Genomic DNA, 72,089 nt, shown 5'->3' with positions numbered 1-72,089 from the left:
TGATTCAGACTTAAGGTCGAAACGAGTCAAGCTGGGCATGAGACCGAGACAAGCTAAGATAGGCTGGTCCAGATCGACATGCTAGAGTGGCCTACCTGGACTGATACGGATCGACCTAGACTGATAGTTGAGACGGGTCAACCCTTGCTATTGGTTGAGACAGAGCATCCTGGGCCTTCAGCCGAGATGGACCAGCTCGGGCCGTCGAATTTCAGACAGGGCCGTCTCATCGAATTCGTTCAATGCCAAATCAATTGAATTTGGACAAATTTTGACAAGTGGTAACGCGGTCGATTTTCGATCGAGGTTGACTCAGGCAAATTCGACCATGGACAATTCATCAAATTTGATTGGAGTTGAATACGCCTGAATTAAATATCAATCCTCACCGATATGACAAAAGGTCGAGACACATCAACCTATAAAAAAATTAATAAAATATATTTAAAAATAATATATTCTTTATTTCTAAAAAGAAAGTCCATAGATTAATCTGGCTCACATGATGGGTTTTTTATCTTATGAAATTTTTTAATAAGGACTTTTCGGTCGTGGGCCTAACACACGGGGATAAGGTGTGCTTAACCAAATTGACGATTGACATCTCTATTGTCAAGTAGTATCAACCAATCATTTTCCTTCTTGTTTTATTTAACATGGTAATTTATCTGTCAGGATGACCCTACTTCTAGGTCCTCCAGGTGCAGGGAAAACAACATTACTTCTAGCCCTTGCAGGGAAGCTTGACCCAGATTTAAAGGTTCACTCTCTGTTTTCATGTATCTTTGTTTGGTTCCAATTAATTTACTTAAATAATTTCTTCATCGTTTGAATAATCTCAGGTATAATTTGTTTTTACGATGATCAGGTTTGTGGGAGAGTAAGTTACTGTGGGCATGAGCTTAATGAATTTGTATGTAGAAAAACTTGTGCGTACATTGGGCAACATGATATTCACTATGGAGAAATGACAGTGAGAGAGACATTAGATTTTACAGGACGTTGTCTAGGTGTTGGTACGAGGTATGAAATGTTAGAAGAACTTCTACGGAGGGAGAAATACAAAGGAATCAAACCTGATTCTCATATTGACGCATTTATGAAGGCTACTGTCATATCTGGTCAAAACACCAATTTGCAAACAGATTATGTTCTTAAGGTTTGTAATTTTCTTACCTAACTTCATATTCTCTCCACTTGTCTTTAGTATAAAAAGAATACTTCAACTAGTGTATATAATGATGAAGTACTTATTAATAAAAGTAATGTTTTAATATGGATTCTTCAAAATTAAAACATTATTTATGCAATAAACTCTCTTTAATTTGAATACAGATATACTTATTTGAGTTTATTGGTGACAAATTTATGTAAGCAATGGCGTAATCAAACATAATCATAAAAATCAGTAAAGTATTTAGTTAAATTAAAAAAAAAATGTTTCTCATTAACCAAATTGACCTTTGTAATGACTTTTAAAGTTCTACTCACTATTCATTAGAAAAGACATAAATACTTGTACTATTATTAGAAATAAATAAGAAAAATAAATCTTAAATTGTATAAAATTATAAATTCTTTTCTATAAAAAACCAATTTATTCTGAAACGTGTTTTATAATAATGAAAGGAAAAATGAATAATTAAACTTAAATATTTTTGCAATTTCTTAAATTTCAGTTAATTTTTCAATTATTTAATATAAAATCGATATTTTTAAAATTTTCTGTAATTTGAAAAAAAAAATAGTTTTGTTCACACATCTCATACATAAACATGATTCAAATAAATGAAAGAAATAAAAAAACACAGATGGGTATTTGATAATAAGAATTGAGATCCAAAGCATATACTCATATGTATTATTAGTCAGAAGCCTTCAAATTTTATTTAATCTTATAAAGGAATTGTTCTTTATTTTTTATTTATTAAAAAATGGATAAAGTTATCTAAAAAATAAAAGAAACAAAAGTCTTAGGAAACAAAAGTTATATATTTAATCATTTTTATTTACACGTACTTCTGTGGTGCTTTAACAGATACTTGGATTAGATATTTGTGCTGAAACCATGGTTGGTAATGACATGAGAAGGGGCATCTCAGGTGGACAAAGAAAGCGTGTCACAACAGGTCAATAACATCACATACCTATTCTTCACAAAATCATAGAATGAAAAATAAAACAATTTATCATCATATGCATAGAGTAAAACACATAAAAATTAAGTTAAAAGTCATTCGGTTCGATCAGTGTAAAAAATAGTGTTGTCAACAACATTTCTCCTCCTCATTTTTTCTTTTTGTGGCCAATGGCTTAGAACTTTCGCCTCTAACAGCTTGTATATTCAATATTACTTACTGCTTCAATTGTAACTGAATGCAGGGGAGATGCTAGTAGGACCAGCAAAAGCACTTTTAATGGACGAAATATCAACTGGACTTGACAGTTCCACCACCTTTCAGATATGCAAGTTCATGAAACAAATGGTTCATATAATGGATGAAACCATGGTCATATCTCTCCTTCAACCACCACCAGAGACTTACGAACTATTTGATGACATTATCCTACTTTCAGAAGGTCACATTGTGTACCAAGGTCCACGCCAACATGTGCTAGAGTTCTTTCAAAACATGGGTTTCAAATGTCCTCCAAGAAAGGGAGTTGCCGACTTTCTACAAGAAGTAACTTCTAAGAAAGATCAACAACAATATTGGTTTAGAACAGATGAACCTTATAGGTATGTTTCAGTTCCAGAATTTGCAAAGTCTTTCCATTTGTTTCACATAGGAGAAAAACTTGGAACTGAGTATAAGGTTCCTTATGATAAGAGCCAAACCCACCCAGCTGCCCTAGTTAAAGACAAGTATGGTATATCAAATTGGGAGCTGCTGAAGGCATGTTTCTCGAGAGAATGGTTGCTTATGAAACGTGACATGTTTGTGTACCTATACAGGATAATACAGTTAGTTGTGTTATCTATTATAGGCTTTACTGTGTTTCTTAGAGTTAAAATGCCAGTGGGCACAATTGAAGATGGGGGAAAGTTCTTTGGAGCACTGTTTTTTTCTGTAGTGAACATAATGTTCAATGGGTTCTCAGAACAAGCCATGATTGTTTCAAGGCTTCCTGTCTTCTACAAACAAAGGGATTTCATGTTCTACCCTGCATGGGCCTATGCCTTACCTATATGTGTTCTCAGGATCCCCATTTCCTTTGTGGAATCAGCAATATGGATTGTTCTCACATACTACACAATTGGATTTGCTCCTTCACCTAGCAGGTCCTGTGGGTTTCCTTCCATCATTTTTTTCTTTTCACAATTATGTTTTTTTTTTCAATCTGGAATGTAAAATTCTAAAACTCACACTAATCATTCTGTTTCATCAGATTTTTCAAACAATTATTGGCATTGTTTGGCATTCATCAGATGGCTCTCTCTCTATTCCGTATGGTTGGTGCAATTGGCAGAACATATGTTGCTTCTAATATACTGAGTGGTGTGATGTATCAACTAGTCTTTGTGCTTGGAGGATTTGTTGTCTCGAAAGGTGAGACATCATCATTCATTTCTTAATCTTTTAGATATATGTATGTCAGTTCAATGAAACGTAAAATAAATACACATTGAGATTGAATTGTTTTGTTTCCTACTCATCTTTTACAGTTATATGGTTTTAGTGAGTACTTATTTTAGCCCAATTTCTTTTATGCCTGCAGATAATATCAAACCATGGTTGAAATGGGGTTACTATGTTTCTCCCATGAGTTATGGTCAGAATGCTGTAGTACTAAATGAATTTTTAGATGAAAGATGGAGTAAAGTAAGAAATGTTTTCTTTTTTTATCATTGCCCATTGTTACATACGTTCAACTAAAAAAACAAATTCATAGTCTAAATTAATTCCATTAACTTCATGAGTTGTCAAATATATTTTATTTTCAGCCAAATACAGACTCTAGATTTGATGCACCTACAGTTGGAAAAGTGCTTCTCAAGTCTAAAGGCTTTTACACTGAAGATTACTGGTTTTGGATATGCATTGGAGCGTTGTTTGGTTTTATTCTTCTTTTCAACCTTCTCTACATTGTTGCATTGACCTATTTGAATGGTAAAATATATCTGTAGATTTCAATACACTGTAAATGAATGGAATTTTCAATACTTCTGAACCTTTTCAATCAAACAAAATTTGCAGCTGTTGGTGATTCAAAAGCATTCATCACGGATGAAGATGACAAGAAGAATGAAGGTATTTCTTGCTCATTCAAGTGTATTTCATTTCTACTTAAAATTTGTTGGGGGTTTCATTCTTTCTTATTGTATTTCATTGTCATTCAAGTGTTTAGTCCCACTATTTTGTTGAATACTCTGTCCTTTCAATAAACAGGAGGTCAGGGAATAGACATGGCAGTAAGAAATGCTTCTCATCGAGAAAGACGAAAAGGAATGGTCATGCCGTTTCAACCTCTTTCACTTGCGTTCAATCATGTCAACTACTATGTAGACATGCCAGCCGTAAGTGAATGAATATCTTCAAATAATATTGTAGTATCACTTTCATGTGATTAATTCTTCCCTAATAGTTTTGGTTTTGCTTTATGTTTATCAGGAAATGAAAAGTAAAGGAATCGATGAAGATAGACTTCAACTACTGCATGATGCAAGTGGAGCTTTTAGACCAGGGGTATTGACAGCACTTATGGGTGTTAGTGGTGCTGGGAAGACAACTCTCATGGATGTATTAGCTGGAAGAAAAACAGGTGGATACATCGAAGGAAGTATTAACATCTCAGGTTACCCAAAGAACCAAGCAACATTTGCTCGTGTCAGTGGTTACTGTGAACAGAATGACATTCATTCTCCGAATGTTACTGTCTATGAATCACTATTATTTTCAGCATGGCTTCGCCTTCCTTCAGATGTGAATACACAGACCCGAAAGGTGTGTGGGGACAACCTCAAATTGTTATATTTTCTTGGCCATTATGAATTTAGGAAATTGTAAGGCTAATAATTTTAATTAATTTCAACTTTGTCTGGTGACACAGATGTTTGTTGAAGAAATTATGGAGTTGGTTGAGCTTAAATCAATCAAAGATGCACTTGTGGGACTTCCAGGCATAAACGGTTTATCAACTGAACAGAGGAAGAGGCTTACAATTGCGGTAGAATTGGTTGCCAACCCTTCAATTATCTTCATGGATGAACCAACATCTGGTCTTGATGCTAGAGCCGCTGCTATTGTTATGCGAACTGTGAGAAACACAGTGGACACTGGCAGAACCGTTGTGTGTACAATTCATCAACCAAGCATAGACATTTTCGAAGCTTTTGACGAGGTAAATTAGTAATATGAAATTATTCAAGTTCATATGCGAATTTGATTTCTTTAGGTGATTGTTTTTCTATCTGACATAATTAACATGTTCAAGTTTGATTTTTTCTTTATTGCAGTTATTTTTAATGAAAAGAGGAGGACATGTTATCTATGCTGGACCTCTTGGTTATCATTCACAACAGCTCATAGAATATTTTGAAGTACTGAATTTTTTTTCTGTAATTTTAACGAAGTTATGATATCATTATACCTTTGCTTTATTCAATTTCAATGGCAATATTTGCTTACTCTATATATAAATGAATATTTTTCTGTAGACTATTCCAGGAGTTCCAAAAATCAACGAAGGCTATAATCCAGCAACATGGATGCTTGAGATTAGCACTCCTTCATATGAAGCTCAACTTGGCATAGATTTTTCGGAGATTTACGCTAACTCTACTCTTTACCTGTAAGTCTTTACCTATGATTTATCACTATATTTACGAAAATTCTAGCTTTACGAATAATAACTTTATTTTCTTTATACTTTCTACAGAAATAATCAAGAGCTTATCAAAGAACTCGGTACTCCACCACCAGGTTCCAATGACTTGCACTTCCCAACCAAATATTCCCAATCATTCTTTGTGCAGTGCAAGGCTTGTTTTTGGAAACAGTATTGGTCTTATTGGAGAACTGCTTCCTACAATGGCACTCGATTTTTCTTCACAATACTTATTGCGATACTCTTTGGTTTAATTTTCTTGAATAAAGCCAAAAAAATGTAAGTTAATTAATAGTTCATTACAAGTGTATTTGCTATTCTTATGGTCTTGGAAAGATAAATTGAAGTTGAAGTTCATATTGAGTATTTATGTTGCAAAACTAATTAATTTGATGGCCAGAAAAAAGCAACAAGATGTATGGGATGTTGTAGGAGCCATGTATACTGCTGTGATATTCCTTGGAACCCAGAACACTTTGGGAGTGCAGCCAATTGTTAACATAGAAAGAACCGTATTGTATCGTGAAAGAGCAGCAGGGATGTATTCGACATTGACCTATGCAATTAGTCAGGTACAAATGTACAAGACAAGGCATAACTTTATTGATTTTAAAGAGAGTTACAAATCCAAATTGTGTTTTTTTTTGTAAGTTTATGTATCTTTGTGAGACACAGATTCCCTTCGTAGATTTCTTATGTTTAATTGGTTTCGTAGGTGGCAGTGGAGACAATTTATAACGCTATTCAAACAACAGTCTTTAGTTTCATACTCTATTCCCTGATTGGGTTTGAATGGACAGCGGCCAAATTCTTTTCATTCTACTACTTCATGCTCGTTTGTTTGATCTACTACACACTATATGGGATGATGATTGTTGTCCTAACCCCGAGTTTCCAAGTTGCAGCTGTTTGTAATACCTTCTTCTTATCCATCTGGAACACCTTCTCTGGCTTTGTCATTCCTAGGACGGTACAATAGCTACTATTTTTATATCTTGATTCATAATATGATGTTGGAAACCAGGTTTGTTTGTATCTAAACTTATGTTTCTCGTATATGTTATAGCAAATTCCTGTATGGTGGAGATGGTATTATTGGCTTACTCCTAATGCTTGGACACTGTATGGCATTGTTACCTCTCAACTTGGTGATGAAAATGCAGAAGTGGAAATCCCAGGAGCTGAAAACATGGGGCTCAAGGAACTGCTCAAGAAAATCTTTGGTTATGACTATCACTTCCTCCCGGTGGTTGTTGTTGTTCACTTAGGTTGGGTTCTCCTTTTCTTGTTTGTCTTTGCCTATAGCATCAAATTCCTCAACTTCCAAAAAAGATGAGACATGATCCTCTTATATCTCCCCAACTATGGCTTCAAATATATCATTTGTGACATTCAAATTAGGTTGTAGAATAAGTGAAAGCGGGATTTTATTAAGTGTAATATGCAAATTCTAGAATAATATATAAAGAAAAAGAGTCTAAGATAGAAGTATTGAAATATTATACAAATTCTAAAATAATGAACAAAAATCTCATATAAGAGGTAAAGTCTATAATGTTTTAAATAAGTGGTTGTAGTTAAGATTTTCTAAAATATTTATGTACATGAAATGAAATGGAGTCTATTGATGTATAACAACACACTTTTTTCAATTATTACTTTCCCCTTTTACTGTACACACAATTTCTTTATTTCATTAATTATTTTTTTTACAATCTTAAAATACTAATAAATTTGGACGGCGATGTGTCCCTAAACTGTACAGTTTCATGTCTAATGTAGATTTTAGTTGATTCATGTCTAATGTAAGATTTGTAGGACTGGGCAAAATAAACCAAACTGCACTGCACTACCAAAAACTGCATTGAACTAAAAAACTGTTCGCATGAATTGCACTGAACTAAAAAATTGTTTGCATGAACTGCACTGAACTGAAAAACAGTTCAGATGAACTGAACTGTTATTCTTAAAAATAAACTGCACTGAACTGCACTGCACTATAATATAAATTGAACTGAACTGTTATAAACTGAACTATTTTATGAACTGCACTACGTCAGAACTGAACTGCAATATTTTTTAACTGAACTGCACTAATTTTTAACTTAACTACACTGATTTTGATCCGTTTTTGAACCAAATTGCACTGATTTTGAATAAACTTCACTATTTTTGAACTGAATTGTACTATTTTTGAACCGAATTGCATTGATTTTGAACTGAATTGTACTACGCAATAATAATCTAAAGTTTATAATTTGAAAGTTCTTAGGAAATAATACTTGGAATATGCATCATACTTCAATACACCAATTAACATTTTTATAATTTTTTTTTATTTATATTAAATTTTTCCGTAACTTAAAATGTAATTAAAATATTAAAATTAATATAATAAATATAAATATCGGTATTAACTTATTTTTTATATTTTAAAATCTTATGTAATATTACTTTTTAGTTTTACAATGTTTATTATATGTTGCGTCAAATTTTTTAAAAGGATTTATTTTAGAAAATTCTCAAAATTAATATTTTTTTAACATTTGTATTCATTAATATTTGTGTGAAAAATGTTCTAAAAATTTTATGAAGTTCTAAAATATATTTCGTAAAGCAACGAATCGATAATTTTTTATATTTTTTAAGAATTTTTTAAAATAAATTCTCTTTAAAAAAGTTGACGCCACATAATAAATATTTTAAAACTAAAAAATAGTATTACATAAGATTTTAAAATAAAAAATACGTTAGTACCAATATTTATATTTATTATACTAATTTCAATATTTAAGAATATAAATAAAAAATTATACAAATATTAGCTGTCACAAAATTTAATTTTTGAAAATAAGTTCTGTAAAAATAGCATTACATAGTAAAATTCATTCAAAATAAAATAAAATCTTGAATTAATTTATAATTTTTTTAATAAATTAATTATAAATATTTTATATTTTTCTCAGAGAAAGAGTAACGAAAAAAATTAAGACAAAATAAAATAAATATTTCAATATGAAAGAGAAAGAATAGAACGTAAGACACAAAATGCATAAGTCCAATTCTTATCCTAATACCAATATTTTATTTGAGGTATTTTGCTCTTTCAATCTACTATATATAGTTCAATAGTTAACTTAGTTAACTTAACATAAGTTTAGTTTCTTAAAACTGAACTATTTTATAATACAATTCAATTATTATTATGAATAGTTCAGTATATTTTAATTTAATATGGTACAATCAACTATAGTTTAGTATAGTTTAGTAAATTATGTCCAGCCCAAAAGATTTGCAATTAGATATTTTAAATTCTCATAGTGATCCATACATATCACAGCATGAAACAAAATTTAATAGTGGTATGATAACCCACCTTGACAATGATAGTAAAATAGATACAACAATCAATAAATCTTTATATAATAAGATTAGAGTAACTATAATATCATTTCAAGAATTATATTTTTAATCTAACTCAACTCTTACAAGAGGTTTAAAAAAAAAGTGCCCAAAACTTAATGACATTGTCTATAAACCATACATATGTTAGAATTTGGATTATATCTCCGACTTGTATAGGTCAAATAGACACAAAATGGTGCCCAATTTTTCAGGACAAAATGTTCGGGGGTGATGTTACTTTTACGGTCTAATTTTTCTTACATTTAATCTATAACTTCATATAATATTGTTTATTGTAATATTTTATTTATTTTTATTTTTATTACATTAAATATAATATTTTATGATAAAACCAATTGTAGGTATGTAGATTCAAAAGGGAGGGTTAAATAATACTTTTCTAATATTCACAGATGTTATTCGGGCACAGCACGAAGATCCATAAATTAAGATAAAGATTTTGTGATTTTATCTTATTAAAAATTGTATCTTATCATTAAGAAAATTTCATCTAATTTTATCATTAGGATAAGGATTTACTTTTTATTAGGACTTAATCATTAATACTTGCTAAAAAAAAATTTAATATTTATTTTATATTTTTTCTATGAATAGGAAATCGTTCTTAAGCAAAAATTTAAATTTAAAAAACACAAAATAGACATTTGTCACGGTATCTCAATAAAATCATAAATATAATTAAAAGTAATTTCAATGAAAATATAAAATAAATCAAGTCAAAATGCAATAAATAACTATAAGATAATCAATAAACATTTATTGAAAGTTTGGTCAATAAGAAATTAGTCACTAATTTATTTGGTGCAGTGGCGGATCTTGACCAACATTGCTGGGGAAGTCAAAATAATACATCCAAAATTTATACATTTAATTATTGACATTAATACCGTAAAAATGAATACATAACTTAGTATGACAAAAAACTACATCATTAGGGGAATCAAACCACGCTTAAAATCCAATTATAAAAGATACAGAGTACGATCCATTTTTTTCTGTGTTCATAAAATAAAAAATTAATATACAATAGACTTATTAAATAAATTATTAAATTAATATTTCACTATCAAGTGAGACAAAAGATAATTACCTTCTTCTTTATTTCTTCGAGAATAGAAGAGAACAACTAAGATATGAGAGTAAAAATAATATATTTTTTTCTCTTGAGAAACAAATGAAAATAGACATATTATGGAACCATAATTAAAATCTGATTATAAAAAACACATAGTACAATATTTTTTCTTCTATGTTCATAAAATAAAAAAAAATAATATAAAAGAGGTTCATTAAATAAATTATTATACTAATATTTCACCATTAAGTGAGACGAAAGAATTACCTTCTTTCTCGGGAATGAAAGAGAACAAAGGAGAAATAAGAGCAAAAATAAGATATTTTGTTCTTTTCAGATACAAAAGAAAACAAAAACAGATAAAAATGAAAAATGATAACAATTTGTAAGAAACTCAAACTATAATGAAAAAAATAATAATAAAAATATTTTGATAAATCTTTTTATTCTTTATTATGTATGGTTTTATATTTTATTATTTATTACCATTAATTATTATTTTTATAAAAAAAAGAATATTTAATTTAATATTTATAATAAAAAAATTAAAATACATTATATTTATCATAACAAAAGTTAAAATACCTATCATAAAAAAAATTCTAAATTTTTGGGGGCCATGGCCTCCCCTGCCACCATTATCCTCCACCACTGATTTGGTGACTAAATTAACAATTAAATACAATTATTTGAATAATTTTGGTTACTAATATTCAATGACTAATATAATGATTGAAATAAGAGATTGAAATTGTGATCGAGATATGAATTAGTATCTGATTTTCAGAATTAGCGTAAAAAAAAAATAATCAAAAGTCTAAATAAAACACAAAAATAGAACTAACTTGCAAAAAAAGAATAAACAAAAAAGGAACAACAACTCACCACGTGCAGGTGATGATGATGGTTGGTGGCGCAACCATGGTTGGCAGGGTCAGAAAGCGCACGTGAGAGAAGAGGTGGAGATGTTAGACGCAGCGAGAGAAGAAGGACAGTGACATGACTCCAATTTGTAATTTGAAACTTTGTTAACATCTAATTTTATTTCATGCATAAATTTATTTTAAAAAAAATAAAAGAAAAGTAAAATAATTTTTTTAAAAGATTTTTAAACTTTAATTTAAAAGGAAAATATATGAAAAAAAAGTGAAAAGAGAAAAAAGAAGAAGAAGAAAGATTTGTTTTAAATTATAACACTCCTTTGAGTTTAACCACTTAACATATTTTATACATTTTGTTCCTCACAGATAAATTAATTATATGATTCTAATAGAAGAGATATCTATAGTTAGAATCAATATTACTCTGATCGGGATTGATTCTGCGTTCTGATTTGTTAATAGTTAGAATCAATATTATTGATCTTGATTGATATTATGTTATGATCTGTTGCGATTTGATATCATAATGTGTTGTTATCATGATCAATTCTTTTACAATTAAGACTAAGATTGCATTGATATTGTAATTTGTGAATATAAATACACAGTTTGTCATATAAAAAAAGATTAAAAAAAATATTTTCTACACTTTCTCTTCTTTTCTCATTATCACCCACACAGACATATCTTATTTTTATCTCTTGGGTGGGTAAAAACCAAAAATCTAAAAATCTTAGGAAAATGAGGCAAGAAAAAGAAAAGAGAAAAGGTAATTATAATGTACAAAATGAGAGAGTGAGATTGATAGAGAAGAAGAAGAGACATTGAAAAATTCTGAAGGTACATTCCTATTGGTTTCCTTTTCTTTTGATTTATTTTTTTCAATTTTCATTATATTTTTGTAAAATCATAAAAAAATATTTTTTTCTTCATTTCTTTAGTGTTTGTCTGGCTGTTCACGTCACGTGACACTCATTTTAGACTTTCGTTCTTTTTTTTAATATATACAAATCTAAAAATAAATTTTTTTTTTTTTTGTTTATCCTATGATATTTATCCGGTTGCTCATGTCGCATCGTAGTGACATCTACATCTACTCTCAAATAACTTTTAAAAAAATTATGAAAGATAAAACAAATAAGATTAAAAAAAAGAATTTATTTTTCTTGTCCAGCCGTTCGCGTCGCGTGATATCAATTTTAAAATAATACAAAATTTAAATAAAAAGATTCTCAAAATTATTACAAAAATCAAATCATTTTCCAAATAGTGTTTGAAATAGGTTTTTCATTGAAGAACTACGTAATCATGATTCTCCATTGTAAATAGAGATACGTAGTATAGAAGATGTAAAGAATAATTCTGATGTATTATTTCAAAGAATAGGGTATCATATATACATACATACAAGAGTGCTATAATTCCTCAACTATTAAAGGAATGAGTGCACAGATTTGCACAAATTTGCTCACAAATATAATAATGTCTAAATTATAGCTAATACAATATTTGACATATCCTAACACCCCCACTCAAGTTGGCGCATGGATATCACACATTCTCAACTTGAATAGAGACTCATTAAACACTTTTTGCTTGACATTCCTTTAGTGAGAACATCAGCCAACTGCAATTCTGATCTTACAAAAGGAAAGGAAATTATTCTAGCTTCGAGTTTTTCTTTGATGAAATGTCTATGAATCTCCACATGCTTTGTTCTATCATGTTGCACCGGATTTGTGAGCAATTTCTATAGCTGACGTATTATCACAGTACAAACTCATAGTTTCATTTTGTTTAAAACCCAAATCTGATAGCACATTTTTAATCCACAAAAGTTCACATACATCTAATGCCATGCCTCTGAATTCTGCTTCAGCACTAGATCTTGCTACTACAGACTGCTTTTTACTCTTCCAAGTTACAATATTCCCTCCTACAAAAGTAAAGTATCTAGAGGTAGATCTTTTATCATCTTTTGAACCTGCCTAATCTGCATCAGTATACCGTTCTACTTTTAAGTTTTCATGATTTGAGAACAAAATTCCTTTTCCAGGAGTGGACTTTAAATATCTCAAAATCCTCTCAACAGCATCCATATGAAGCTTTCGTGGGTCATGCATAAATTGGCTAACAACATTCACTGCATAGGTAATATCTAGACGTGTATGAGACAAATAAATTAATTTTCCTACCAGCCTTTGGTATCTCCCTTTGTCTATGTTTGCTGAATTTGAGCATTGAAAGAGTTTATGATTCTGTTCAATTGGTGTATCAACTGGTTTACTCCCAAGCAATCCAGTTTCTGATAGTAAATCAATGGTATATTTTCTTTGACATAGAAAAATACCATGTTTTGATCTAGCTACTTCAATACCCAAAAAATATTTAAGGTTTCCAAGTTGTTTCATCTCAAATTTAGATGCAAGGTATTATTGTAAATTGGAAAATCTCATCTTGGTCATTTCCTGTAACAATCATGTCATCTACATATATAATCAAAACTGTAATTCTTCCTTTACCTCTCTTCAAAAATAAGGTGTGATCAAAGTTACTAGCTCTATAGCCAAAAGCCTTCTACCTGGTGGAGAATCCATATAAATTTCTTATGAAATTTCTCCATGTAGGAAAGCATTTTTCACATCAAATTGTAGAAGAGGCCAATCTTGGTTTACTACTAGTGACGGAAGTATTCTCACAGTATTGAGCTTGTCTACTGGTGCGAACGTTTCTTGGTAATCTACACCATAAGATTGAGTGTAACCTTTAGCCACAAGTCGTGCTTTATACCTCTCAATAGTTCCATCAGCTCTATGCTTAATTGTAAATACCCATTTGCAACCCACAGTCTTCTTCCCTCTTGGTAAGGACACAAGATCCCAAGTGTTATTTTTTTCTAAAACTGTCATCTCATCAACCATTGCTTTGGTCCATTTAGGATGTGCCAAAGCTTCCTGTATATTACTAGGAATAGAAATTGAAGATAAAAGATAATTGAGATACAAATGATGCATATGACTGGGATAACCTGTGAGATGACACATATTTACTAATGGGATATTTAACTTTGGTTTGGAAGTCTAGTTCATATTTAGCTGGAGGTTGACCACAGTTAGAACGGGGTGGAAGATTATACTGGACAGTAGTAGACTCAATGTTTGGTGTGTTGGTGGTCTCATGCAGACAAGGATCAATTTCATGATCGGTTTCGTCTAAATTAGTATTATCAAGGGTAGGATCAAGAGAAACAATTTCATGATTGGTTTCAACTACATTAGTATTATTAGAGATAGGATCAGAAGGTACCTCTGAAGAGTCAAGCCGAACCTGTGGAAAAGATTGAGCCAATTGGTTAGGATCAAAAGACACTGTATTATCCAAAGGAGAAGTTTCCATATTTAGAATTGACTCACTTCCTGCAGAATGATCCTCACACGATAATTTATCTTTACAATATAATTTTATATCTGGGATATCAAACATATTAACATCATGATTATGCACTTCACTTTCATTATCATCTTGAAGTGTAGAATCAACATAAAAAAAACTATGCTCATTAAATGTCACATTCATAGAGATATAAAATTTCTTTGATGGTGGATGGTAAGCATAATAGCCTTTTTGAATTGATCCATACCCAACAAAAACACATTTTAAAGCTCGTTCTTCAAGTTTTGTACATTGATGTGGGTGTAAGTGAACATATATAACACATCCAAAAATATGAGGAGGTAAAGAGACTATGGAAGGAAGGATACAATGATCAGACAACACATCAAATAAACTGCAGATCTCACAGCCTCACCCCATAAATGAGATGGGGACATTACCATATCAAAAGTGATCTTGTCACCTCTAATATATGTCTATTTTTTCTCTCAGCCACCCCATTTTGTTGTGGTGAATAAGGACATGTAGTTTGATGTAAGATGTCTTTGGAGTTGATGAACTCGATTAATTCATTCTTAAAATATTCCCCTCCATTGTCTGATCGAATGACCTTAATGTGTGTACTAAATTGAGTAACTATCATATGATGAAAGGAACAAAACACATTACACACATCACTTATGTTTAAGCAAATACACCCAAGTTACCCGAATACAATCATCAACAAAACTGATAAACCATTTTTTCCCATTATGTGTAGATTGTGAGGCAGGGCCCCAAACATCTGTGTGGATTCATGAAAAAGGAAAATCTGTTTTTTTATTGCTTAAAGGAAACACAACACGATGACTTTTTGCCATAACACAAGTTTCACATAAATATTGCATTTATGAAATAGTGATGGAAATAATTTTTTTAGATAACCAAAAGAGGGATGTCCCAATCTTCTATGCCATAACCAAATTTCCTTTTTTTTTTATCGTGTATGTGTTCATTCGCAAGACAAGCCAACGTTCCTTTATGGATTTGTTGTGAGACATCTTCAAGATAATACAGTCCTTCTCTCTCTACCACTACCAATCTTCTCCTTGGAATGAATGTTCTGGAAAAAAACAATGGGTTGGATCAAATAAGGCAACACAAGAATGTGATTTGGTTAACTTGCTGACAGAGAGAGAAGATTACAATTCAATGTAGGAACAAATAAAACATCAGAGATTGATAAGGAGGGAGAGAGGGATATATTACCTACACCTTCAATAGGAGATGAGATCCCATTAGCATTAACAATAGCAGTTTTAGAACAATTAAGGGAAAAATAAAATTAATAAATTTATGTGGATCACAACTCATATGATCGGTAGCACCTGAATCAATTATCCAATCACCACACCTAGTAACAACAGAAAGATTAAGAGCAGAGTTAGATATACCTGACTTGGTCACAGAATCCGACAATAGTAGAACTATGACTCTTAGGAATAACATCTTGCATATGGGTAGCCGCGGAAATCCCAAAATCAAGTTTCTCCGATTAATTTTTATCGAAAGTAGCCATCAGAAATATTCAAATAAAGGAGCACCGCTTCCTATATTATACAGGATGTCGTTGTTTGGCTCTGATACCATATAGAAAAGATGTAAAGAATAATTTGGATGTATTATTTTGAAGAATAGGGTACCATATATACATACAAGAGTGCTATAATTTCTCATCTATTAAAGGAATGAGTGCACAGATGTGCACAGATTTGCTCACAAATATAATAATGCCTAAATTATAGCAAATACAATATTTGACATATCTTAACACCTAGGAGCGAGGATTAATTATTGTCGGGCCCAAAAACCAAAAAAAAAATATTTTTGTTTCTTTTGTACATCTTTTTATTATTATTTTTTGAAAAAATTAAATATTTTAAAAACCACACCTTTTTACATATTTAATGAAAGGTACCACCTTATGATGTTGTATATGCTGATATCTTCCCCACACATAATCAATTCCTAATCTCAAAATTTGGTGTTTTTGCAGACCTTATCTTTTTTTTTTCTATAGTTGTTCAACATAAACTATACTAATAATTCCAAACTGTTTTTTCTTCAAATTTTACTTTTTATTAATCGTTCCATTATAATTTCAGTTACAATAAATCTTAAAAAATTTTGACCTCAATTCCATTATTAAATAAATAAATAAATAAATATATATATATATATATATATATATATATATATATATATTCAGCTTCGATTCTTATGAGATAGTATCTCATATAAAATAATAAAAAAAGTAGTGTCAGATTAAAAATTTAAACAAACCCATAGGTCCCAGGTCCTCTCAAACCAAAACATAAAGAATTATAGACTCCATTTCTTTCGAAACCGAAGGTGTAAATCCTATTCTACTTTAATTATTTAGACAACCGAATAGTATAATTCTCAAAAATTAAAAAAAAAATGTCATTGCGTACTTATATATTTCGCTTTCATGAATCATATAATGATTTCGAAATGATTTCGAATCCCAAAACTGCACTAATTTCAAATTGTTATCGCTTAGTATAGTTGGTATGTTATTTATAAGTATATAAAACACTGAAGTTATCTCGTTTTAGATGAAAATTAATTAGGGTGAGAAATTTTCAAGATTATTTTAGATTTAATTATATATATAAAGATAAGTGATGCTAATATCTCAAAAATGAGATTCTTTGGTTCTAAAACTTTATCACGCTACCCTCTATCTAGGTTTCTGTAAGTAAATTTTAATTGCAAGTATGCACTGCGGAGAAGTGACAGCTAATGATGCCTCTGCTCTTCTTCACTAGCTCTTGATTATATCCTGCTGCGTCATAATGTGACCTTTCTATACATTCAATTTTTTTTTCTACTAAAATTAAATGAGCCATTTTACTCTCCAACACATGCTATTTCAGCCCTATTATCAATGTTTTTATTGCTGTACACATTATTCTTCCAGCAATATTCTTTATTTATTTCTATTTATGCATCATGCTTTCTTCCTCGCATTCCTATCTGTCTCTCCATATGTGTTAGCGTCCGTTCGTTTACATGTATTGTCATAGTGAAGATAGATTTTAAATAATTTTATGTTCTCATAATATAATTTGAAAAGAAAAGCAGGAAATCGATTTGCAAGATTATTCTGAAAATTCATTGTTTCATTTTGTAAAAATTTAAAAAAATAACAGATTATTTTATATTTATATCTCTTTAAATTTTATATAAATATATATTTATTTTAATTATTAATTATAATATATTATTATTATTATTTTATTAATTATTTTATATATATATTTTTTATTTATTATTATAATTTATTATATATATATATATATATATAAAATATATATGTTATATGTTACGTGATCCGTTATATATATATATATATATATATATATATATATATATATATATATATATAATAAATTATAATAATAAATAATATATATATATAATTAATAATATAATAATCATTAATAATTAAAATATTATTTCAATTGATATATTAATATATAATAACTAATAATATATATAAATATATATTTATTTTTTTATTTTAAGATTTTATATAATTTAAATATTTTATTTAATTTGTATTAATTAATTATAATTATTTTTATAACATTAAATTATAAAATTATTTTTTATTAAGGATATTTTGGTAATTTCTTAATTTTATCTATTTTTATAATTAATTTTATCTATCACATCAATCAAATTTCTCACTAACTTTTATAAAACTTATCTTCAAATCTACTCACTTTATTCTCTAAATCCATTTAAAAAAACACAAAAATTCATCTATTCAATCTACACAAATCTATTTTCACACTCTCCCCTATATCTACCCCTCTAAGTGAACACGTAGTTAAAGTTGGAATTGAGAATAAAATTACTCCTCATCAAATTTGTCTAGAATAAAAATGTCATTCCATTTATAACTTAATTAGATGCTCTCTACTCAATATACCCTAATCTCGGGAACAAAACAAGAATGAAAAGAGGAAGCAAAAACTAAATCAAATTTCCTTATGTAAATAATATATTAATGTATAATAATAGGATGAACCAAAGAAAAGAGAGAAAAACTAAAATATACCAAAACCTTTTAATGCAGAAAATTTCAACATCACTAATAATAGTTAATAAATATGCCACAAGTTTTTCTTAAACTTTCAAAGCTTCAACCAGTAATATTCTCTTCACTAGTACGGGTGGACAACAAGACAATAATAGTTAGACAACAAAGAAAACCAAATACATCAGTTAATTGTATAAAACCTCTTCTTTCTACATAAATTTGTGAAGAATATAGTTGATTTTTTTTTCTCTCTTTTTTTTGGTGACCTGTTTTATTTTATTAAAAATAAAAAGAAACATTCAAAATTTATACCTTTTAATCTAATTATATTAAATTTTTTGATTTTGGTAAACAACGTTTTAAACTTATATTTGAGTTGGATGTATTAAACAATATATACAACTCAAATGTCAATTTAAAATATGTTTGACATATCAAAAAAATATAACACGATTAGATTAAAATAATTATATTTATTTTTTTAAAAATTTAAAATCAAAATATATCAAAATTTCGTACATTAATAAATTTAAAATTTGCATTTAAATTTAAAAACTAAAATCATATTTAATTTTATATTTTTTTAACACATTAAGAAATGACAAAATAAACAAAATAAAAACAAAAAAAAGTATATCCTGAAATAGCTGTCTTATATTAACTACCCCCATAAATTAACTGTCTTATAATTAACTACCCACATAATATCATATGTTGTTATTGATTTCAGGTTTTATAACAGTTATTACATTAATTCCATCCTCTATCTTATTGCCCTTCTCTCTATGGGTTATCACTTTCACCATGTCTCCTTAATATCTTTTATCTAGATTGAGTTTTCTTTAATGTCTTGACACGTCTTTTTTTTCTTTTTATCTTTACCTTTACTTTTCTTTCTCCAATTCTCTCAAGATTGTAATAGAATAATTTTTAATATATATTAAAAAATAAAAAAAAATTTAAAAATGTTTTGATATATTTTAAAAAAGTAGAATTACTTTTAAATATATTTTAATTATAATTAATTATTTATTTTAATATGAAATACATACTAACAAAATATTATATTTATTTTATTAATATTTTAATTATTGATTTTATAGAGTAATAAAATACATTTATAAACATTTAATTATTATACATTACACATTACTTTATTTAAAGTACATAATAAAATTAAATGATTAAATTAAATATAATAAAAAATTAATTATGTTTGTTTCTATTACACATTCTCTGCGTTTTCCTCGCTCATGATTGAGAAAGTTTACGGAGAAAAGTTATCTCGACTTTTGTGTCTTATCATTTCAATTTCGTCCTTCCCATAAAAATCTCTGAATTCCTGTGTCAGTATTGCATCTTTCTAGAATACTGTCTTTAAGATAGCAGTGACAATTTTAAAGAGTGATGCATTCTTATTTTTGCCTTGTAATTTGACTTAAAAGTTCATAAATGACTATTTTATTATTCCCTTTTATTTACATTTTTTTATTATATTAACATAATATTTTATTATAAAAAAACGGTGAGTGAATTGAATGCAGAATTAAATGGGAGGGTCAAACAATCTTTTTCCGTGAAAAAGAAAAACAAAAGTAGACAACTAATTAATTATTGAAAGAGACATTTATTTGATTCGCATGCAAATTTTTACTCGTGACCAAAAGCTTCCATGGTTGGTCAGGTAAATTTCTCACCACCTATATTATAAGCACAAAACCTTTCTCTCACAACTCATACTCTCCACCATTTCTTTGTCCCTGCAAAAACTCTGGTCATCTCAACCACTCCACAACAACCAACACGCATATTTTCCATAACAATAACCAGTGAGATATATAGATACCGTTTAAACGAATGGCTTCGGCACTTGCGGGGGATGATTTGGTGGCATCGGTGAGCAGTCGCCGGAGCTTGACGACGGGAAGTTTCAGGGAGACGTGGATGGCGGCGCCCGACGTGTTTAACGTGAGTGGTCGCCACACGCAGGAGGAGGACGAGGAAGAGCTCAAATGGACCGCCATAGAGCGCTTGCCAACTTTTGAACGCATGAGAAAAAGCGTGCTCAAGCACGTGCTCGACGATGGAAAAGTGATGCTCGATGAAGTCGATGCTTCCAACCTTTGCTTACCCGACAAGAAGGTCTTGGTCGACAGCATACTCAAGATTGTCGAGGAAGATAATGAAAAATTTCTACGCAGACTTAGAGATAGAGTCGATAGGTGCATGGCTAATGTTACTGTTCTATTAGTTCTATATCGCCGTTTCTCTCTGTCATTTTCATTATTTTCTGACATGGTTTGTGCTTGTTTTAATGTAGAGTGGGGATTGAAATTCCGAAGATTGAAGTTCGGTGCGAGAATTTATCTGTGGAGGGTGATGTGCATGTTGGGAGTAGAGCACTCCCTTCCCTGCTTAATGTTACTCTCAATGCTTTTGAGGTACTTCTTTGTTTCTAATTCAACACTTTTGTTCTCTGATTCAAAAACTAGCTGATTTCTGCATTGGTTTCAGTGCTATGGCTACTGCTATACCATACTAATGCTTTGTCTGATTATCTTGTTTACACACGCAGAGTGTTCTGGGATTATTTCACCTTGCACCATCCAAGAAGAGAAAAATTCGTATTCTTAAAGATGTTAGTGGAATTGTGAAACCATCAAGGTACATCATTATTTTGTGAGAATATATTAACCAAAAATATTATTATTAATTGTTGCCAGTTTCTAAAGATGGACCAATATTTATTATATTCTGACCCTGTGATTGTTTCCTGCGACGGAAACACATGGTAGATTCAGGGTGAAAGTTCGAAAAGTTTAATGCACATCTACACAAAATAAGATAATTTTTTATTTTTAACTTTCTTCGCTTCTATATATGAAACTTTGTAAAGACTAAGCAGCATATATCATATATACATATTACTTTTATAGTAATATAGTAATATAATAAGAATAATAAAATGTAAATTATTATTAAAATAATAATACTAATAGACAATGATAATAATTATCAATAATAATGATAATTCATATTTTATTTTAAATTACATTTTAAATATTAGAACAAATTATAATGTTACAATTTTATCGATTAAAATAATTTTTAATTTATTAAATTAATTACATCATTCACAATTTTTTTTGCACTTTTTTTCAATTTATCTTAATCCAAATAATCTTTGCCTTAACATTCTTTTCCTCAAATACACCCATCAATCCTAATACAGTCTAAAAAAAAATATTTATTGAATGTAATTTAGGACTTACTCTTAAATTTAAGATTTTATTGGCAAAGTATATTTATTGACTTGACATACACTATTTTATTTTTTTGTTATTTACTCGGATGGTTTCTAATGGGAGTGTGTCAACTTCGTCACCACTTTTAAACAAGTTTCAGTCCTAACATTTGAAAAATTATTTTAATTGAATCCTTTCAAATAAAAATTACTAACGGTTAACCGTAGGTCTAGTGTTAATTTATAATTTTTTTATTTTTATTTTATTTTTTTATTTTTTTCTCAAAAAATTTAGTTGCCACATGTTAGGTACTTGTGATATGTAACACTCTTTTTGTCACGTGCTAGGCACTACCATGTGTTAGTATCAAGAATCGTCATGATTTCAATTTAGTCCATTTATATATTTCTTTGATTTAATTTAATCTTTATATTTATTTTTTTAATTTAATATGCTCCAATTATTTTTTTTTTAAATAAAATAATATTATCTTGAGACCAATTTTATTATTTGTTTAAATGTTATACTGATTTATTTTATTAAAATAACTTTTTAACATATTATATTGTTGTTTAATATTAAGTCACTCTTGAGTTTTAGAAAATAACTTTTTAATATATTGTTGTTTAATATTAAGTCACTCTTGAGTTTTATTACTAAATTTTAATATATTAATAGTGATTTTTACTATTAAATTTTAATATAAATATCAATACTTAATTTCCAGAAAATATTTATATTTAATTAATTATAATCTTATAAAAAAATAAATTAATAAAACATGAATTAATAATTAAAATATATTTTTTTAATCGATGTTATTTTTTATAAGATTAAAATTAACTAATTATAAATACTTTTTAAAATTATTATTATTAATCACCAGTTTCTAAAGATCGAAGAGTATTAATTATTTTGAAAAAATATATATTTATTGTCGGATAAAATAAAAGTTTTATTTTTATTTATAATTTATTATTTATTGAATGAAATTGTTCTTAAATTTGAGTTTTTATTGACAAGTTATAATTTGTTGACTTAACATATACTATTTTATTTTTCAATCTCTTTTTTCTTTTTTATAAATACAAAAATTCATATTTTTAATGAATATTTGAAAGTAGATTGTCAAATAGAACTTTGAGTATAAAGAATCATTTTCCTTCTTGTTTTATTTAACATGGTAATTTATCTGTCAGGATGACCCTACTCCTAGGTCCTCCAGGTGCAGGGAAAACAACATTACTTCTAGCCCTCGCAGGGAAGCTTGACCCAGATTTAAAGGTTCACTCTCTGTTTTCATGTATCTTTGTTTGGTTCCAATCAATTTACTTAAATAATTTCTTTACCGTTCGAATAATCTCAGGTATAGTTTGTTTTTACGATGATCAGGTTTGTGGGAGAGTAACTTACTGTGGGCATGAGCTTAATGAATTTGTATGTAGAAAAACATGTGCGTACATTGGACAACATGATATTCACTATGGAGAAATGACAGTGAGAGAGACATTAGATTTTACAGGACGTTGTCTAGGTGTTGGTACGAGGTATGAAATGTTAGAAGAACTTCTACGAAGGGAGAAACACAAAGGAATCAAACCTGATTCTCATATTGATGCATTTATGAAGGCTACTGTCATATCTGGTCAAAACACCAATTTGCAAACAGATTATGTTCTTAAGGTTTGTAATTTTCTTACCTAACTTCATATTTTCTCTACTTGTCTTTAGTGTAAAAAGTGTACTTCAAGTAGTGTATTTAATGAGAGTAGTTTTATGAGTTACTTATTAATAAAAGTAATGTTTTAATATGGATTCTTCAAAATTAAAACATTATTTATGCAATAAACTCTCTTTAATTTGAATACAGATATACTTATTTGAGTTTATTGGTGACAAATTTATGTAAGCAATGGCGTAATCAAACATAATCATAAAAATCAATAAAGTATTTAGTTAAATTAAAAAAAAAAAATGTTTCTCATTAACCAAATTGACCTTTGTAATGACTTTTCACTATTCATTAGAAAAAACATAAATACTTTTAATATTTAATAGAAATAAATAGGAAAAATAAATCTAAAATTGTATGAAAACTATAAATTAATAAGTAAACTTAAATATATTTTTAATTTCTTGAATTTGAGTTAATTTTTCTACTATTTCATGCAAAATCGATTTTTTTTTGTTTTTTGTAATTCCAAAAAAAAAGTTAATCTCATATATAAACATGATCAAATGAATGGTAAAAAAAAAAAGACAAACACACATATTTGGGTATTTGATTATAAAAAAAGTAGATACTCATACTATTGGTCAGAAATCATTAATTGTATTTAATCTTATAAAACAACTATTCTTTATTTTCTATTGGTTAAAAAGTGAATAAAGTTATTTAAGGAACAAAAGTTATATATTTATTTTTTTGTTTTTTACACGTACTTCTCTGGTGCTCTAACAGATACTTGGATTGGATATATGTGCTGATACCATGGTTGGTAATAACATGAGAAGGGGCGTTTCAGGTGGACAAAGGAAGCGTGTCACAACAGGTGAATTACATCACAAACTTATTCTTCACAAAAGGATAGAATGAAAAATGAAACAATTTATTATCATATGTTTATCGTAAAATACATAAAAATTATTAAGTTAAAAATCATTCAGTTCAATTAGTGTAAAACATAGTGTTGTTGTTAACAACATTTGTCCTTCTCATTTTGTCTTTCTGTGGTCAATGGCTTAGAATCTTCGCCTCTAACAGCTTGTATATTCAATATTACTTACTCCTTCCATTGTAACTGGATGCAGGGGAGATGCTAGTAGGACCGGCAAAAGCACTTTTAATGGACGAAATATCAACAGGACTTGACAGTTCCACCACCTTTCAGATATGCAAGTTCATGAGACAAACTGTTCATATAATGGATGAAACCATGGTCATATCTCTCCTTCAACCACCACCAGAGACTTACGAACTATTTGATGACATTATCCTACTTTCAGAAGGTCACATTGTGTACCAAGGTCCACGCCAACATGTGCTAGAGTTCTTTCAAAACATGGGTTTCAAATGTCCTCCAAGAAAGGGAGTTGCCGACTTTCTACAAGAAGTAACTTCTAAGAAAGATCAACAACAATATTGGTTTAGAACAGATGAACCTTACAGATATGTTTCAGTTCCAGAATTTGCAAAGTCTTTCTATTCGTTTCATATAGGAGAACAGCTTGCAACTGAGTTTAAGGTTCCTTATGATAAGAGCCAAACCCACCCAGCTGCCCTAGTTAAAGACAAGTATGGTATATCAAATTGGGAGCTACTAAAGGCATGTTTCTCAAGAGAATGGTTGCTTATGAAACGTGACATGTTTGTGTATGTATTTAGGATAATACAGTTAGTTGTGTTATCTGTTCTAGGATTTACTGTGTTTCTTAGAGTTAAAATGCCAGTGGGAACAGTTGAAGATGGGGGAAAGTTCTTTGGAGCACTATTTTTTTCTCTGGTGAACATAATGTTCAATGGGTTCTCAGAACAAGCCATGATTGTTTCAAGGCTTCCTGTCTTTTACAAACAAAGGGATTTCATGTTCTACCCTGCATGGGCCTATGCCTTACCTATATGTGTTCTCAGGATCCCTATTTCCTTTGTGGAATCAGCAATATGGATTGTTCTCACATACTACCCAATTGGATTTGCTCCTTCACCAAGCAGGTCTTGTGGATTTCCTTCCATCATTTTTTTTACAATCATGTTTTTTTTCAGTCTGGAATGAAAAATTCTAAAACTCACACTACTCATTCTGTTTCATCAGATTTTTCAAACAATTATTGACATTGTTTGGCGTCCATCAGATGGCTATCTCTCTATTCAGGCTGGTTGGTGCAATTGGTAGAACATACGTTGCTTCTAATATACTGAGTGGTGTGGTGTATCAACTAGTCTTTGTGCTTGGAGGATTTGTTGTCTCAAAAGGTGAGACATCATCATTCACTTCTTAATCTTTTAGATATATGTATGTTAGTTCAAGGAAACGTAAAATAAATACACATTGAGATTGAATTCTTTTGTTTCCGACTCATCTTTTACAGTTATATGGTTTTATTGAGTACTTATTTTAGCCCAATTTCTTTTATGCCTGCAGATAATATCAAACCATGGTTGAAATGGGGTTACTATGTTTCTCCCATGAGTTATGGTCAGAATGCTATAGTACTAAACGAATTTTTAGATGAAAGATGGAGTAAAGTAAGAAATGTTTTCTTTTTTCTCATTGCCTATTGTTACATACGTTCAACTACAAAAACAAATTCATAGTCTAAATTAATTCCACTAACTCCAAGAGTTGTCAAATATGTTTTATTTTCAGCCAAATACAGACTCTAGATTTGATGCTCCTACAATTGGAAAAGTGCTTCTCAAGTCTAAAGGCTTTTACACTGAAGATTATTGGTTTTGGATATGCATTGGAGCGTTGTTTGGTTTTGTTCTTCTTTTCAACCTTCTCTGCATTGCTGCATTGACTTATTTGAATGGTAACATATATCTGTAGATTTTAATACACTAGAAATGAAAGGAATTTTCAACATTGACAAACCATTTTAATCAAACAAAATTTTCAGCTATTGGTGATTCAAAAGCATTTATCACGGATGAAGATGACAAGAAGAATGAAGGTATTTCTTGCTCATTCAAGTGTATTTCATTTCTACTTAAAATTTGTCGGGGTTTCATTCTTGCATATTGTGTTTCATTGTCATTCAAGTTTTTAGTCCCACTATTCTATTGAATATTCTGTCCTTTTGATAAACAGGAGGTCAGGGAATAGACCTGGCAGTCAGAAATGCTTCTCAACGAGAAAGAAGAAAAGGAATGGTCATGCCGTTTCAACCTCTTTCACTTGCGTTCAATCATGTCAACTACTATGTAGACATGCCAGCCGTAAGTGAATGAATATCTTCAAATAATATTGTACTATCACTTTCATGTGATTAATTCTTCCCTAATACTTTTGGTTTTTCTTTATGTTAATCAGGAAATGAAAAGCGAAGGAATCAATAAAGATAGACTTCAACTACTGCATGATACAAGTGGAGCTTTTAGACCAGGGGTATTGACAGCACTTATGGGTGTTAGTGGTGCTGGGAAGACAACTCTTATGGATGTATTAGCTGGAAGAAAAACAGGTGGATACATCGAAGGAAGTATTAGCATCTCAGGTTACCCAAAGAACCAAGCAACATTTGCTCGTGTCAGTGGTTATTGTGAACAAAATGACATTCATTCTCCGAATGTTACTGTCTATGAATCACTATTATTTTCAGCATGGCTTCGCCTTCCTTCAGATGTGAATACACATACACGAAAGGTGTGTGGGGACAACCTTAATTTGTTATATCTTGGCCATTATGAATGTAGTAAATTGCAAGGATAATATTTTTATTTAATTTTAGTTTTGTTTGTTGATACAGATGTTTGTTGAAGAAATTATGGAGTTGGTTGAGCTTAAATCAATCAAAGATGCACTTGTGGGACTTCCAGGCATAAACGGTCTATCAACTGAACAGAGGAAGAGGCTTACAATTGCGGTAGAATTGGTTGCCAACCCTTCAATTATCTTCATGGATGAACCAACATCTGGTCTTGATGCTAGAGCCGCTGCTATTGTTATGCGAACTGTAAGAAACACTGTGGACACTGGCAGAACCGTTGTGTGCACAATTCATCAACCAAGCATAGACATTTTCGAAGCTTTTGATGAGGTAAACATGAAATTATTAGAGGTCATATGTGAATTTGATTGTTTTAGGTGATTTTTTTCTATCTGACATAATTAACACGTTCAAGTTTGATTTTTTCTTTATTGCAGTTATTTTTAATGAAAAGAGGAGGACATGTTATCTATGCTGGACCTCTTGGTTATCATTCACAGCAGCTCATAGAATATTTTGAAGTACTGAATTTTTTTTCTGTAATTTTAACGAAGTTATGATATCATTATACCTTTGCTTTATTCAATTTCAGGGGCAATATTTTCTTACTCTATATATAAATGAATATTTTTCTGTAGACTATTCCAGGAGTTCCAAAAATCAATGAAGGCTATAATCCAGCAACATGGATGCTTGAGATTAGCACTCCTTCGTATGAAGCTCAACTTGGCATAGATTTTTCGGAGATTTACGCTAACTCTACTCTTTTCCTGTAAGTCTTTACCTATGATTTATCACTATAGTTACGAAACTTCTAGCTTTACGAATAATAACTTTATTTTCTTTATACTTTCTACAGAAATAATCAAGAGCTTATCAAAGAACTCGATACTCCACCACCAGGTTCCAATGACTTGCTCTTCCCAACCAAATATTCCCAATCATTCTTTGTGCAGTGCAAGGCTTGTTTTTGGAAACAATATTGGTCTTATTGGAGAACTGCTTCCTACAATGGCACTCGATTCTTCTTCACAATACTCATTGCGATACTCTTTGGTCTAATTTTCTTGAATAAAGCAAAAAATATGTAAGTTAATTAATAGTTCATTACAATTGTATTTTCTAGTCTTATGATCTTGGAAAGATAAACTGTGAAGTGCACATTGACTATTTAAGTTGCAAAACTAATTAATTTGATGGCCAGAAAAAAGCAACAAGATGTATGGGATGTTGTTGGAGCCATGTATACTGCTGTGATGTTCCTTGGAACCCAAAACACTATGGGAGTGCAGCCAATTGTTGACATAGAAAGAACCGTATTGTATCGTGAAAGAGCAGCAGGGATGTATTCGACATTGACCTATGCAATTAGTCAGGTACAAATGTACAAGACAAGGCACAACTTTGTTGATTTTAACGAGAAAGTTACAAATCCAATTTGTGTTCTATTATTAAGTTTAGGTATATCTTTATGAGACATAGATTCCTTTTTCTTATGTATCTAACTGATTTCGTAGGTAGAAGTGGAGACAATTTACAACGCTATTCAAACAACAATCTTTAGTTTCATACTCTACTCCCTTATTGGGTTTGAATGGACAGCGGCTAAATTTTTTTCATTCTACTACTTCATGCTCGTTTGTTTGATTTACTACACACTATATGGGATGATGATTGTTGCCCTAACCCCGAGTTTCCAAGTTGCAGCCGTTTGTAATACCTTCTTCTTATCCATCTGGAACACCTTCTCTGGCTTTGTCATTCCTAGGACGGTACAATAGCTACTATTTTTATATATTGATTCATAATATGATGTTGGAAACCAGGTTTGTTTGTATCTAAACTTATGTTTCTCGTATATGTTATAGCAAATTCCTGTATGGTGGAGATGGTACTATTGGCTTACTCCTAATGCTTGGACACTGTATGGCATTGTTACCTCTCAACTTGGTGATGAAAATGCAGAAGTGGAAATCCCAGGAGCTGAAAACATTGGGCTCAAGGAACTGCTCAAGAAAATCTTTGGTTATGACTATCACTTTCTCCCAGTGGTTGTTGTTGTTCACTTAGGCTGGGTTCTCCTTTTCTTGTTTGTTTTTGCCTATAGCATCAAATTCCTCAACTTCCAAAAAAGATGAGATAGGATCCTTTAATATCTCCCCAGCCCCTTTGGCTTCAAATGTATGGTTTATGACAATCAAATTGGGTTGTAGAAAAAGTGAAAGTGGGATTTTATTGAAGTGTAATGCAAATTCTATAATAATATAGAAAAGCCTAAGATTGAAGTATTGAAATGTTGCGTAAATTCTAGAACAATAAAAAAAGTCTAAGATAAGAAGTAAAATTTAGAATGTTCTGCATAAGTGATTGTAGCTAGGATTTTTTAATTAATCATATCACGGAAATGGGTCCATAAATATTCATATACACTAACATTCCTGTCCACTACTACTTTCACATCCTACTTTATCAACAATCTCTTTATTTCATCAGTTCCTTTCATAACCTTAATAAACTAACAAATTTGATAGGTTATATGTCCTTAAACAATTACGATACAAAGTTTCTTGTGTAATGTGGATTTTAGTTTATTCATATGTCTAGTGTAAGATTTGCAATAATATATTCTAAATTTATTTTATACAAGATCTTCCCATACTTACATGTACATCTCAAACATGAAAACAAAATATTGATAATGGTATGATAACAACAAGTTATAAGATAAATACAACAAATAATAAATATTATTATAATAAAACTCAAATAACTGCAATATAATATAATGTTAAAAAATAAATTTTTAATCGAAATCAACGGTTACATGAGGTTTAAAATAAAAAGTGTCCAAATGATATTGTTCATCAACCATACATTTGTTAGTTTTTGAATTATTTATTGTATACGTTAAATAGACACAAAATGGTGCCCATTTTTTAGGACAAAATGTTAATGGGTGATGTTACTTTTAAATGACATACTTTTTAGCAATATATAATAATTAATAATATGACATTTAAAAATACCATATTTTACAAATAAAGTATGGCAATTTGTTAAATATAGTATTATACGACGATATTTTCAAAGAACCGCCGTATTAAAAATACCATATTATATATATATATATATATATATATATATATAAATGATTTTTTTTAGTAATTAATTTCATATAATATTGTTTTATTGTAATATTTTATTTATTTTTATTACATTAAATATAATATTTTATTATAAAAGTAATTGTCACGTATGTGAATTCAAAAGGGAGTGTCAAATAATACTTTTCCAATGTTCACATATATTATTCAGACACAGAGCATATTGTTCACACAAAGATCCATAAATTAAGATAAAGATTTTGTGATTTTATCTTATTAAAAATTGTATCTTGTCATTAAGAAAATTTCATCTAATTTTATCATTACGATAAGGATTTACAATTTATTAGGATTTAATCATAAATATTTGCTAAAAAGTTATTTAATATTTTTTCTATGAATAAGTGTTCTTAAGAAAAATTTAAAATTTAATATGCACAAAATAGACATTTGTCACGACATCTCAATAAAAACATAAATATATTGAAAATGATTAAAAGTAATTTTAATGAAAGTGTTAGATAAATCAAGTCAAAATGTAATAAATAGCTATAAGATAATCAATAAATACTTATTGAAAGTTTGGTTGATAAGAAATAGTCACTAATCCATTTGGTGACTAATATAAGGATCAATATACAAAAAAATTTCAATACTATTGGTTACTAATATTCAATGACTAATGCAATGATTGAAATAAGGGATTGAAATTGTGATCAATATATAGTTATAGTTTAGTATGCGATTTTTAAAATAAAACCAGCGACTGAAATATTGACCACTGATAATATTTTCTTACATTCTAAATTTGATTTTCAAAAAATAATATATACTTGATAAATATTTGCAACATACATTTATATATCGCATTTTATAAAATTCATCAAAATAATAATATTTTAAAATCAAGACTATTTTAAAAATAAGGTTATTTTAAGATGGATAGTTTAGAATTCAACAATATATTTTTTAATTAAAATTGGTTGGACTGGTGTGAATGTGGAAATAATGCTGCAGGTGGTTAAAGTTAAACAATTAAATTTTGATAGAAATGTATTTTAGTTTAAAAATAATAATTTGTTGAAGTTTGGTGTTATTTTTTGAAAATTTTGCAAAATAACTAATTTTGCATTAAACGGTTCAACAAATAAAAGAGTCAACATTAGTAGATCGCAAATTGCTCAAGGGAACGGTATAAGTTCACTCAACAAATCTAAATTCACTCCATCTCAAACTCAAGACTAAGTGGATAAAAGTTGTTAAATTTACTTTTATATTTTGTAGGCACAAAACTAATTAACGTTCATTTTCCCCGTTCCTTTTTATTTATAGAAAGTGTAAAAATAAGTTAACTTGATTTGTTTATTTATGGATTGAGTTAAAAAAAATTAATTCAATTTACTTTTTTTTAGTTAAAAATTTTGTAATTAGATTCGACCCACCTCAACTTAATAGGTTAGTGATTGACTTATATATAAATGTTTTGTTTTTATAATTTATTTTAGTACAATGAAAGTGAATTAATTTGATTTATATTTATATAATAATGAAATCAAAGTAGTTATCAAATTTTTCAAATATTATTATAAAGATAATAATTGAAAATTAAATATCCAAATTATTTAAATATTATTAAACAATATCTTAAAAATATCAAAATGTGAATCTATATAATTAAAAATTTAAAAATAGTAAATAATAATAATAATGAATTTATCTAAAGATAATAAAAAGACTAATAAAATTTTGTTGGCAAATTACACGTGGATCCACTTTTTCTTTTAAAATTGAAATCAATTCAATTAAAACTTTATAATTAGTCTTTTTCACATATCTTTTTCGCGTCTCATTTTCACATCTCAAATTAAAACTCATTTTCATATCTCAAAATTCTTGTTATAATATTGAATATTTGCTTTATAATAACTTTAGAATTTATTACCAAGAAGGTTTATAATTACAAAGGTCAAAGTATCAATTTTACTTAAAGTTGTTGCGTTTCTTTTGACTAGGTGGGCAAAAAATCTGATTTTATTAAACTGCTCCATTTTGTTTTTGCTCAGATTCATTCAAAATCTATTTCCTTAAATCTGTTTCCATTAAAGTCCCATTTTCTTAAATCTGTATTTTATTTTGATCTATATTTTAATCTATTTTTTAATCAGTTTTCCATTTTGTTTATATGAATTTTAAAAATTGCAAAATTTATATTTCCAATCTTAATTGGCTGCTATCATCGCAAGAAGGATACTAAAATTGTTATGCAAGGAAGAAATTTCGCATACCTTCTTTCGTGATATGATTTAACTGTTCATGAAGATTCACATGAATAAAACACTTAATCGCGTTATAATGGACAAGGTTTTGAAAATGAAGAAAAGTTCCTAAAAATATATATATTTAAAATAATTTTATTTGTAAGATAACTTTCATTATTTATTTTATACTTTTAATCTCATCAAATTTATCTCCTCATAGAAAATTTTAAAAGTAATCACTTCTATTATTTTAAGGATTTCGTTTTTCTAAAAGTTTAAATACTAATTACATTATTTAATAAATTGAAGATAATTATAAATTACATATATGCAAAAGCTATTTTTAATATAGTTCGTATCCTTTAAATCTTTAAGTTATTCCATGGTTATGTAACTTCTAACTACTTCGCGGCGCATATTTAATGTTGTATTTTTTTATTCTATTAAAACTTTAAATCATTTACCAGGTTAGTATCATGGTAAATGAAGTTCGCGCATATTAAATATTGTATTTTCAGATTTTTTTATCAGAAATAAAATCATTATGGAATAAAGATTTTAATCAATTTAATATTTTCAATACAAAAATTAAGACCAAGTTTTTTTTTCTCTCTCAATATTTATATTTAATGAACCCTTAAATTATTTTTTATAAAACTCTAAAAGTTGTTTTTTACATCAGAAAAATAAAAAAGTTGACAAATCGAAAAGTCATACAACAACTAGTTATTATTTATTATAAATGAATTTATTAAATTTTCAATAGATTAAAAAGTTTAGGATTATACGAAAAAAATTGTTTTCAAAACTGTTTAAACACTGAACTTAATTTTATTATAAATCTGTCAGATCAAAATAAATGGTTATTTACTAGCGCATTATTAATGATATAATTTATAAAATAATTAATACAAGTCAATATATTGTAAAAAAATAAGGTAAAATTAATAACCTTACTACTATACAGTTGTTTGTAATTAAATAATTAATCACGCATAGTATTTAGTATTAGTTATATATTAATTTTGCATTTCTTTTTATATATTTGACAATTGTACGAAAACATTACCTAATTAATATAACGCGGAAAAAAAATCCATTAATGCCGGATTCTTTTACTTTTGTTATTATTTAATCCATTTAAAATTTATTTTATTAGATATTCAATTCATTTTATTTAATTTAGATTTTAATCTGATTTATATTTTAATGTGGATTTTAAAAGCTAGTTAAGAATAAAGGTTAAGACAGATTATTCCAAGTTTAAGGTCAAGACAATAATTGTGGTAAAATGATTTTTGTTTTATGAGTTTCTTTCAATTGTGATACAATTTAATGAAGTGATATGATATGGTATATAATGTGATGAACATTGTTGGCTTAATTTATTTTAAAAACATTGATAATCATGGATTTAATTTATTTTAATGAATTTATGGATATATTTTTCATGTTTTCCTATGTTTTCCCTGATGTTTGAATCTAATAATTTATAAGAATTGATTACTATTTGTGAATAAGTATGATTTAAAGGATATTATAAAATTATATTAACGTGATTTAAATACAATGTTTTGGAATGATTTATACATGAAAATTGGAGATCACAAGTCAATTACAGTTTGTGAATCATGATTGAATTTGTGTATTAAGTAATAGAACATGTAATATAACAAATATTTCCTTATGTCATTGATAATTTAATTCTTATACTAAAATATTAGATGGTAAAAAGTTGATAAATAATTTTTAGGTACTGTAAAATTTGTAGATGAATGATTTAGATCGTAATGTAATTATTGACTTAAAGGTTCGTTATTGATCTATGTCTATCAAGTGTTAGCATATGATAAAACCTATTTAATGAGTTTTCTACATATCTTCTCATTATTCATATATCTATTTATAATATAAATAACAATTTTTTATTATGATGAAATTAAATAGATTTGTTTTTGTTACATTAGGACCTTATAATTTTTAATATAGCTGTATATGAGACTTATTATGATTATATTATGTAACAATAATGTAAGTGCAGGTTGAGAAAATGGTAATCTTTCTTTGTGTGAAATCTCACCTGTGAAATATTGTTGTGTTGTATTGGTATTTTTTTTATTTATTAAAGTTTTGGTTAATAGGTTGTATTGCTGTAACTGTTTCCCTATGACAGACTTAAAACAATTCTATATCTTAACCATCAGTCAAATTATCTATATTTTTATGTATTTTAAAAGTTACTATTGTGTTAATTTTAATTTATAAAAAATGGAGTTTCAAATAGTTTAAGGTAATATACAGGGATATAAAAAAAATTGTACCCATATGAATCTTCGAATAAAATTCGCAACAAATGGATATTCGCGGGTAATATATAAGAGTATTTTTTTTATACTCGTATGTTAATAAGGCGGGTACGGGATATATGTACTCATGAATACTCGTACTCTATATTCTAATTTAAATTAAAAAAAATGATTAAAACATTAATACATTGATTTTTAATGAGTTATTTTGTATTAATTGATTCTGAAAAATCTTCATTTCCTTATAATCTGTATTCACCACTACTTAAACGAGTAATTTGCACTTTTTATAAAATTTATAAATGTTATACATTGTGTTTTTATTTAAATTTATGGTTAAAATATGTGGTTAAATATTAATTTTTTTCTTGTAAATATTCGCGGGTACCCAATGGATATTCATGGATATTAAAAAAAATATGTGAATACTCGTATAACGGATACCCGCATAAATATGGATACGGGTACGAGAACAAATATTTACTCAACAGGTAGGGTATGAAGAAACTACTACCCGTACCCTACTGATAACTATCAAGAATAAGTAAATTTTCCATTTAAAATTGACACTTATCATGTATCAAATGGTGTTATTTGTGTACAAAACAAACCTCTTTAGCTTGAAATATTGAGAAATAGAGTTTTATGAATTATAATGATATTTTGTTTTTTTGTAGTACAAATAAAAGGAAATATCAAGTATGCAGCTAAGCCACAGTACTAGAGTTGAGCCATGAAAGTAGAAAAAGACAGGACAACATATTTGGACTTTTTGGCTGAGCACAAGAAATGAAACTGAGTCTCGTGAGAAAACCCTATTTGCAAGGAAACCTGGAACTCAAATCCATGAGGTTGGGCAACCAGGAAAACCCTTCCAAGAAGGAAAGGTCACATGCTAAGCACCAGGACAAAGAGTAGAGAAATCACACTGGATTTGGAGTCCTTAGGTTCTAGTGTATCGGGGATGAACTTAACTCTACATAGAAAGAATACTCATAGGACATTAAATGATTTGCATAGTAAATAAACAAGATGGTAGTGGTGTAGTAGAAGAAGATGAGATGAAATCAATTCATAGCCCCTACTCTACTTAATCTATCTAATTACTAATATTTTTATTTACTTACACTATCAATCAATAAAAAAACCCAAAAATCAAACTATCAATATACTTGTTAAATTGCTATAAATACGATACTTGTTGATACTATTATTTGCTAGAAAATGGTTGCCGAAGAAACCGTCATCACCTACCCAGCGTTGACATCTCTACTAATATAATTCTTTTATAAACATGGTTTATCTAAAAGAAATTATTTTGTAAATTTTGATAAACACAATTATTCAATTAAAAGTTACTAAATGATGTAATAGTTAATATAAACTATATCATTATAGTTTTACACATGTATTAGATAGTATAGATACATATATACGCATATATATGGTATGTAAGGAATAACTTTCAATTATTGCGGAAAACAATTGAAACAGTTATTAAATTTAAATTTTGAATTATGTGTTTAATTAAAATATCTCTTATGTTTTTATTAAAAATTATGTAAGATCTTCAGAAAAGCATGTTAGATTTTAAATTAAATACTAATCTGAACTATTAAATAATTTTAATTATTATTTTATTTGTAATAATAACTAAATTTCTCATTTAATAATTCTCATACAACTGCTGTAATTAAACCGTTACCTCTAATGGTATTTTTTTATAATGTTTTTACAGTATCTCTCATAGTTGATAAGATCTAAGCTGCGAATAAAATAAATAATAAGATAAAGTGTCAAATATCATACCAGAATCAGCAGGGTATTGCATTCTTTAACCTTGCAGCATCTCAGACAGGAAGGGACTACCGAACAAGAAAACCATTATTATATTTTCGAAGAAGAACTGTGATCACGAGATACTTTCCAATTCCTAATAATTCAGGTTTTTGTCTCTTATCCTTTGTTGTAGTATAACTATTAGTTGATTCAGAAGTTAGTGTCGTATTATCATACATACATAAATAACATACGATCTCCAGAATCTAACTCTCAAATTTATTTTAATTACAAGGCTCATTCCACGAGAACCCATTAGAATAATTCAAGGAATTTACAGACTGCGATTTCCTAATAATTTTGGTATCAAGAGAAGTATTTATGATATATTATCCAACATGCACTTTTGGAACATTTTTTTTGTGAGGACTAGTGAAAAGTATTTAATTTTATGATTTGAGAAAGGGGACGCAAGGTAAGGCATATACTTGCCACAAAGAAAAAGATCCTTTAACATTTCATTCATGAAACTTTTCCCTTTTCCTAAACTATATAGAAAGGACAACAGAACACAAGAGAAAAGAGAAAAAGCAAAAAGGAAAATATCTGTGAAGCGTGTCCATAGCCAAGCATTTCATATCCAAGTGCTATTCGTTTGGCGAAGACGATGGACGATCAGAAATGAAGAGAAGTGGGTCCCATAAGTTTCATTAGCATGCTGTTTGGACTGTAAACAAGCACACGTAGCAGCATCACTCGCAGTCTTGTTGTCACCTCCACGCAGATAGCGCCACCCTTCACCGTACAATTTCATTTTCTTTATAATTATTTAAATAAAATCTCAGAATTTATCTCATACATTATTACTATATATAATATCACTCCTTCTCATAGTGTCACGCTTCTCTCGGCACCTCGAACTCACCACACTCACACTTTTGGATCTGTTCTTCTGCTTCTCAGAGAACATTCTCTTCTTCTTCTCCCCTAAATCTCAAAGACTAAACCCTAAGCGCAGGTAAAGATGGTTTACACCATCTCGGGAATTCGATTTCCGGTTGTTCCTCCGCTGAACGCCTCCAGCCTCCGTGGCGATCGCAGGGCAGCGTCTCTTCCTGTTTTTCTCAGAAAGAACAACTTCTCTCGTAATGAACCTTCCTCATTTTAGCCTTATGCTTTTACGATTCCGTTACATTCCTCTCTTGTGGAGTTATGTGAGTAGCACTTGCTAATTCTGGATTTCACTGCTTCTTATTATTTGTTTTTGTTGTTATCTTCGTCGTCATTATAATTGTTCTTATAACTAATAATGATGATAGTAATCATATATTTATCATTATTATTTGCTTTCTTGAATGCTAAAGCACATGCAAGGGCGGAAACTTGTTTGTTTAGTTTTTGATTTCGTGTTAGAAGCGAGTGTTAACCTCGTGAAGCTGAAACGTGAGATTCTGTATACTGTTTATTTCGTGGGCTGGACTTCGGTTACGTGTTCAATTTCGTGGCATTTTTAGATTAACGATGTTAGCGTGTAGCTCTGTTTTATGACCGTTGATGCATCTGTTAGTAACTGAGATAATCGAGTTTTCGACTTTTATGACTATTACTCTATTGGATGAATTTTAAGATTTATCTGCGTTTTCATGATTCGTTGGTCATATGTTGATAAAGGAAAAACTGTGAACTTTGGTTGTGTTTGTAAATTGTAAATCAAAAATGATAATTTGTGTGCTTGCATGTGAAATTTCAACAGTGTCATTGTAATAATTATATCGATTAGACTCTGCATTCTTTGAATTCTATAACATGAGAAGCCACTGTGGGTTGGTATAACTGATAAACCGAACATTTGAAAATATGCATCAGCATTTTAGTAACTACAGAAAGAATTTATAATATAAGCTATTGTGATAAGGTCGTGCTTTTAGATTCACTCTTGACAAAATATGTTTCCTTGGGTTGCAATTTGGGTGAAAGTAATTCCACTTTCATGTATGTTTGCAAAATTTAGAGTTGAATCCCGACTAAACTCTTTGTTTTCAGAATTTGAATTGAATGATTGAAACATACTGTATAAGGTTTGATGGTGAAAGGGAAATGATCTGTAATCTGAATGGCTATGATTGGACAAACTGTCGCAGCGTGAAATTGGCTTCATTTGATTTGTGAAACTGATTATATGATGATATGTGATTTTTTAAATTACTGATACATCATAGTGATAGCAATAAAAATAGGAAAGGGAAATAATGTTGTATGTCTATTTTGCTTTGGATGAACACAAAGTTCAATCTAGTTTGTGCATGGCACTGATAAATCTACATTATTGGATTTAAAACTCCTCAGTGATATCATTTGTGTGTACTTTCAGGGAAAATCCTTGCTGTAAAATCTTCTCATGATTCTGATTCCCCGTCTTCTGCAATTGCTGAATCTGATAAGGTTCTTATTCCTCAAGATCAAGATAACTCTGCATCCTTGACAGATCAACTTGAAACTCCTGTTATAACCTCAGAGGATGCACATGTACCTCTCTCTTACTCTATATCAAACATGTTTATATAATTATTTTTGTGTTTTGTTGTCACATGCCTTTCTTTGTATTTGGATTGTGGTTTTCTTGCCCAATGCATCTGGAGAATGTATGAAAACTTTGTGCATTTTTGGTTGCAAACCAGTGCTTATTTAGGTATATTTTTGCCATATGGTTCATAGCTGATTGTAATTATGAGCAAGAAAGAATCTGGAGGATGGAGAGAAAAAAGATATAGAAACTCTACTGCTGTGAATGGAAAATAAAGGAAAATGTTATTGTACAAATGCTGTTTTCCGGGTCATGGTTGCAGATTAGTAGGCTGTAGCTCAAACTGCTGTTACAAGATTTCTATATGTGAAGTCTATTTTAGGAGTCTGTCTCAGATTAGACAAACACATGTTCGACCTCATTTCAAATTCTAACCACAGTGCTTTAGGAAATTCTATCCGTGTGACTTTAAATCTTCTAATCAACATATTTTATCGTGCTTTTTGTCCTGAATCATGCAAACACCACTTAAATTGTGGTGTAGATTTTATCTTATTCAATGTGACTTAAGACCTATTTGATGAGTTTTCTTAGATGTAGTCCTCTAGATTGTCCATTTATTTTAACTCAACCAAGTTTTCATATGGATCTTCAACCTTCATTGTACCAAGTCTTCCAATCAAGGCTCTTTTAAATATCCCTCAAGTAAGAGGGGCTTCGATTTCTCTCAATAGATTGTAATTGTAAATGGTTGGGTGAGACAAGCACAAGTGACGCAATCCCAAAGTTTATCAAACTCAAATTAGAATGCATATTGGCCAACTCCGAAAATGTTACAGCAGGAAGTGGAATGCTATTTAAAATAATATTATGTAAACTAAATAATTTATACTACACTCAATACTCAAAAAAAGAATCATGATAATAATAAGTCACAATGTTTACATACCATCACCATTCGGGAGCAATATGAGCATAGTAATGAAGTCGAAAAATAAATATGACAATGAGATTAATAAGAGTGTGATTACAACTTACAGATGCATATGATTTGTTATTTTGTTTGCAATTTTTGTTTATTTGTTATTATTAATCTCAAGATTGGATTTCTTGGAGATTGTAAATTTCTTTGAATATTCTTTGCTGAATATATGTTTTAATGTTTTCAGAATTTAGAGGATTTAACAATGGAAGATGAGGATAAATACAGCATTAGTGAAGCAGATAGCAGTTACAGACAGATTGAAGGTGGGCTAGGTTCTGTTTTACCAACGGTATCTGTTGGCAAGAACGTAAAGATACCAAGTGATGAAGCTAAACCTAAGACCATTCCCCGACCTGGCACTGGGCAGAAAATTTATGAGATTGATCCATCTTTGCTAGCCCACCGTGGGCATCTTGATTTCCGGTAAGTCAACCCCAATGAGCGTCTTTTACATCAAACAATGTGAGTACAAAAGGGGGTGTCTCTAAGTAGACTGTTACAAAGTTCTTTGTACTATAACTGCCTATCAAATCCTACTGGGTTGTCAGCTTTCACCTGTACAATTGTCAGTTGACATTAGTTGTTCAAAACTGAAACCAACAAAGTGCAATACTACGCATCAATGTTCAATTTTCTGCTTATATAGGTTGTTTATTAACAAAGTTCCGTACAATACCCTCTGGTTTTCAAAACTCTAACATCTCTGCTTTAACACTTTTTTACCTACTGTACTGTAACTAAATTGACGAGGTTGTTTTAAATTTTGTTTCTTAATTCACAGTTTTGGACAATACAAAAGATTGCACGATGAAATTAACAAACATGAAGGTGGTCTGGATACATTTTCTCGTGGCTATGAAAAATTTGGCTTCATACGCAGGTACTGTGCTATGGTTGCTTTAGAGCTTAATATCTCACATGTGTACATACACATAACATTGTTTCATAAATTATTGATGTCATTATTAAGATGATAAATAGATACATCAATCCAATATATCTATTACTGATCAACAAACAATATACACTAGATTGAATACCCTAAGAGGACTAAGTCTTGTATAATGGATTAATGCTACAAATCAAAGAACCTTGAATTGAAGTCATCTGGCAAGTGGCAGCTAGAGTTGTTAAAACCTTAATAGGCAATCTAACTAATAATAAATATTAGTAACTGGAAATTGTAAGAGGCCAGCTTCCGGGAAGGGGCTAGATTGAAATGGCCAACAAGAATTGCTTGGTGAGTATCATACTTAAGATCTTCAAAACAGAGATTGTGGCCGTGAGAGGAGAGAGAAAGTAATAGACTCAGTGAATTACACCTTTATTGATAAATTTTTTATACTAAGTAATGGTGGTTTTTTTGGCTCAGCAAAAAAGGATATGTATATACTTAAATAAGTCATACAAGGTAAACCAAGACCTGTTACAATATTAAGTCAATGCTATTACAATAAACGAGACACAATGTCCTTACCATACAGACCTCCCGTGCAGCCAACAAATCATAGAAATACACTGAATTACACCCACACAAATAACGGTTGTCGTAGTACAGATGTTAATTGTGCAACCATAAATGTACATAAAAAGGGAAATAATGCCCATATTGCTACACCCTAATTTCCAGTTTCTAGTTGATCAATATGGTCCTTAATGACTATAAACTTTTGTTTGCAGTGCTACAGGCATTACTTACAGAGAGTGGGCACCTGGAGCCAAGGTATATTTCTAGTCAATTATTGGAGTTAGCAGTGTTTCTTGTTTTTTGGTTCAAATTATTTTGCAGTGTAATTCATTGTATATATGATTATTTCTGTAATTATGTAATGACTGTGGTATTTCTATCTGTATTAGTGTGAAAGTTAAACAAATAAAAGAAAGATATAAATACTCCTAGAGGCATCTGAAGTGTTTGATCTGATGTGTACGATTACTATTTTGGAGCACGTCTGCCACTTTGGTAGAGTCTCTTTGAAGTTAAATTTTAATATATCTCTGCTTAATTATACATTTGGCAAGAGTGTTATAGTAGGTCTTCATTGCACTCGATCAGTACGTATTGCATTAGCTGTTAGCCTACTTGAATATGTAAGAATTAAAAAAAAAAAATGTTCATATATGTTAGAGTTAATTTAGGACTTGTTGGACTTCTCTAAATTGCTTGATTGAATTGTGGTCTTTGAGACTTTCTCGTTCATAATGTGGTTAAATTTGAACGGAATCTACTTGTGGTAACTGATTGTCAAGCACTAGCTACCTGAAGGTGAAAATGCAGTTATTTGGTTAAATTCGGAAGACCTAATTTATAATCTACCATTAATTTATGATTTAAGTCTGACTCTTTCCATACTAAACCATTCTATATTTTCTTATTAAGTTTGGAGAAAATCCTTTTTGGATCAATGTTATCAAGTGGTAGTGCCAGCATGGTGGGTTTTGTCAGTCATTGCCATCTGACATCTGCTAACAATTGGATGTTGTGTGTGTAGTGTGTCTCTATACTTGAAGACAATTAATCAATATATAACGGTTTTTTAATTTCCTCCCCAAAACATTATGGATGTTATTGATTGCTTTTCAGTCAGCAGCATTAATTGGAGACTTCAACAATTGGAATTCAAATGCAGACGTAATGACTCGGGTATGTTATCTTTCATTGGTCTTCAAAGTTCATACATGTGAACTTCAATATACTTTTTTTCATTTCATTAATAAGCCCTTATGTGTAAATAAGAAGTTGAACGTCTTGTGGTTTCAACTTCGTATTCTTTCCTCCGTTTGACCTAAAATCTAACCTTCTTTCCCCCTTGTTCATTTCCTTTTCATTTTCTGTGACTCGACCTAATTAAATTAGACCTGTCTTATCAAAAGAAATCTGTTTCTCTGCTGTTCTATGGGGACCATGTTGAACTATATGAGGTAGCCTTAGGTTTATACGAATTTATTCAAGATGTGAATTCACAAAGCACCATAATAGTGAGATCATTTTTATGTCGACTTTAATGCTTGGACGACCAAATTGAGTATTTACTTAAAAAAGGAAGAAAATGGAAATATCCTTGAATAAAAAACTAGGTAGGTGGCTGTGCTATTCAAACAAATATAGAAATCTATTAATTTCTTATGATAGTAAGACTAAAAAGCTGAATGAGTATTGGTAACTGTTGATGGATATAATTATTGCTTTAGTTATATTCAATATAATAGTTATGCTATGGCAATTATTTTATTCTGCTTCATGTTTGTACAATGCTTAATTGTCAAAGGTATAGAATAAGTCATATGTTTGTAACAGTTTTGGAGAGTTGGGTTTTGCTATTGGTATGAATAGCCCTCTAAAATCAAGTGGTCATTCATTTAATTCTTGTCATCTCATTCTTCTAATTGATTTGTAATTTCATTCTTGCTCTTATTCCATGGACTCAAGGACTTTCATGAGGGATGCATGTTAGAGATATAAAACCATTCATATGCCTCTTTTCAATATATTGAACTTTTTGACAGTTTAAATCTTAACAGTAATAAATAGAGTTGTCGTCAATACCCAACATATTGATGATGCTGGGATAATCAGTATGTTAGGATTCAATTACAAGGTATGGAATGAGTCCCATGATGAAAATAGGGTCCATCATCATAACTAGTTATAAAATAAATAACTATAACCAAACCATATTCAGTTTTCCATGACTGGTTTGGTAAAACCAGTTTTAATTTTTTAAAAACTGGCTATAACTGAAACCAGTTAATATCTTCTATTAATAATTGGCTTTGGCTTTTGAAAATCCAACTTCAACATTTGAAATCAATTTTAGTTAAAACAGCACAATCTTTAAAACCAGAACTGGTTGTAAGAATGTACTAAACACAAATCAGCTTTAAAACAAAATTTGTAATTTTCAATACTGGTTTTTGCTATAATTGGTCATATATAACTGGTTTTCTAAAAATTAAAACAGGTTTATAAAACCAAAAATGGTTATGGTTTGGTTATAATATCCACTTTTTCATGTACTGGGGATAAAACCAAGTCTTGTTGATTAGAGACAGAGTTTGAAAATAGTACATAAATAAGAGCTACCCTTGATTATAATTTTATTATGTCCAAAATACGCTGGTCTTCCATTGATTATATTTAACCGATTCTAAGTTTTATTTATATCTACACATCTAAAGGATGAGGGAAAGAAAGAGGCTCTAAATAGTGTATTTTATTAGTTTGATACGGAGTTCCATGCTGAGTTCCAAGCTCAGATGATACCTCCATAATCCTGCATGACCTACCTCTGCTTCGACTCCAGTTTGTCATTTTCCATCCCTGTACAGATGTATTTTAGGATCTGAATGTGATTGTTACAAATCTTACAAGCTCCTGGTTGCAGATACTGTTATTTGAACTTAATTGACAATTGTATTTGTTATTAGCAACCTTTAAATGTTGTAATTTTTACTTTACAGAATGAGTTTGGTGTTTGGGAGATTTTTTTGCCAAACAATGTGGATGGTTCACCACCAATTCCTCATGGTTCTCGGGTCAAGGTAATTTTTTTCCTAAACAATTTGATGGATCTAGATAGTCTTCATATATGTTATTACCTTCGTTGATAGTCTTTATATTTATTTCTTTATCAAATAAATAACTTATATTTTAGTTTGAGTATTCATATAGGCAGGACTTTTATATCATAACTAATGAGTATTTTTTTAAATGTATGTCCTAGTTCCTCAAATTTGGTGCTTAAACATTTTTTTCAATTAGTGTTTTTCTTTTTATGAAGAATTACACTCTGAAAGAAGATAAAATTTGTTGCAAGTATGAAGAAAAATCCTCTTGGTGTTATCACAACTCCCTAGCAAGTGACATACGATGTCTGAAAAGTTCTCCTCTATAATTTTCAAACTTACTGATTCTCAACCATATTTGTAGATCCGCATGGATACTCCATCTGGAGTAAAGGACTCGATTCCTGCTTGGATCAAGTTTTCTGTACAGGCTCCTGGTGAAATTCCATATAGCGGAATATACTATGATCCCCCAGAAGAGGTAAGCTTCTAGATTTCTGAAATGTTAGTTTACACTTAGAGAAAGAGATGACAAATCTAGATATCTCTTTTCCCTTACATGTTGGCAATTTTGTAGTAGTATTTTTAAGTCATTGCAATGTTTTCTTACATTAGGAGGAATGATGTAAGTAATTTCTCTTCTTAATTATTCAAAAATATAGAGATAGAGAATAGGTGGCAGAATGCAGGATAATATTGAATATAGTTTAGTTAGTATATCAAATAAAAAATATTTGTTGATAACAATACTTTCAGTTATGTTTAATTATTTTACCATGCGCTTCTGCATTAAGTTTTTCTTTTTAATATTTACAGGAAAAATATGTGTTCAAACGTCCACAGCCAAAGAGACCAAAATCACTTAGAATATACGAGTCACATGTTGGAATGAGTAGTCCGGTAAGATCATTTTTTTTTTTATGTAAATCAATTAGTAATCTATTTCCTTTTCCTATATGTATTGTCTTATTTTAAAGTCAACTATCTATAAATCTGTAAAGTGTCCATTTAGAGTTTCAGTTCTTTTTCTACCATCAGCAATATTGTGAACCATGTGGTGCAGGAGCCAAAGATCAACACATATGCCAATTTTAGAGATGATGTACTACCTCGCATTAAAAAGCTTGGCTACAATGCTGTCCAGATTATGGCCATCCAAGAACATTCTTATTATGCCAGCTTTGGGTAACTTTTCGGTTTTCTTTCTTATTATGTCTGCTTTGTGCAACTCTTTTGTTGTCATTTTTCCCCTGCTCCCAAATTGCTGATTGTCCCAATGAGATTCATAAAATAACAGCCATCAGGCAGTTTTGTGTGCTATATTTCTGGTTTCTCAGTAAGTTAGTGTTTTTCTTAGTTTTGATGGTCTGATTGTACTAATAGTATTGTGCATGGTGCAGGTACCATGTCACAAATTTCTTTGCACCTAGCAGCCGATTTGGAACACCAGAGGACCTTAAATCTCTGATAGACAAAGCCCATGAACTAGGTCTGCTTGTTCTGATGGATATTGTACACAGGTAAAGAGTATTCCTCGTACATATTATTCTTTTCCCTTATTTTATCTATATCTCTATTTCTTTCCTTTTAACCTTACCCTCATACATATTATTACATCAATGATACTATTTTTTAACGTTTTATTCCTACAACCTTGGATCTGATTGTGAAAATAATATATTGTGAATGTAGCCATTCATCAAATAATACATTGGATGGGCTAAACATGTTTGATGGAACTGATGGTCATTATTTCCATCCTGGGTCACGAGGTTATCATTGGATGTGGGATTCTCGCCTTTTCAATTATGGAAGCTGGGAAGTAAGTGCAGGCTCTACAGAATTCACTGGCTTAGTTATGATAATATTTTCCATCATGACTCTTCGATACCTTATGGATAATAGTAAGTGACTGACTTTAATTCTTATTTTAGGTACTAAGGTATCTACTTTCAAATGCAAGATGGTGGCTGGATGAATATAAGTTTGACGGGTTTCGATTTGATGGTGTTACATCAATGATGTACACTCATCATGGGTTGCAGGTACACTCTAATTGGATTTTGTGTTTGGCCTTTAAGTTTCTTGGTATTTTAAGATTACTTTTGCTTCATTTGTTCTTGATCAAGTGTTCAAGGATTATTGGAATGCAAATTGAATTCGAAAATGGAGAAACTGTCAATATCATTAAGTTGCATAGGATTGGACAGATTTATTACTTTCTTGAGCTTGTTTGTTTTCTTATTCTTTCTCTGGATATTCAAATCTGTCAAATATTCTGAAAATGGAATTAGCCAAACTTATGAAATTAGGAAAAACAGTTCCAGGTTATTTTCGTTTGCTTAGGAAGCCCGTTCCTTGCATCCTTGGTGGTCTTGCCAGGTCTGGTTTTAGACTGCAAACAATGCAAAAGCCATGTAACTTACACCATTTCATGGATACACGGGAAATGCTGTATCATGAGCATGAATATGACCTGCTTAACTGAAATGGTTTGATTGTACAGTTAGATAACAATGAAGATCTTCACCTATCATCTACTCCCACTAAAAACATTGAACTGGGAATTGAGAAGTCTCCTTTGGTGTTAGCAATTTCAGCAAAGTTGATTTTTACCATTTTAACAACTAATGAAATATATTCTACCCGTGGTTAGACTTTGAAGCAGAGGATTCTGTTTCACTTAGATATTCATTCTCAATCATTTTAATTTTTCTTTTGTATTTTTGATCTTGCTGTAGGTAGCATTCACTGGAAATTACAGTGAGTACTTTGGTATGGCAACTGATGTTGATGCTGTGGTTTACCTGATGCTGGCTAATGATCTCATTCATGGACTCTTCCCTGAGGCTGTTACCATTGGTGAAGATGTATGTTATCCTCTTGAAAGTTTTAAATAAATGTACAACTTTAACTTTTTATTCAAACTGTTTTAAGAGTCGAGTAGTTGTCAACTCTTCAACTTGATTTGACTTTCCTTGATCAAGTATGAATGGTTGTGTAACTGTTGTAAAGAAAAAGAAAGACAGTATGGTGATTGAACTTGAACCCTCTATATGACTCAATGAAACTGCAGTTGACAATTCAATTTTTTTTCCATTTCCAGGTGAGTGGAATGCCAACATTCTGCCTTCCTACACAAGATGGTGGGGTTGGTTTTGATTATCGCCTGCAAATGGCCATTGCAGACAAGTGGATTGAGATTCTCAAGTAACCTTTACTTTTGAGCACAGATACAGCATATTGTATTATAAACCTATTTGGATGAGCTTCATTGTATAGTAGTGTGAAAAGAAATCCATGTTTGATTTAAGTGATGTCCTTTATGTGTAGGAAGCAAGATGAGGACTGGAAAATGGGTGATATTGTCCACACACTAACAAACAGAAGATGGCTGGAAAAATGTGTATCTTATGCTGAGAGTCATGATCAGGCCTTGGTTGGTGACAAGACAATTGCATTTTGGTTGATGGACAAGGTGCTTGTCTCTTCTATATTGTGTTTCTCACCTATTTGAAACTGCATGCTGAATTGAAGTGCTTATTTACAAAATATAAATAATAACTTGCTTGACTACTATAAATCTTATGGAAATTTCTCGTATGCATTTGCAATCAGCTTCTGGTGTTAAGTATCAGTTTAGAGAGAATACCTATAACATCGCCCACCTCTCTGGCTGTTTCTTGAATTACTTTGCTTCTGTTGAATCATTTAAGGACACTTGTTTCTGCTGTATAAAGTGTATGAATGCAGTTTGCAATTGAACGTTTATATTTTACTACTAATATTCGGTTGCCTTCTTCAGGATATGTATGACTTCATGGCTTTAGACAGGCCATCTACACCTCGTATAGATCGTGGTATAGCATTACACAAAATGATTAGGCTTATTACCATGGGACTTGGTGGTGAAGGGTATTTGAATTTTATGGGGAATGAGTTTGGCCATCCTGGTAAGCATATTTGATTACCAAAACATTATTTTGTAGAGATTCAATATTACATGACTAGTTGGATTTGAAGTTTCCAAATTAAGTTTTGCTCACTCATTATTGGTCTGTTCAGAGTGGATTGATTTTCCAAGGGGTGAACAACAACTTCCTGATGGCTCAGTAATTCCAGGGAACAACTACAGTTATGATAAATGCAGGCGAAGATTTGACTTGGTAAGTTCTTGGTTCATTCAGGACCTGTGCAATTACTAATTTATATTCCCACTATTTAGTGTTTATTTATTATAAGATTTCAGTTAGATGAGCAATACGTTGATGCAAAATGTGTTCATCTTATTACTGATGAATTATAAACTATACATGTTTGTTAAGATATCATTAATATCACTATATTTAATAATGTTTTTCTATACATGTTTGAATATTAGATGAGCACTTTTTCTTCATCCCTATTCTTTCTTTTAGGTTTAATGTATTTTTTATAGGACAAATTTCGTTCAAATATTCTGAGTTCCAAGCATTTTATTTGTTGGGGGCAGTTAGATTAAGTGGAGTATGGAATGATTCGTATTTTTCATTAGCTTTTTGTCTTCTCATCCTGTCATCTTGTTGGATTAGTCTTTATTTTATTTGTTTTGCTTTTATTGTCTTCATGAGTATAAGCGGTGTTATGGAAAAGTTGTTCTCTTTCCGCATCTTCTTTGTTAATGTTGATTGTTTCCGTCTTGTTACAAACTGTTATCGAACAGTATGGATCCCTCTTCATCGAAATATAGACCATGTTTCTTTCTTCCTGAAAATCGCCAAACTGATTTAGTGACAGTTACTGAAGATAATATTATTTGAATCGTTGAAATACATGAGTAATGGAGAAACTAGCATATGAATTGTTTATGATGTGAACATCTCGAACATTGCATGCCTATGAAAATCAAATGAAGTTGTTAACAGTTAAACATATGGAGTCAGAAAATGAAACTAGTTTCCTGATAAATCCGATAAAAATTATGATGAATCATTGCCTTTTAGAATCTTAGTTTTGTAGGCAAAACATCAAAATAAATGTTTTGTTCAAAAGTTACAAAATTTATCTTGTATTGCTTAATCAGGGAGATGCGGACTATTTAAGATATCGAGGAATGCAAGAATTTGATCGAGCCATGCAGCTTTTAGAAGAAAAGTTTGGTGTAAGCCTTCGTATCTTTATCTGTCTCTTATTTCCTATTCAATGAATTATCCTAATGAAATCTTAATTTGGATGGTTGTCTAACTATGCTTTTATGGCCATTGCTCATCATTAAAGATAACAAGCATAAGTTTGCAGTACCATGATCATCGTCATAATCATAATAACCATAATATACTTTTGGAAGCACAGATATTTTAATTTGTTTTTTCCCAAGACAGTTTCTATACACATGGTTATGCAAGCTAACTTTCATTTTTACAGATAGTTTTTTTACCTATGTTCGTTAACTGTACTTAACTTTTTGCTTCAGTTCATGACTGCTGAGCACCAATATATTTCACGGAAAAATGAAGGTGACAAAGTTATAATCTTTGAAAGGGGCAACCTCGTCTTTGTCTTCAATTTTCATTGGAACAACAGCTATTCAGATTACAGAGTTGGCTGCTCAACCCCTGGGAAATATAAGGTATGAAATCTGCGTGTAGGGATACTATCATACATCGAATATGATCAACATTAATTTTATATTCTCTTTTTCTTTTCCGAGTTAGAGAATTTGATTCATAATGGGTTATGCTCTCCTTTTTCCAGATTGTCTTGGATACAGATGATGCCTTGTTTGGTGGCTTCAATCGGCTCAACCACTCTGCTGAGTACTTCACTTCTGTATGGGACTTGTCTAAACTTGTGTCTGAGTGTGCACCATGCTTAGGCATGGACACAGAAGTCTCTAGTTTGTATTGCAGACCTGATTTTAGAGTTTTGATATCCCGAAAAATTTTGTTCTGTGATTTTACAGGAAGGATGGTATGATGACCGACCTCGATCCTTTCTTGTCTATGCACCTTCTAGAACAGCAGCGGTTTATGCCATTGCAGATGATGTTGAACCAGCCCTTCCAGATGAAGTTGAATCAGCCCTTGCAGATGAAGGTGAACCAGAGGCAGTTGATCCTTGATGAAAAGCTTCTGGGACGAATGCTACAAGTGCACAATGGCAGCAGTAAATCCCTTGTGAAACTAGCCAACCCATGTCTGGTTGTTTAACCGGCACTGAAACACCAAAGAAGCATATTTGAATTGAAGTGGAATAAGTGGAGCGCTAGTTAATCTTTAGTGAGGCAGGACACTGGCCTCGAAATCTTGTACATGTGCCTTGCTGGGTAATAAGTTGCGACATCACACCCATCTTTCTGTTTTTTCTTTTTAGGATTCAATGTAAATCAACGAAGCTTTCATCTGCGAACCTGAGTCTCACATGTCAATCTCCATAGTGTATAGGAGTTGGAAGCTTCCAAGGGACTTTTATAGTGGAAAATTTTGCAGGAGATACTTTGCTTTCGGCTCTTTTTTTTTCGTTAACTGTCTCCTTTATATTTAAAACTTGAGTTGTAGCAATTCCGATCCGTGTAATAAAGACATCGGTACCTGCTCAAAAAACAAAATAAAACAATTACCTTACTTTATTCACTTCCTTTCAACGGCTATTCTTTAAAATAAGAATCTTGTTTATATTCACATTACATATTTGTCTGTTTTCCGTTTTATTTTTTGTGGGGACCGACATCAAATAATTTCTAGAGAAACGTTTTAAAAGGAAATATCAATCCAAACACAATGTCCGACTGGAATTTACTTGGATTGGTTTGACTCAATTTGATTTAGGTTTCGACCGAAACTGACTTGATTTAACTTAGGTTAAACTTAGAGCTTGAGCTTGACATGAGACTAAGCCCGACCTTGTCTTAATGGGTTGACTCAATTTTACTTAGACTATGCTCAGACGAATTTAGCTTGGACTCGACTTTATCTAATATTTATTTGGACTCAAATTGGTCTTGCTGAGACGAGGCATGAGCTGCTTTTTTAGAAGAGGAACGTGGGTTGGCCTAATGTTCACATCGCAGTCGTCACTGAAATCATGATTTTTGCTTCTTTTTTTATGATGATTTTTGTTTTCTTTAATTTTTGTTTTAAATAGAAATTATGATAAAGTAAGATAAATTTATTTTTTAAAATAAAAGTTTCTACGTAATATGATTTTAATTTTTTTCCACGGAAGTTTCATGATTTCCACTTATCTTTAGTGAACTCCTGAGGTTGGTGATGAATTTCTTTATGTTTATATTAAATGAGTTTTCCATATATTTAATATACATTTTTAATTTAAAGTTAATAATTATAGTTGTGTTGTCCTATATTTTAAAAATAAGATTTAAGTTTTTTATTTTCTTAAGATATGGTTAAACATTAAATGATAAACTTTGAATAAAACTTGTAACTTAGACTAAATTAGGTTTTGTTCATTAAAGCATAAAATAAAACTGGAAAATTAATTATAATAAATAGCTAAAATAAAGTAAGAAATTATTTAATACAGCTAAGGTGTGTGCAATAACTAAAAATATTCATTATTTTTCTAAAATATACAAATTAATTATTAATACACAAATAAAAATTATTTGATTAATTAATTGCAATTGCACAAGATGAAAACATCTTTACATTTAACATTTTGCAATGGTTTAAGATGAAAGAGTGAATAATGTAATTAAATTCCTATAGCTGATTTTAAGGAACTAACGGACAAAATAATTAGTTAATTAAATTAAAGGTGAAACAAAGAACTAAGGTTAAATAAAGGACAAATATGTAATTGCAGCCGGTGATATAATTCTTTTTGGAGTCAGCTTGTTAAGATCCCATAAGGAGAATGACTTGAGCAATCAGTTTTTAGGGGAGATCGGAGCAAGCAACGCTGTTTTCACTGTTTTTTATTTTGAGCGTAAGAAACAAATAATAATATAAGAAATTGCTTTCACTGTATTTGAATCTTCTTGCTTCCGTGAGCTTCAATTGTTTTCTGTTTATTACTTAGTGGGAAATTTAGGAGCTGAAGTAGTTTTTCTAGAGGTAAATAAAGGCATGTGAAGATTAAACGAGTGTTATGGGCAACGAAAGGCGACGCATCCAAGAACTCACCATATCCTTTCATTTCACACTAAGAAACAAAAAGCACTCCATAGGAACGATACCAACACACAACACCGTTGTCCAATAACGCTCCAAAATTGAAACTTAACCCAAAACAAAAGCAGAAAACTAATTGGGCCACCAACAAAGTAAACTTCAGTTGCTAACAAAGCTGGTCTCAGATCCAGAACCAGGAGGAGGCAAGTGATGCAAAACGCTAGTAGGAGATGAAGTTGAAGTAGATGATCTGAGTGCCTCAGCAAGTGGCCCACCCATGGAAGCCACTTGACCACCTCCGGCCCACCCCCCGGCCCAATTCAACTGCAGTTGGTCGGGGCCGAGATTGACATTGTGATCTGTTGGGCCCGGGTCGTCCCCATAGCCCGTGGACAATTTCAAAGAGACATCTGAGGAAGCATTTCCGGGCATGGAAATAGAGAGGCATGTGGCGGAGTTGATCCGGGCAGCATTGTTTTCAACATTGTCAGAGTCTTGCAGTGATCTTGGCCAATCATCGAAAAAATGCCTCAGCATATGCCCACCTGCTCTGCCATCCCCACCCACATGATCTTCGTTTTCAAACTCTTCATTCTTGGTCCCAGAGGAGCTACATGTGGCCCAGTAACAACACAGCAAAAATATCAACTTCAGCCTTTCTATCAAAACCCTCACAAAATTATAAACTCTTGTCGTCCAACACAGCTACACAAACATTACTAAATTTAGTTTACAAAGGAACGGTTGGGGATTACTTCTTGCCAAATCTACACTAGTACTGTCTTTGCCATCCACTTAATGCTTTACACAACATCTTTTGTCCTTTCACTCTTTTAAAAACCCAAATTAAATGCATACCAGTTAAGGAACAAAAACGAAAACAAGTGTTTTCTTCTTCATCATGTTTCTTTCATTATTTTCATTAAAAAGTTGGTTACTTATTTATTACCCTAATCATTGATTTTTAGAGAGACCCCCGTTTGCAAGACACTAATAGAAACAAAATTTATGACCTTTTTTCCTTTGTTTCCTGATGTGTTTTACATTTGAGATACATTAAACAGTATATAGATCCCACTTGGCATCTTCTTCAAATAACCTGCTTTATTTCCCAAGTACGAGACATTGTGGCCATACCCTCACTGGGGTCCCTATCCGAGTTAGGCAATAGTACAATAAGTCACAACCATATATCTCCTTCCTTAGATTACTTGTTCAAATCGGAATGCATCAAATTCAAACTTACTTTTTCAACGTCAATGAATTCATCTCAGAAACCACATTGACACAAAAGGAAAAAAATAAACCACACAAGTAAAGTATGCCCCACCATATTTCAGATCAAACTAACATTTAGCCACCCTTTTCCATAACAAACCTCACTCGCTAGTTGCCTTTTATTAGACACAATACACACTCAAATCATAATAATTATTAATAGTCCAAACTAAAATCTTCACACAACCCTTAGGCTGCCATCTTCTTAACAAATCACATACATAAACAAACACATACCAAGCCATTAAGGAATTTAGATTACCGTTCACTAAGATGAAGAAGATCAAAAGGGGATTTCAGAGAAGCAGAAGCTAGCGGCGGTGAAGAAATGGAAGATGAAGCACCTAATCCTAGAGATCCGGCACCACCACCACTACCACCACCACCACCGCCGCAATTAGCACTACTTGGTGTGGGTAGTTCCACAGGCTTTCTTGAACGGTTTCTTCCACGATGCATGTGGCGCTCGCAGTACTTTTGCCCAGCCACCACGTCCCTCGAGCACCGCCACTTTTTGCCGTCAGTTCTCCGGCACCGCCCTGGTTCTGGATCCATCGCTCCCCTACCCCAATACCCAGATTGCAGCACTGATCCAACAAACAAAACATGTTCAAAAAACTCTTCCCTTCACCTTTTATAGTTAACACTGATGATGATGCAACAACTTATAACATAAAAAACCTTATTCCTCTGTAAGATGACTATACAGATTAGGTGATGTCATTGCCCTTTGTCTTAAGTGATCCATATTCTATACATTTAAAGATTTTGAAGTTTACTGTTGGGCTTATCAGTGTCATTATATTTTAGGTCTTGGATGTGTTTTGAAGAAGTTCGTAGTTATAGCTTTTGGTTGTCTAACATCATTCTTCACTTCCCACTGGGTTTCCAAGCTCGCTGTAACACAACCATCTTCCTTAAACCACACAAGAGATCGGGTATGAAACCAAGACTGATGCAACAAGCATGTCTTGTCCAAAACGTAAACTATATTTTTTCCTTTAATCAAGTAAATCAATGTCTCGGGGGAAGTTGGTTTAAAAATAAACTAAAAGAAGGTGCTTGGGAAGGTGAATGGTCACAGAGCACGAGAAAAACGTGGTAATGTATTGGAGAAGGGTGTATGAGAGCAGAGAATATAAAAAGAGAGAGAGAAACTTACAAGCAGGTTGGTAATGTTGGAGAGGGTGATGGAGGAAATAGTGAGGGGAATGAAGAAGGCTTTTCTTGATTGGTTGAAGGAGTTCAGGAGGAACAGCAGCACCAGCTAACATGTACCTGAAGATCAAAGCCTGCAACTCAAGCTCCTGCCACTGAGACAAGCTGAAGTAGCTCCCCATCCCTGAACAGGTGTAATAAAGAGGAGACCAGCCCAGAAAGGGAAAAAAAGAGAGAAAACGTAAGAGCCAAAGAAGGGAGAAAAGAAAGGTTGTGTAGTGGAAGAAGCAAATGTGAAAAGTAAGCAGCAACTAATGCCTGAAGCTAATCAAACTTTCTTTCTGCCAAAAGGAAGAAAAGAGATAATAAAAATCTTACTGGGAAATCTGTTAGTAGCTGCTAATGTTGAATCTGACAGGGTGCTGACTTTGCTGTTGGGTTCAGGTACAAACAAAGGGAGTGCAGAGGCAGATGATTGTGTTTGTGGGTGTTGATGGGATTCAGGGAGAAGTTTTGGCATCTTTGTAGAATGTTGTTCCTCTGACTCATGCTGGTTTCTCCATTGCTTCAGACGCAAGTCCATGGAGAGAGAGATAAAGAAAGAACCCCCCCTCTATTAAGTTTCGCTTAATATTAGCGTGTGACCACTGTGTGGCTAATTAACTTCGTTAGGTGTGATGGATGTGTAAAGACCAAGTTTTTAAAAAAGCTTTTGCAGTGTCCTCTCCTGCTTCCTTTATATCTTTGGCAGATACCTCTCTCTGCTCTCTCTCTGTGAGTGTGAGAGAGAGAGAGAAAGAGAGAAAGAGAGAGAGGGTTCTCTGACAACAAGCCTGCAAAGTTTGTTTTGAAGACAGTGGGGAAGGGTTAGAGCACTTGAGAAAAAGACAGTGAGACAAGACAGTTGAGAGGAAAAAGAAGAGCTGAAAATAATAAAATAATGGATATGTAGAGAGATGAAAGAAAGAACCTGCGGTTTTTGTCTTTCTGCTTTGCTTTGGAAATACCACTCGAGGGAAGAAGTAGTAGCAGCATAGCATAGGGCTTGGCTTGTAAGTGGAAAAATAAGCTTTTTACTATATTTTATTATCATCACTACTAGGACTCTATAACAGTAGAGTGGCATACAATCATACTATATTCATCTGCTTTATGCATTTTTTATGAGTTGGTTTTGGACGAATGTGAGGGAGAAGAAAGAGAGAAAGAGAGAAAGAAAGAAAAAAAACACACACTTCAATGAAGACTGACATAGGGAGGTTTAATCCGACAGTGCAGTTCTATTGCAGCTGCATGAGATGATGAGTTTTCGTTATTCACTTTTTCTTGAGCCTCTGAAGAAAGGAACTCACCATAACATAACTACTAAACATCAAGGTTTATTGTAAACTGGGCATATTTAGGAACTAACATCTCGATTTACGTCTAATCACATAGGTCTTTGCATGTAGCATCTCGAGGGATTTTCACTTCTCATCTAATAATCTCTTTCTTTATTTTCTATCATATCCAACATCACATTTTATGTAAAAAACTGGTTTTTTTATGTTATCAGTTCGTTTTATTTCAAAACTGCTCTCGTTTTAGACGTAAATTAAAGATCTAGTTATACTATTATTTAAAGTACATAAAAAGAATATTGCATTACCAACATTTGGTTTTAAGTGATTGTTAAAGTAAAGTGGTGGGAAAAACAAAAACACGTCCGTAATGCAATGTACTGTGGTTTTTAGTTGTTAGAAAATTAAGCAAGAGCATGCTTCGGTTCAAATGTATATTTAGTAATTTGTTTTTTTGGCATTTATTTCAATTCTTAAACATTAAAAAATATATAGTGATGATGTATCAAATGATATAGAATAGTTTCTTTTACACATAGAAAAATGTTTTTATTACTGTGGAAAATCAGGAGATGAATTAGTTGGGTGCGTGTAGGTATTTGATTTTTCTCTGACATATTTATGAATATTAAAATGTTAAATTTGTACTCAGAAAGAAAGTCATGGTTCCAGATTTGCAAGGAGGATTTCGCTTATACTCAAATAATTAATGCTGTTGGATATTATGTCCAAATTATAATATTCAACAAAAAAAAGTTTGTAAAAAAGGTACCACTGAACATTTCTTTTTATGTCTTATCTTCGCGCATAATTTTGAAAGTATACTTTACATTTGGTTTTATTTTGTTTTGAACAAAAATGAAAGCATTTTTTCAGTACTTTCGCTGATATTTTATTCTTTTGAAAGCAAAATAATAGTTTCATATCTATTTGCAAAATTAGAATACATAAAGTCATTTTCTTTTTAAATTTAATTACGAATTTTTTAAATTTCATTTAGTTAATTAAAATGTAATGTTGAATTAACAAAATTCAATATAAATTGAGTTTTACATTACGAGAGAACTACCAACATATAATCTTTAATACATTCTTTCTAATATGTTCTTTTTATTATAGACCTTTGAAATCCTCTGATTTTCCGTCACAGTTGAAATACTTTTCTGTCTCGGTTTATTTGTTATCTTAGAATAAGAAAATATTAATTGCTTTTTCTTAATAGTATATTCAGTAATTAATATTTTAAATTACAGTACATTAGTTCTTAGTTGTACCATCTGTTTAATTACAACAAGTACCTTGACGGCTAATATGCGATGACCAAGCTTTTTTATAGTTAAATTTTAGAAATTAATTCGATCATTAATTATAATTTTTTATTTATAATAATAATTATTTTAACAATTTATAAATTTTATTTTATAAATTAATATTTAAATCGATCAAAATTAATAATTTTTAATTATTAAAATTGATCGTTAACAAAAAATTATTTTTATACTTTGCGAAATAACGTGTTGCATAGAAATTTCCTTTTCCGATTAACTCCATACAAGGAGAATTAACTAAAAATGTTCTGGTATCAGAAATTAAAACCCTAATACAGTAAATACTAACTTTATGACCCACGTTATCCAAATTAAAGTTAGACCGTCCTAACTATAGTTAGTTGTTAGATTTGTTTGTCCTGAGATAAAACTTCAAATTATACCAATTTCATAACTTTTAAAACAATTACAATAAAAACAATAATACTTGTAGGTTATACAGTATTTCTATAGAAATATTTCTTAAAATTTGAGTTGAAACCTAATTTAATCAAAAACTATAGTTGTCATTAATTAATTTAAGGTTTCAACACACTTCAATCATATTAAAGGTTCAACATTTCGAACCTAAAAGTAGTAACACTAGAGATCTATACGAGTTACACGAAAACTGAATGATAAACTGATAAATGACTTATATAGTATAATGATGTATTCCATTTCACATAATATATCGTGCAATATTTTACAATGAATATTTTTCATACATTAGTTGTTAAAATCAAACATTACCTATTTTTTGAGAATTTAGAAAAAACAAGAAGAAATCTTAAAGTGGTATTTATTTAGAATACATATGTTCCGATGAAGAGAAGGGAGTGTGGATGCATACTCATTCTTGAAAGGTCTGTTTCACATTCTGCCACCTCATTAGTATTTCCCTTATAACCGAAGCAAACATATAAATGAAGCAAGACAAAAAATATATAGTTTTTCATTCACTGGCTCATATGTAAAAAATGTGTGTACCATGGTATCTATATACTTCAAATTTACTATCACATACTAATTTTAAAAACTTAGCATGATTTTTTTTTACTAATTCGTGTATTTTAATCTTCTTGTTGTTCTAACATCATTAAAAAATATATATTTCCTGTCAATTTTTTTTTAATTTTTTTTTAAAATAATACTTACAAATTTTCTTATAAAATAAATTTGTAAAAATTTATTATCACGAAGAAATTATATATCAATTAAAACTCTTAGAAAAAAAAAATTCTTGTAAAATTTTATAACAAATTTCATGAAATAAGAAAAGTTATAGTAATGTAATATAAAATAACTTTCTTTATTTTATTCTATTTTTTTTACTTTTATATAGATTGATGTTTGATATCATTTAAATATCAAGTTTTCAAAATAACATGTATCCACGGACTAGAAAATAATAAAATATAAAAGATACAGTAATATTTAATAAATGCATTTTAAAAATAAATTGGATATGGCATCCACAAGAAGTTAATTTTAAAATCATTATAATTATTTTTTACTATAAGAAAATTTGTATTTCTAATTATAAAAGAAGTTTTGACCATGAACTTCTTATAAGCTTAGAGTTTTAAAGAGCTTGTGGATATTAGACCAAGTTGGACTAATTAAATTTTTATTTTAACAAGTAAAATTTTTAAATTAATTTATAAGATTGGAGTCTTTAAGAGTTTGTGGAGATTAGAGGAGGTTGGACCAATTAAATATTGATTTTAATAAGTAGAAATTTTGATTATTTTTTTCATCTATTCTCCAATATGGTGGTTAAAAAAAATGAGGTGTTCCTAATGTAGGATTGAGTCTTTAGGCGCTTATTTGAATTGTTTGGAGAGTGTTATAAAACACACTTCAACCTATACAATGGGAGTTAACACTACATCTAAGAATTTTAAGTATTGTTTTGATGAATATTATATATTCATGAAACTTGATGATATGTAAATCATAGGATTTCTATAATGATATTGTTGGTTTGCATTGATATTTTTTGTATGATTTTAATTATAACATCAATGATTTTGAGTCTATAAAAAGTTGTCATATGAATAGTAACTATTTGAAAAATGTTGGGCTCTCATTATCGGGTTTACTCTTGAATATCACTTGAATGATGTATTGACACTAAACTAAGACATGAACAATGTGCACTAATTATACTAATTGTCTTATGTATGTATTAGTCACTCAAGCAGTGTGATGTAGATAAACTTAGAACTTAAGCAAAAGAGAGCCTGAGATGATTTCCTTTCCTTTATAAATGTATAGCTCAAATGTTCAACAGGATGTTTAAGTGACATGACTTTGTCTTAGGTTAGATCTTAAGGTGATGGACATGTGTTTTTAATGTGTGATGACACTACTTGACACATGCGACCTAGGGCTCAAGTGTCCTAAGATGATGTTTTGGAACTTCTTTGATTTCTTCTAATGAAGTGGTGGTTCCCAAGTGTTAGCATTGAGGCACATATGATAGACACTTAAGCGACAAGATGGTCGTTAGAGTTAGGAGTTGCTCTCATATTGCATTTCATTTAAGTGACAAGTGTATCACTCAAGAAAAATTGGTGCTATTGTGTTTATTATAATAAATCACTTAAGAGATAACATATTAAAATGATGATGATATTATGTCATGCTTAATGTTTATGCATGTTTATATTTATGATATGATGTATAAAAGGTAAGATTTATTATAATGTTGTGGCTAGATATTTATATAATTGATATTTATATGCATGATATGATATACATATATAATATGCCTTTTTTATGGTCTTTTATGAATGATGAACTCCAGATAAATTGTTTAGATATGTGTATATGGATTGATACATGTGTATATAAGATTTTGTTTTGGATGAATGTCTCTGATTAGGTGGTTGCATGGTCGGTGATGAATGATGTAAAGATACCTAATGTAGTGTCATACCTTAGGTGACAATGATAAACTTAAAATTCACCTTAACAAAAGTATATGACTTCATTGTTACATAATCAGGTAGACATGATTTCAAGTGGTAAGAAACTAAAGGAGAGTTATATCTAATTTGGTATAACAAGTATATATCTAACTTGACAATAGTATACATCTAGCTTAATAGAAAATATTTTGTTGTCACATTAACATCAAGAACATAGATCAATTAAGGTCTAATGAATTCAAGACATGTTAAGTGTTATCTTTTGATTAGACTTTTTTTATCTTGATTTTATGATTTTTCGAAAGATGTCATATTTAGTCATTGTGACTAAATATGAATTCATTTACATTCATATACATGATAAATGTGTATAATAAATAAAATATGATGATGTAAATTGCTTGTATTGATGATTACATATATGATGTTATATTTTCATTAACTCATGTATATTTTTGCAATAATCATAGCAAAAATTGTTTAAAAATTAGACTTATCAACTATTACGTAATCCACTATATTAAAAGCATAGTCAATTATATCTTCATATATATTTTATAAAGATATAATTGAGCATTATGTGAATATTTATCTATATTTATCTTTTCATTTACTACAATAAAATAAACAACTAATTAAAATTATTATATATATATATATATATATATATATATATATATTCTTCAATTATATAAATTACACTTATTATAAACATTTTACTTTTTACTTCAAATATGTTCACTCTATTTTAATTTGAATAACCTCCTTTTTTACTCTCTATTTTTTTTTTTCTGATTTATTACAATTGTCCTCTGCACCTCAATCCAAATAATGTATAAAATTTAATATCATTAAAATTTCACTTCTATTTGACTGTTAACTTTTTATTTGTATTTTCAAATATTATTAAAAGAAAATTTATTGAAACACATCTTATTTTTCTTTTAATTTATTTTGGTCAACCAAAGAATATATAGTTATTAGAATTCATGTATTTATATCTTTAAAAAATTATTACATGAGTATTGAAGCATTTTTGTGTTTAATATTTTAAATTAAAATATGATATTATAATACATGTATTCTGCATTTGATTAATTACTGTAGTCAATTATAAGACTAGAGTTTTGTTTTAGTATCTGATCTAAAAAAAACTATTCAATATCTCATACTCAGTCTTGTGTTTATCTCTGTGAAACTTGGTTGAAAGAATTTGATTGAGTATGTAGGAATCTATAGAGGGTCCCTTGGACACAGAAGCCACTGAACCTAATTTGTCGTTTTCTGGGAGTTGAATATGAATAAAAAATAATAAAAGAAAATAAAAGTAATAACATTGATTCACATGTCTCAAAACTCAGAACTGAAATATGTGACAGTAGATGAGACTTCTGGCACATGGGTCCCATTTTTCTATTACTCTCTTTCTCTCTTTTTTAACATTTTTTGTTGGATAAAGAGAGGCACGCCGGCACGCGAGCCTCACCATCAATGTCACGTGACTTCTTATATCGAGACGAGGGCTTTTTTTTTTTTTTCTTCGTCTAATATCAAACATTTTTATTTTTATGCACCTATTTTTACTTTTAATATCTTCTCATGCAATTTGTTACAAGTTAATGTAAGAATATTTGTTAATTTTGAATTTTAATAATTAATTTAATTTTTTATTAGATTTAATTATTTTAATAATCATTAAAAATTAATTAATATAGTGAAGATGATAAAAAAGAATTCAAATTAAAATAATTACATTTTTTACATAGATAATTGTTAAAATATCACTTTTTTACATAAATAATGATAAGTTGAAATATATGTATATATTTATAGAAATTATTCTATGTTAGCTTTATATTATATAAAGAATAAAATAAAAGGAATAATAGTAATTTTTTAAGATTACATGTACTTCTAGTATATTTACAGAAGAATTATAAAAATATGAACATATTTTGTTACTTTTATCTCTCAAGGTAAAATTCATAATTATGATATATTAGAAAATAAATGGTTTTACAACCATTCAAAATTATAGTATTATAACTAATATATACAAAAATTTAAATTTATAATTAAATTAAAACTTTTTTTAATAAAATACGAAACTAAAAATATATTGGTTTTAATATATATATATATATATATATATATATATATAGCTAAATTATTTATACTAAATAAAAGATATATCACCTAATTGAATTAAGTATCTAAAAGGTCCTACTTTGACATTATTCAACATCATCTGGAGTGATATTATAATGATATGATGATTCCTGCACACAGTTTGAAGAAAAATAAATAATAATAAGAATAATGATGACTATTCTTTTGGCTTTTGGATTATATGGGTATATATGTATATTCATATTCATCAACACTAAAAAGCAGAATCTCATCCTCCTCGCATCTAACCAATCTAACTTATTTGGTGAAGTATCTTGTACAATCCTATAAATAAATAAATATTGGTTTCCATAAAAGAATGGAGAAGTATGTTTTGCAAAAATAAAAAATTAATTTTAAACGCAAAAATGAAAAAAGAAAGTGCAAAAGATATAATCTTTTATATTATATTATATAATTTAATATACACAATTTATAATATAAAAAATATTTTAATATATTTTAAAATATTAATAATTAAATATAATATTAAAATAAAAAATTAATAAGAAATAAATTTACTTTTTTCTTTTCTATTATTTTCATATATTGTCGTCTAATTCAAATAATCTCATCTTATTCTCGTCTTGATCTGTTTCCATATCTTAAGTTAACTCTAACCAATTATAATTTAGAAAATAAAAAACCTGGTAAATAGAATTTAGTTGCTATGTCTAAAGTGAAAATAAGAAGAGAAAATAGAGTAATGGTATAATAAGAAAATAAAAGTAAAGATGAAAAAATGTCTAACAAGAAAAAAAACAACTTATAATAAAGTATTTAATAAAAAATATGATTATGATCTTTATTTCCTTTTCAAAATTATTAAGTATTAAGTTAAAATATTTATATAATAATAATAATATCTATGGATGTATTATGAAATTTCAGAATTATATTATCAGATAAAAATATTTGTTAATAAATGTCTGCACTAAAACAATTCTAAAAGAAATCTGAGCACTAAAACAATTCTAAAAGAAATCTGAGTTGATGTCTTATTTATGCTAAAATTTATAAGATCATCTTTCTATTTTTAAATTCTCAACAACTATCCAAAAATGTCATTCTAAATATTATAATTTTGAAATGTTAAAATATATATATATATATATAAATTATGAGTACATCGGTTACACGTAACAAATAATAAATACCATTTTTTTCAAGAAGATTTGTACAATACATGATAATTTTCACCATTAACAATTAAAGTAGATAACAAATATCACAAAAACAAGAAGAAATTTTTGTTATATATTTATTAAACAGTTGGTGTGCAATAAAATTTTAAGATAGAGTATTTACAATTGTTAGGAGTAGATTTTATTCACTTAATTCTCATGCATTCACAAACATATAGATTCCATATTCATGTCAAAATCAACTCACAAGGGTACTAAAATCATATTCCTAATGACTTTGAACCTATAATAACTCATCAAAGTCCAATCCATTGATCATCAATAAGCAAGCATGCATTAAGCTTAAGAGTTTTAAGATTACTAATGAATCATGTTCTATCCCTATATACAAGCTCCATTAGGTACTCAATTTCCATTTTAGATTCGAAAGACATTTTCCAATACCTCAAGAATCACAAACAAGTCACGGGTGATCAAGCCACAACAAGCATTACGCATAAATATGGAAAAACATATGTATTGAAGAATCTAGGGGTTTACAAATAGAAGAGATAGGGAAAAAAATGGAAACCAAAGAGAAGATGTAAGCCCTTTTCCAAGGTTTTTGACAGTTGTTCCATGCTCTAATTGCACCTCTCCTTCACATCAACATCTTCAATTCGTAAATCCTCTCTCTCATCAACCTCAAAAGGGGAAAAATACCATGGATGGAGATTGAAAACCCAAGGAGGAGTGAGAGAGCTTCCCAAACAACCTCCAAGGGCCTCTCTCAGTCGCTCTAAGTGGAGAGAAATCGTGGGAGGAAGAGAATCCCCACAAAGCCTCACGAGAAACATGTTTACATACCAATTTTCGACATATGAGTGTCATCACATTTGGACGCCATCCCAACACCGTTGGCCCTATCAGTAAAACTACAAAACAAGCAACTCCAAAGAGTCACCACCCGATGACACTTCTCCACCGCCAGCCCTGTCGGCCATCGCCTCGTAGCACTTCTCCATTGCTCGATGCTCTGCAGCTGATTCTCATTTTTGACTTTGTAGTGCTATGAGCGATCCCTTGGCGCCCAACATGGATATTTGCCTCAAAATCAATATTTAATTGTCCAATCATGCTCCCTTTAGTTCTTCCTTGTCTTTCTCAATCACAAATATTTCTTATTAACTTATTTAACACACTCAAATAGAGATCAAAGGTAAAATGTACTTATTTAACACAATTATTTAAACGTCTTTTTGATATAGCATAATAAATGTACTTTGAAAGTACAATAAAGAAACAATACCAAAAGTCCAATAGAGAATAAGTTCTCTATTTTATGTTTTATAACATAAAAAAAAGTTTATGAGCCAAAAATAATGTCTGAAACTACACTTAGTTACTCATAATTTAATTTAAATACCAAACCAAGATATTAATTAATTCAAACTTCACTATCAATTTAAAAGTCCATATATAATTAATATAGTCCAAACTAACAACATGAAATTCAAGAGCAAACATTCATGAAATTACTAATCTCATATTCAACTTCTATCAAAATCTCAATTCGATTCAAATGAAAAAGTTATGTTAACTTCCTTTACATCTATATTGAAACCTTTTTTTCTGAAACTTTTTAAATAATTAAACTAGAGACTAAATAGAATTAGAAAGTCGTAACTTACTTCAAGAAAACACGATTTACAACTAAAAACACATACAACATTAAATTGGTATAGATAAATTTACTTAGTTCAAATCTCTAAAACTTATTGCTATTTAAAGATTTTCTTGTAATGAATGATCATGTTTTTATTGATTTTTTACTAATAATTTTGTTATGGATAAATTTTTATTACTCACTTTATTTCAATTTTATCTTATTTTTATCATTTAAATATTTATAATAATTTTTTTTTACTAATTTAGAGATACTCTATTGCAATATAAACAAAATGGAAAGTATAGTTTCAATAATGTACAAGAGAAAGTCAAAAGTCAGAACCTTTATAAAAAATTAAAATTCGTAATAGAGTAATATTAGTAAACAAAATTAAAGTTTAAAGAAAAGAAAAATTGTTGCAAAAGCCCTACATCTATTAAGGTCTAGATATACCCATAGATTGACCCGCTTAAGGTCATCCAAAATTTGAAGTTCAACCAAATCAGATCAATTTATATATGACTGCATTTTTTATTATATGATAAAAGCAATATGGTATGAAATTGAAGATTGTATAATACAAATTACTTAACTCTTTACTGTTATGCATATTTAACTGTTGTAATTTTCTAACTTAAGACTCATGAATACATATATGTTGTTTTATTTAATACTTTTTGTTTCTTGATTTATATACTATTTAACGACGCAATAATTTTTCTTAGAAACTATTCTTAGTGACTAATCATTAAAATGTAAATGGAATCCCAATCACAAGTTACCATATACATACAAGATTATTAAGTTTTGTTAGATATAGTGATGAATAAGAATAAGTGGAAGAGGAAGTGAAATTCCATAAGAAGCCCATTAAGAAACTGAAGTTGGGCTGGGCCGAAAAGAGTGGGGTCTAAAATGAGATAGCGTGATGTCCCACGTGACAATGTTTTGGAGTCTAAGGTTCTGGACGAGAAATCATAAAGAAATTGATTTTTTACTACTAAATTTTAACTACTTTATTTTATAATATGATGTGATATTTTTTAAGTGATTTTAAAATATTAAGAACAAGAAAATGGAAAAATGAAAAATTACTTAAAAAATGTTACTTAAGATTCGTGAAAGAAAATTGTTAAAATTTAGTAGTCAAAATATCATTGTTCAAATCACAATGAACATGATGAAGTGGTAGCCATAAGAGGTAGGACCATCATACATACATACATAGGTTGTTCCAACGTTCAAAATCCTACTCCACGCAACTCTCCTTTGGAAAGAAACTATCTACTTCACCTGTAATAATGATTTCTATAGTAGTGTTTCACCAAAACAACCCACTCCATATTTTTATTAAACATCGTGGTCCTTCCCTATTTTATAACTTTTTCTATTATATTTTTTATCTCCATTATTATTATCTTTTTGGTAAACAAATATTGCCCACCAAGGTTATGGTAGATTTGACCCAAACGTTACAAAATAAAACTGTAAAATGACACCTTAAGATAGTGGTGGAACACATTTATATAACCTAAATTGAATTGATCATAAGCTTCTCCTACCTGTGACAGCAAAGAGATGAGTGAGATGGGTAGAGAAAAAGTTGAGAGGATGAAAAATAAAATAAAGTAGACTCTTACCTTGAATACAAAAGACAAATATAACACAATCATTTTATTATTATAACAATGATGATGTTAAAGTTAACAAAGTCGCATACATGGATTATATTTAATATCTCAATAATAATAGTTGTAAGAGTACGCCGTTGAAGTTTGGAACTCATGATGTTTTGTGTAATTTTTAGCCAAGTCAAAAATATTTAAAGCTACAACTACAATTTTCTTCAAAATTTTGCTTTCTAATAAGTGAGTAACCTTGGTGCACCATAAATATGATAAAAAAAAAAAAAAAACTGAACTTACCAAGTATCAAAGAAAAAATTAGTGTGGAAGTTATTATACAAAAGGTATCTTGATATTTTATTCAGGTTTTTTGGTTGGAACATTCATAAGTGTCTTTATTAATATGGAAAGTTGATTTTTATAAATGTTGGAAGTTTCGTGCCGAATATATAAGTAGGTGCAAATCTCACCTTACAAATCAGTTTTATAGAGTTGAGTTAGATTTAAAGTTAATTTTTTAACATGATATCAAAGTTATTCCTAAAGCTTATCCTAGCCAAGTTTAATGTTTGTTGGACATATTTTTATACTCACTGTTAGGCCACTATCGGAACATCCATTAATATCTAGTTTCACACTCGAGATGTATATATCACACTGAGAGGAGGTGTGTTGAAAGTCTCACATGAAATAGAGATAAGACCAATTTAAAATAAGTAAATGAGTGTAAAATTGACTTAGACTTAAAGTTCACTTCTTAACGATAAATGACATTTTATATCGCTTAAAATTTATATAAACTCCCTATATACCTTTATGTATAAGTAAATAAAATGTGTTTTTTCATCTAAAATTTCATATCATTTTGTTGAATTCATATGTTATATTTTGTCGGTCATATAGTTAATCTTTAAGATCGACAAATAATCTAATAAATTACCCACAATATTGGTTAGTTTTCATATTTTTCATTGTATCAATCCAACTAGTGACTTAGGAGCATAAATACAAAAATAATCTCACTAGTTACTTGTTTAATAATTTATAGTTTATATAAGAAACCAATAGATTGATGAAGATAAGGACTTCTCATAATTTTTTCAAACCACAATCTAATCTAAAAACGCAAGATATAAGATTAGTGGAAAAGAATGAGATAAAATGCAAAATTTAACACATTATTACATATCCAATATTTTTTTTATAAACTCCGTTGATTTTCGGTATATAAACTAGGTTCAATCGCGTTTAACGGCCTCAAAAAAATTGGTAATATTTAAACTAAAAGAAACTTTATAAGTGAGCACTTCTAATTCCTAAAATTTTCTTATTCACTTTCTATTGATCTTGAAATTAACTTTTCAAAATACATTTTCTATATTTCAAAAAAATCATTTTAAAATAAATGAGGTGCGGAAGAAAATAGTAAGATATAAAAAGTTGAAACTTTTATAACTGGTTTGAAACACACCATTTAGAGTAAAATATAAAAGAAATAAAAACTTATGCTAATCTTAGGAATTTAAGGAAATAACTCTTTAAACGTTTTGAAACATACGACTCGATATAATGCTGCCGCAGTAATAATATATACATATCTGTTTTGTAATATAATAATTGTAGTTGCCTTGGTCAATATCAAGTATAAACAGCATAACAACAGAGACCTATATTTTATCTCTCTTTTTTTCTTAATAGTTAGTTGATTATTTAAAGAATGAGTCACGAGAAAGATTTTTGTGCACACAAGAGGGGACGAAGAGATCAAGATGTGAAGTAAATAAGAGATGGAGAAAATTTCAAAGCATGCAAATACAAGCCGAAGACCCGATTTGTTTTTATTGTTGAAAGAAGAAATGTAGGGTTGAATGTTGAAGACCCTGATTATATAGGGCCTAATATTAGCCCAAAATGCCACATCATTATCACAACAACTAGATGAGCCTTTAAATGAAGTGAATCAATGCGGATCGGTGGGTTAACCATCTACTTTGACCCATCAAGTTCAACATCTTTTACGTTCTTACTTAAAATAACATCTTTGGTTGCAACTTTGTAATTAATAATTCAATATTCAATCTCAATATTTTGTTAAGAAATCCAAAATATTAAACTAGTTTTACTTTCACATTATTTACTTTATTAAAAGCAATTGTATTTAACTTTGTTTCCATGCATTCAATACTTTCATATTGTTTCAATGTGTAATTTAAATATATATTTATTCTTCAACTCTCTAATGTATTTTTTTTAAAGATAAAAACTGTGAAGTTATAAACTTTAAAATAAGTAATACCCTACAGAATTAATCTACTTTTGAGAAATTATTATTTTTTATGAATTAGTTAAATTCAAATACACTAAAAATATAATATTTTGCATCATCACTTAAATATGAATTATCGTATAAGTTAAAATTTTTAATTTTTATATATTTTAAAATTAGGGTTAAATATGTTTTTGGTCCTTTAATTTTCAGCGAAAATTAAAATTAGTCTATCTTCAAAACTTTGACCCAATTTAGTCATCTAACTTTAGAGATGTGTGAATTTAGTCTTTTAACTAAATTTTGTTATATTTGAGTTGTTTACACAATTGATATATTTTTACTTCAATATTAATTAAGAAACTATCATGAAACGCGTTCAAAATATAAAAATTTAACACAATTTAATTAAAAAGACTAAATTTAAGCATTTATAACATTGAAGAAGTGAATTAGACCAAAATTTTATAAATAGACTAATTTTAATTTTAACTAAAAATTAAAAGATAAAAACATATTTAACCCTTAAAAATAACATCTAAGATGAATTCTAATTATTTCATAATATACAAAATAAAAAGTCAATCAAACTCGTTTTCAAACTTCACTGTCATGTAAAAATCACTGCTATATATCCATTAAAAAAAACAATAGTTTTCACTTAAAAAATTACTACTATTTAAATTAATATTCTGTCTTTAATAAAAAAATGTTGACAATTCATTATATTCTCTCTTTTGTGAAGAATAGTTTAAAACTGGGTAGATAGTAAAGTTGAAGTGTAGAGACAGATATAACAAAGTGTAGAGAAAATGGAAAGAAACGAAGAATAGAATAGGAACAGAGTGAAGTGAATAGAATCTTTCAAAAACAGTTGTCATGGCTGTAACGTAACACCCACCTAAATCCAAAAACTCAACGGCTACGGAAAGCAACACTCTTCTCTTCTTCTCACTAGTACAGAGTGGAAAGAAAGGTCACACACTCATACTAAGTAAAATTATTCACTGCTTTCTTTCTTCTTCTTCATTTTCTTTAACCAAGATTATATAAATTAAATATCATTAACTTCATTCATTTTATAAAAAGACGTTTGTTTTTGCTTTTATATCTCAGTTGAATTTTGGATTTCTATGTTTTGGCCTCTACCTTTCAACTCTGTCGAAAATAACATCATGTTTTCATTCTCTTTGGTGCTGAATTGAAACCTGAAATTACACTTTTTCTTTGACAGAAACCCACTACTCATCATTGTTTTTGTTATAATAATACTAAAAATGGATCCTCTGCTATTTTTGAAACTGCATAACTGAAAAAAGGTGATGTGATGTAAAATACTCAAATACGATTAATTGATTTAGTTTTTTTAAAACTATTAAATGTAATGTCATAAAACTAGAAAGAATCCAAATTTGATATATTAAGGCGCGCTCTTTTTTGGTGAATCCAAATTGCTTACGTAGGCATTAGGTGTTGTTTACTAGCCTCCATGTTCATTATTTGGTGGGTTGGTGCTAAACTTTTCTACTTTAGTGACCAATAAATTAATTAAATAAATTTAATTTGTTTAGCTTAAATATCCCATGCTCGAAACAAATGTTTGGGCATCCACCATGAGAGAAGTGGCCCCACTTCAAGATTCCTTGTTCTATGTTTTTTGTTTCCTCATTTAAGAATTTCATGTTGGGAAAGAAAAAGAGTACATTGATGGTCCCCCACGCCAACGACGAGAAAGAAAGAGATTCATGAGCACTGTGATTAACATTGGTTTAGGACGTGTAAAGTTCTATCTACCAAAATTACGAACATCTAAAGTAGACCTCATTCAATCATGGCAAAACAAAAAATAATTCAAAATAAAAGTAAAGAAATAACGATTATTCTGTCTTTGAATACCAATAAGATATGATAATTGGAAAGAAAGATGCAATATTTGTCAAAAGTTTTACAACACAACCCCTCCAACGTTGCCTTAACCTTCACGTCTTCTTTAATACCGATACTAAACCTGTGTGTTCCTTCTCCTTTCTTTTCCCTTTCACTTCAAACATAGACTTATTCACGTATTTATTTGCCTGCGAAATCTTGACTTGGTCCTTCTCTTCTAACTTCAAAACAACGTTAAAAGTTGCTTAATTAGTTTCTAGTTTTGTTTTTAGGTTTTACTCTCACATTGCTTTTAAAATTGAAAATT

General features: G+C 29.8%; 4 protein-coding genes and 1 pseudogene across 5 annotated transcripts; 4 read left to right on the top strand and 1 right to left on the bottom strand.

The window, feature by feature from the left end:
* The first annotated feature begins 683 nt into the window (after window positions 1-683).
* On the top strand, window positions 684-7,312 carry LOC114190939 (ABC transporter G family member 39-like). Its single transcript, XM_085673545.1, has 17 exons — window positions 684-760; window positions 869-1,159; window positions 2,039-2,129; window positions 2,383-3,283; window positions 3,391-3,551; window positions 3,721-3,824; window positions 3,947-4,112; window positions 4,200-4,253; window positions 4,392-4,519; window positions 4,614-4,946; window positions 5,053-5,343; window positions 5,459-5,542; window positions 5,660-5,793; window positions 5,881-6,108; window positions 6,230-6,401; window positions 6,545-6,799; window positions 6,896-7,312. Exons 2-17 carry the CDS (start codon window positions 968-970, stop codon window positions 7,163-7,165), a joined length of 3,564 nt encoding a protein of 1,187 aa, XP_085529671.1. The 5' UTR covers window positions 684-760; window positions 869-967; the 3' UTR covers window positions 7,166-7,312.
* Window positions 7,313-20,494: 13,182 nt separating this feature from the next.
* Window positions 20,495-21,398, top strand: LOC146888993 (ABC transporter G family member 34 pseudogene; annotated as a pseudogene).
* A 1,954-nt stretch (window positions 21,399-23,352) lies between these two features.
* LOC146888992 (ABC transporter G family member 39-like) lies at window positions 23,353-29,683 on the top strand. The gene is made up of 16 exons (XM_085673542.1): window positions 23,353-23,643; window positions 24,422-24,512; window positions 24,772-25,672; window positions 25,773-25,933; window positions 26,103-26,206; window positions 26,328-26,493; window positions 26,581-26,634; window positions 26,772-26,899; window positions 26,994-27,326; window positions 27,430-27,720; window positions 27,828-27,911; window positions 28,029-28,162; window positions 28,250-28,477; window positions 28,595-28,766; window positions 28,908-29,162; window positions 29,259-29,683. Exons 1-16 carry the CDS (start codon window positions 23,452-23,454, stop codon window positions 29,526-29,528), a joined length of 3,564 nt encoding a protein of 1,187 aa, XP_085529668.1. The 5' UTR covers window positions 23,353-23,451; the 3' UTR covers window positions 29,529-29,683.
* Window positions 29,684-37,708: 8,025 nt separating this feature from the next.
* Window positions 37,709-51,381, top strand: LOC114182615 (1,4-alpha-glucan-branching enzyme 1, chloroplastic/amyloplastic). 2 transcript variants are annotated; one of them, XM_028069517.2, is made up of 22 exons: window positions 37,709-37,982; window positions 39,209-39,363; window positions 40,531-40,769; window positions 41,128-41,226; window positions 42,027-42,069; window positions 42,931-42,990; window positions 44,808-44,888; window positions 45,277-45,393; window positions 45,729-45,812; window positions 45,976-46,097; window positions 46,313-46,432; window positions 46,605-46,734; window positions 46,847-46,957; window positions 47,654-47,782; window positions 48,019-48,122; window positions 48,246-48,390; window positions 48,718-48,865; window positions 48,978-49,078; window positions 49,975-50,052; window positions 50,365-50,520; window positions 50,646-50,720; window positions 50,854-51,381. In XM_028069517.2, the coding sequence occupies exons 1-22, from the start codon at window positions 37,862-37,864 to the stop codon at window positions 51,010-51,012; spliced, it is 2,577 nt and encodes an 858-aa protein (XP_027925318.2). In that variant the 5' UTR covers window positions 37,709-37,861; the 3' UTR covers window positions 51,013-51,381. The 2 variants fall into 2 exon arrangements, with proteins under 2 accessions (XP_027925318.2, XP_027925322.2); XM_028069521.2 differs by having other exon boundaries at window positions 37,729-38,051.
* Window positions 51,382-53,022: 1,641 nt separating this feature from the next.
* Window positions 53,023-56,181, bottom strand: GRF3 (growth-regulating factor 3). The gene is made up of 4 exons (XM_028059331.2): window positions 55,838-56,181; window positions 55,464-55,643; window positions 54,564-54,888; window positions 53,023-53,633 (listed from the first exon to the last, which is right to left on the bottom strand). The coding sequence occupies exons 1-4, from the start codon at window positions 56,040-56,042 to the stop codon at window positions 53,183-53,185; spliced, it is 1,161 nt and encodes a 386-aa protein (XP_027915132.2). The 5' UTR covers window positions 56,043-56,181; the 3' UTR covers window positions 53,023-53,182.
* Between the last annotated feature and the right edge of the window lie 15,908 nt (window positions 56,182-72,089).

This window comes from Vigna unguiculata, chromosome 1 (genome assembly GCF_037176805.1).
Source record: "Vigna unguiculata cultivar grain cowpea cultivar isolate G323 ecotype 2 chromosome 1, ASM3717680v1, whole genome shotgun sequence".
NCBI classification, from domain to species: Eukaryota; Viridiplantae; Streptophyta; class Magnoliopsida; order Fabales; family Fabaceae; genus Vigna; species Vigna unguiculata.
Note: the sequence above shows the minus strand (reverse complement) of the source record. Positions and strands in the feature narration are given on the sequence as shown.

Coding starts and splice junctions, on each gene's coding strand:
- LOC114182615 (XM_028069517.2), top strand. CDS start 37,862: ATGGTTTACACCATCTCGGGAATTCGATTTCCGGTTGTTCCTCCGCTG. Junction 49,079..49,974: donor GCAGGCGAAGATTTGACTTG/GTAAGTTCTTGG, acceptor TTGCTTAATCAG/GGAGATGCGGACTATTTAAG. Junction 50,053..50,364: donor TTTTAGAAGAAAAGTTTGGT/GTAAGCCTTCGT, acceptor TTTTTGCTTCAG/TTCATGACTGCTGAGCACCA.
- LOC146888992 (XM_085673542.1), top strand. CDS start 23,452: ATGACAGTGAGAGAGACATTAGATTTTACAGGACGTTGTCTAGGTGTT. Junction 23,644..24,421: donor AAACAGATTATGTTCTTAAG/GTTTGTAATTTT, acceptor GTGCTCTAACAG/ATACTTGGATTGGATATATG. Junction 26,635..26,771: donor AGATGACAAGAAGAATGAAG/GTATTTCTTGCT, acceptor TTTGATAAACAG/GAGGTCAGGGAATAGACCTG.
- LOC114190939 (XM_085673545.1), top strand. CDS start 968: ATGACAGTGAGAGAGACATTAGATTTTACAGGACGTTGTCTAGGTGTT. Junction 5,794..5,880: donor GCTAACTCTACTCTTTACCT/GTAAGTCTTTAC, acceptor TACTTTCTACAG/AAATAATCAAGAGCTTATCA. Junction 6,402..6,544: donor TGACCTATGCAATTAGTCAG/GTACAAATGTAC, acceptor TTGGTTTCGTAG/GTGGCAGTGGAGACAATTTA.
- GRF3 (XM_028059331.2), bottom strand. CDS start 56,042: ATGGACTTGCGTCTGAAGCAATGGAGAAACCAGCATGAGTCAGAGGAA. Junction 55,644..55,837: donor AGCTACTAACAGATTTCCCA/GTAAGATTTTTA, acceptor ACACCTGTTCAG/GGATGGGGAGCTACTTCAGC. Junction 53,634..54,563: donor CTTCTTCATCTTAGTGAACG/GTAATCTAAATT, acceptor GGCCACATGTAG/CTCCTCTGGGACCAAGAATG.